The sequence below is a fragment of the Oncorhynchus clarkii genome, chromosome 20 (genome assembly GCF_045791955.1).
Source record: "Oncorhynchus clarkii lewisi isolate Uvic-CL-2024 chromosome 20, UVic_Ocla_1.0, whole genome shotgun sequence".
Classification (NCBI taxonomy): Eukaryota; Metazoa; Chordata; class Actinopteri; order Salmoniformes; family Salmonidae; genus Oncorhynchus; species Oncorhynchus clarkii.
In genome coordinates this window covers 32789424-32854429 of record NC_092166.1, presented here as the reverse complement: position 1 = coordinate 32854429, position 65006 = coordinate 32789424, and the positions used below count along the sequence as shown (strand labels likewise).

General features: G+C 43.5%; 2 protein-coding genes across 2 annotated transcripts in view; one reads left to right on the top strand and one right to left on the bottom strand.

Annotated features, from left to right (window-relative positions):
- The first annotated feature begins 5218 nt into the window (after window positions 1–5218).
- Window positions 5219–36818, top strand: LOC139376260 (apoptotic chromatin condensation inducer in the nucleus-like). The gene is made up of 17 exons (XM_071118602.1): window positions 5219–5388; window positions 6665–6730; window positions 6877–6988; window positions 7170–7231; window positions 7583–11188; window positions 14812–14961; window positions 15089–15171; window positions 30694–30751; window positions 33112–33157; window positions 33301–33443; window positions 33638–33778; window positions 34012–34198; window positions 34343–34596; window positions 34848–34955; window positions 35094–35388; window positions 35470–35570; window positions 35730–36818. Exons 1-17 carry the CDS (start codon window positions 5251–5253, stop codon window positions 36036–36038), a joined length of 5859 nt encoding a protein of 1952 aa, XP_070974703.1. The 5' UTR covers window positions 5219–5250; the 3' UTR covers window positions 36039–36818.
- A 9493-nt stretch (window positions 36819–46311) lies between these two features.
- LOC139376259 (matrix metalloproteinase-14-like) overlaps window positions 46312–65006 on the bottom strand; it is a 23384-nt gene continuing 4689 nt past the window's right edge. The window contains exons 2-10 of the mRNA XM_071118601.1: window positions 55822–55970; window positions 55516–55638; window positions 54804–55111; window positions 54228–54389; window positions 53888–54054; window positions 51793–51931; window positions 51097–51247; window positions 48212–48327; window positions 46312–48019 (exon numbers count right to left, since the gene is read on the bottom strand). Coding sequence (XP_070974702.1) covers window positions 47640–48019; window positions 48212–48327; window positions 51097–51247; window positions 51793–51931; window positions 53888–54054; window positions 54228–54389; window positions 54804–55111; window positions 55516–55638; window positions 55822–55970 — 1695 coding nt within the window. The 3' untranslated portion in view covers window positions 46312–47639. The remainder of the gene's footprint in view (window positions 48020–48211; window positions 48328–51096; window positions 51248–51792; window positions 51932–53887; window positions 54055–54227; window positions 54390–54803; window positions 55112–55515; window positions 55639–55821; window positions 55971–65006) is intronic.

The following is a 65006-nucleotide window of genomic DNA, read 5'->3' as shown; positions in this document are numbered from 1 at the left end:
AGTGTACTTTTTACAGTAAAACATTTTGCTTGACACCCAAAAGTACTAGTTACATTTTGAATGCTTACAGGACAGGAAAATGGCCTAATTCACACACTTATCAAGAGCACATCCCTGGTCATCCCTACTACCTCTGATGTGGCAGACTCACTAAACACATGAGTCGTTTGTAAATTATGTCTGAGTGTTGGAGCATGCCCCTGGCTATCTGTAAATACATTTTAAAAAATAATCAAATTATGCTTTCTGATTTGCTTTATATAAGGAATTTGAAATTATTTATACTTTACTTTTGATACTTAAGTATATTTAAAAACCAAATACTTTTAGACTTTTATTCAAGTAGTATTTTAGGGTGGTGCACAATTGGCCCGGCGCCGTCCAAGTTAGGAGAGGGTTTGGGTGGGGCAGGCCGTCAATTGTAAATAAGAATTTTTCTTAACTGACTTGCCTAGTTTAAAAAAAGAAATGGGTGACTTTCACTTTTACTTGAGTTATTTTCTATGAAGGTATCTTTACTTTTACTCAAGTATGACAATTGGGTACTTTTTCCACCACTGGCCTCGTTATTGTTTTTATTGTGTTACTATTCCCTTTTTTATTTAGCAAATATTTGTCTTACTTTTTAACTCTAGATTGTTGGAAATGGGCTCGTAAGTAAGCATTTCACTGTAAAGTCTACACCTGTTGTATCCGGCGCATATGACCAATAAAATGTGATTTGTATGTAGGCAGACAATTGTCTACTTGTATTCCAAATTTTAGCAATATCGGGTTACATGAGATTGGCCCACCCCCACCTACAGCCAGGCATTATTGTGCACTGTCTGAGTTTAGGGTGTGTGTCACAATACTTAACAATTTAACCAATTTTGCCGTAAAACATTTTTACACAACCATCCATTTCATTCATGGGACCTTAGAGATGTGGAAAAACATGGTTGTGTTATAGCCTAATAAGGAACAGGGCTGGCAAAAGGGCTCTGGCCAGGACACCCCTAGGAAAGCACCCCCAGTCGAGCAAGACGTGACCGCTAAAGATTTGTCAAAGAACAATGACAGTTGTTGTTACAACTGATGCTGCACCAAGACATTTTGCACTCTGACATGATTCAACATTTTTTCCTTTTTAGAGAGTATTAAAAACAATGTTCTCCCTCCTACAATGAGTCAGGGGTTAATAACACTGATACCTAAACCCAAAAAAGAAGTGCTGCTCATCGATAACTGGCGTCCCATTTGTCTTCTTAATAATGACTATAAGATATTAGCCTCACTACTTGCAAAAAGAATTAAAGAAGTCCTGGATGCAATCATTGATGAAACACAGTCTGGCTTCATGAGGAACAGACATATTTCTAACAATGTCAGACTAGTATTAGACGTACTTGACTACTCAGACCTAATAACTGAGGATAGCTTCATATTATTTTTAGATTTTTATAAAGCATTTGACACAGTAGAGCATCAGTTTCTCTTCCACTCCCTTGAGAGACTTGGCTTAGGGGATTTTTTCTGTAAGGCTATTAAGACACTCTATGCAAATGGTAACAGCTCTATCAAATTGAAATATGGCACCTCACCTAGATTTGAGTTAAAGAGAGGAATTAGGCAAAGTTGTCCTCTCTCCGTGCCTGTTTTTATTAATCACCCAACTTCTTGCAAATTCTTTAAATAATAGTCCTGTACAAGGTATCTCCATAGCTGGTAAAGAAATTATTATAAGCCAGCTGGCTGACGATACTACACTTTTTCTGAAAGACGCTAACCAAATTCCCATATCGATCAATGTGATACAATCCTTTTCCAAAGCGTCTGGTCTATATCTTAACATTAAGAAATGTGAACTCATGGCTGTCAAAGATTGTGTGACACCTTCATATTATGGTATTCCAGTAAAAGAAGAACTTACATATTTAGACATAACCATTACAAAGGATCAGAAGTCTAGAGGCTTACTAAATTTTAACCCTATTATTAAAAAAACCCAGAAGAAACTAAATCAATGGCTACAGAGGGACCTATCTTTAAAAGGTAGAGTCCTAATAACCAAGGCTGAAGGTACAGTGCCTTGCGAAAGTATTCGGCCCCCTTGAACTTTGCGACCTTTTGCCACATTTCAGGCTTCAAACATAAAGATATAACACTGTATTTTTTTGTGAAGAATCAACAACAAGTGGGACACAATCATGAAGTGGAACGACATTTATTGGATATTTCAAACTTTTTTAACAAATCAAAAACTGAAAAATTGGGCGTGCAAAATTATTCAGCCCCCTTAAGTTAATACTTTGTAGCGCCACCTTTTGCTGCGATTACAGCTGTAAGTCACTTGGGGTATGTCTCTATCAGTTTTGCACATCGACAGACTGAATTTTTTTCCCATTCCTCCTTGCAAAACAGCTCGAGCTCAGTGAGGTTGGATGGAGAGCATTTGTGAACAGCAGTTTTCAGTTCTTTCCACAGATTCTCGATTGGATTCAGGTCTGGACTTTGACTTGGCCATTCTAACACCTGGATATGTTTATTTTTGAACCATTCCATTGTAGATTTTGCTTTATGTTTTGGATCATTGTCTTGTTGGAAGACAAATCTCCGTCCCAGTCTCAGGTCTTTTGCAGACTCCATCAGGTTTTCCTCCAGAATGGTCCTGTATTTGGCTCCATCCATCTTCCCATCAATTTTAACCATCTTCCCTGTCCCTGCTGAAGAAAAGCAGGCCCAAACCATGATGCTGCCACCACCATGTTGACAGTGGGGATGGTGTGTTCAGCTGTGTTGCTTTTACGCCAAACATAACGTTTTGCATTGTTGCCAAAAAGTTCAATTTTGGTTTCATCTGACCAGAGCACCTTCTTCCACATGTTTGGTGTGTCTCCCAGGTGGCTTGTGGCAAACTTTAAACGACACTTTTTATGGATATCTTTAAGAAATGGCTTTCTTCTTGCCACTCTTCCATAAAGGCCAGATTTGTGCAATATACGACTGATTGTTGTCCTATGGACAGAGTCTCCCACCTCAGCTGTAGATCTCTGCAGTTCATCCAGAGTGATCATGGGCCTCTTGGCTGCATCTCTGATCAGTCTTCTCCTTGTATGAGCTGAAAGTTTAGAGGGACGGCCAGGTCTTGGTAGATTTGCAGTGGTCTGATACTCCTTCCATTTCAATATTATCGCTTGCACAGTGCTCCTTGGGATGTTTAAAGCTTGGGAAATCTTTTTGTATCCAAATCCGGCTTTAAACTTCTTCACAACAGTATCTCGGACCTGCCTGGTGTGTTCCTTGTTCTTCATGATGCTCTCTGCGCTTTTAACGGACCTCTGAGACTATCACAGTGCAGGTGCATTTATACGGAGACTTGATTAAACACAGGTGGATTGTATTCATCATCATTAGTCATTTAGGTCAACATTGGATCATTCAGAGATCCTCACTGAACTTCTGGAGAGAGTTTGCTGCACTGAAAGTAAAGGGGCTGAATAATTTTGCACGCCCAATTTTTCAGTTTTTGATTTGTTAAAAAAGTTTGAAATATCCAATAAATGTCGTTCCACTTCATGATTGTGTCCCACTTGTTGTTGATTCTTCACAAAAAAATACAGTTTTATATCTTTATGTTTGAAGCCTGAAATGTGGCAAAAGGTCGCAAAGTTCAAGGGGGCCGAATACTTTCGCAAGGCACTGTATCTCTAGACTAACATATGGTGCGCTATCTTTATATCTTGACCATAAAATAAGCAAGGAGATAGACCAGATGCTTTTCAACTTTCTTTGGAGAAACCGTACCCATTACATTAGGAAAACTGTTCTAATGAACACTTATGAGAATGGAGGACTGAATTTTCTGGATTTTACTACCTTAAATAATACTTTTAAGATCAATTGGATAAAACAATTCCTAAGAAGACCCACTTCTATCTGGAATTTTATTCCTCATCATGTCTTCTCTACTTTTGGTGGCCTTAACTTCATGTTGTTTTGCAATTATAATATTGACAAAGTTCCAGTGAAACTTTCTGCTTTTCATCGGCAGGTTTTCTTGTCATGGTCCTTAATTTATAAACACAATTTTTCTCCACACAGATATTATATATGGAATAATCGGGATATATTGTATAAAAATACCTCTCTGTTTTTAGAATATTGGTTCAGAAATAATATCCTATTGGTGAGCCAACTGGTAAATGCAGAGGGTCTTTTACTCGGTTATAAAGAATTCTTATCACTACAAGGTCCCTGTAACACCTAAAGATTTTGCAATTGTTTTAGATGCCATTCCCTCAGGTGTTGCTATGTTATTCAGGAACCTTATGTCATGCCTTATTGGAATGGATTTATTGATAATATCTGTTATAATATACTTGTTAACAAAATTAAGGAAGTTTCCTTTAAAATTATTCATAAATATTATCCTGCCAACCACTATATGAAGAAGTTTAAGGAAAACATCAACTCAAATTGCTCCTTCTGTAATGACCACCCAGAAACAGTTGTGCATCTTTTTTGGCATTGTATGCATGTAAGAAAAATGTGGCAAGACATCAGTAGGTTTATAATTGAACACATTTATGAAGATTTTACACTATTGTGGAGAGATATACTGTTTGGATTCTTTACATACAATAGAAATAAGCGGAATCATTTTTATGTAATTAATTTCATTATTCTTTTGGCCAAATTTCATATACACAAATGTAAATTTACAAACAGAAAACCACATTTTCGTACCCTACAAAAAGAAATTGAACTGTATTTTAAGACAGTTAAATGCTCTACTAACAAAAAAGCTGTTAGAATTGTAAGTATATGCATGTCCCTTAAGGTCCTTGTGTAATTGTAATGTGATATTGTACCCCCTAGCTCGATTGTTTATTGTTTGTAATCTATGTATGCTTGTGTTCCCTCATGTGCTTTATGTATTGATTTGAAATTAATAAAAAAAATTAAAAAAAATACAAAAATTACAAAATTAAAAAACATGATTCAAAAGAGATTATTTTGACACGTGAAAGAGTGCCTCCTGTTGGTACAAATAAAATTATTATCTAAGGAAATGACATTTTCCAAATAATGTTTAGGTATCTTATTAATGCAAATTCATTGTGAATAGCGTGTATGCATAACACTCCACCATCGAATGTATGAATAAAATCAAATAATATGTAATAATAAAATTCAATTTACACTTTGACTACTCAGACGTTGGTTGAAGGAAGGCGTTGCTGAAGCGAATTAGTGAGGAAAGGGAAAATGGCGGACCTCGAAGACGTTACACTGGACGGGAGGCCGCTACAATCTCTACGGGTGGCGGATTTGAAAGCTGCTTTGGAGGAGCGGGGGCTTCCTAAAAGCGGACAGAAAAATGCTCTCATTAAGAGGCTCAAAGGGGTGAGTTTTGTTAAGAATTTGAGGTCGTTTGTAACCTGCAGTCGCTAAACCTCGGTGTTGCTAGAGACTGGCCGATGCTTGCCTTGCAGGCCGGAGTGCTTGCCTAGTTTTAAAAAATAAAATAAAAATAATTACTGTGTGCTGTTTACTTTCGGATAATGTTTTGTCGTCGTTGGAAGGTTTGCTATGTTCTACCATTTGAAATGGCTTGTTTGTTGAATAAGTTGTTAACCAAAGTTTAAATGGACGTTTGTTGTTTATGCGAGACACGGCTGGTAGCTAACGTTAGCTGCTAGCTACTGGTAGTTTTGTCGTCTGCGGCTGCACGGTCCGCGCTTTGTTGGTGTGCACGAGTTGGGGGGAGGTTATACAACGTGGACGCGCCTGTAAAGTAGCTTGCTATCTACTGTACTTGAAGCTAGCAAGCTTTGGGAGGCGTAGTAAACAAAATAATGAATGAAGGAATTCATGGATTAATAAAAGTAATCTAAACGTTTTGGGGGCCCGGATCTTCGGGGAATTATTCCTTTGTATAATTAGAAGATGTAATGTTAGCAATCCAAGTGAATTGCAAGCAGCTTGAGATGCAAACAGCTAACGTTAGCTAGCAACCATTGTCGCTTTCAAGTGTAGTTTAATCAATCTAGCTAACTAGCTACCTCTCAGTTGAAAATACAATTATTTGTATTTAGTCGATATCGGACAGTATTTTTTATTTTTTTTATTTCACCTTTATTTAACCAGGTAGGCAAGTTGAGAACAAGTTCTCATTTACAATTGAGACCTGGCCAAGATAAAGCACATACAACAACACAGAGTTTTACACATGGAGTAAAACAAACATACAGTCAATAATACAGTATAAACAAGTCTATATACGATGTGAGCAAATGAGGTGAGATAAGGAAGGTAAAGGCAAAAAAAGGGCCATGGCGGCAAAGTAAATACAATATAGCAAGTAAAACACTGGAATGGTAGATTTGCAGAGGAAGAATGTGCAAAGTAGAAATTCAAATAATGGGGTGCAAAGGAGCAAAATAAATAAAATAAATACAGTAGGGAAAGAGGTAACGAGAGGTATATGCTTCTGCTACAACGAATATTTGATATTGAATTTGTTTTGTTAAAGCCCTCTTAGTGTGAATGTTTTCTAATGAGCCCATCATGTAACTAGCTTCACATGATTATCAGATGCAACATACAACAATTCATCATTTATTTTGTGAAAGTCTGTTTACTGTGTTGTGTGTGTGATCATGTATTATGTTTGTGACAGGCTCTCATGCTGGAGAACCTCCAGAGAACCTCACACCATCACATAGGACTGCAGCCAAACTCCCAGGTGAGTTACTGTATGAAGAAGTTGCATGAACCATAACAATTCAATCAGCTCCTTGTGTAGATATTTGTCAGTTTCTCTAATTACTTCTTCAATATGATGGAGATGGGCAAGGATTTTAAGTCTTATGGTCTGTCTGATTATTTCAGATTGGTGAAGAGATGAGCCAGAATAGTTTCATTAAGCAGTATCTGGCAAAACAGCAGGAGCTCTTGAGGCAGCGTCTTGAGAAAGAGGCCCGGGAAGCAGTCGAAGATGATGGTAAGTTGGCAGTTTACTTCCTCACGTTTACGTATTGGCTTGGGGTTTAAGCCTGGGTAGTTTACATGTCAGTTCTATGCCTGTACTGAGCGCGGTTCCTTTATAAATCAAATCAGGTCAGCTACTCATCTCCTGCTCAGGGTACTTTGTCTCATTACATTTCACTACTATGTTTTTCCAGATACAGACCAAGAGGACCACACACAGGGCAATAACAGCTCTGCCTGTGCTGTCCCAGACCAGGTTAGTTGCAGACTAATCGCTGTGTTCTTTCTGTTTTTAAGAATCTCCAGGGGCGTAATCATTTTCCCTTTTGCATTCCATTTTGTAACTAAAACAAGAGTGTCTAATGGGCAAATTCAGCTAGGTTCCTCCCTGTTTTCATTCTTTTTGCAAACAGAATCTGTGTAATGAATACACACCCCTGTTGTGCAACTTGCATGTTTGAGAGAAGCTTGCACGTCTGAGAATCTTTCATGATTAACACAATCTTGCATGCAGTTTAATGTATGCCTGAACAACTGCATGTATGGGAGGAACTGTGGTATAGTCCTGCAACAAACTCAATCTCATCTCCCTTTCTGTCCTCATCAGGATGACGTACCCGTGTTGGTTGACCAGCACAAGCCACTTGGCCCCTCCGAGGGAGAGGGACTAGCAGGCCCCGCAAGCGAGGGAGAGGGACACAGGGCCAAAGACGGCCATGTGTCTGGTCCACCTGCCTCTACCTCTCCTACCTCTGCCCCTACTGCCGTTGCTTCTCTGTCTGTGTGTGTAGCTGATGGTGAGCAGCGACCGGAGAGAGTCCCATCCTCTAGCCAAGTCCCAGCAGATAGCGATGATGACAGCGACGGAGGTGACGAGGATGGCGAGGATGAGGACTGGGATAGCGGTGCCAGGAGGAGGGATCTAGGAGAGCCACCAAGAGGCCAGCTAGCAAGAGAGAGGTCTGAAGGATCCCGCCAACCCCCACAGCACATCCCCCCCCTGTTGTCTCCGCAGCTTCGACAGCCTACCCCTCCCCCCTCCCCTCCCCCAGAGTTATCATTCCCACTGCCTGATACCCCTAAACAAAGCCCCCCTAGTCCAGGTGAGCTCCCGGCTAGGCAGCGTACTTCCAGTACCTCCAGCTCTGGCTCCTCTAGCAGTGGCAGTCGTAGTAGTAGTCCAGAACCACAAAGCAACGCAGAGCGCAAGCCTGGCCCACTGACCCTGCTGGCACGCAAGATGGCATCAGAAGGCGCCTTCTCTGGAGTTGGGTGGCATGGACGTGGGGAGGCAGAAAGGCAGGACAACAATGCTGCAACTGCAACAATATTTCCTGGTAGAGGTCCTCAAGAGGGCACAGTGTCTGCCATCACCCACACAGCCAATGCTGTAGCCAGTTTGCCCTTCCCCAGTCTGGTTCCAGTTACCAACCAGGGTGTCCTTGGAGGCCATCTATCCCACAGTCAAGTTCCTGTGAGTGTGCTTAGGCCCACTATAATGGATGAGAGAGATTCTGCATGGCAACAAGAAAACAAGGAAAGGGAGCTGCAGGCAGAGAGCGAAAGAGAAAAGGCCCTTGAGCAAGAGAGACTTAGATCCGTGGAGCTGGAAAGACAGAGAATATTTGAGCAACAGCGTGCCATGGAGCAAGAGAGGGAAAGAGCTTTGGAGCGAGAGAGGGAGGAGAGGGAGAAAGCCTTGGAGGTAGAAAGGAAGGAGAGGGAAAGAGCTTTAGAGCGAGAGAGGGCACAAGCTCTTGAACAAGAGCGGGAGGAAAGAGAGAAAGCTTTGGCAGAAGAGAGAGAGAAGTCTGTGGCAAGAGAGAGGGCCCTTGAGCTTGAGAAAGCTGTGGAGTTAGAAAGGCAGAGAGCCATGGAACGAGAGCAAGCTTTGCAGCAAGAGAGAGAGGAGAGGGAAAGAACTAAAGCTTTTGAGCGGGAGGAGAGGGAAAGGGCTCTTGAGCGGGAGCAAGTTCTTGAACAAGAAAGGGTGGAGATGGAGAAAGCCTTGGAGAGAGAGAGACAGGAAAGAGAGAGAGCCTTGGAGCGAGAACAATTGGAGAGGGAGAAAGCATTGGAGACGGAGCGTCTAGAGAGGGAAAAGGCTTTGGAGCAAGAGCGAGTTGAGAAGGAGAAAGCTTTGGAGCTAGTTAGGCAGAAAGCTTTGAAGCGGGAACAGGAGGAGAGGCAGAAAGCGCTGGAGCTAGAGAGGCAGGAAGCGCTGGAGCTAGAGAGGCAGGAAGCGCTGGAGCTAGAGAGGCAGAAAGCGCTGGAGCTAGAGAGGCAGGAAGCGCTTGAGCTAGAGAGGCAGGAGGCGCTTGAGCTAGAGAGGCAGGAAGCGCTGGAGCTAGAGAGGCAGGAGGCGCTGGAGCTAGAGAGGCAGGAAGCGCTGGAGCTAGAGAGGCAGAAAGCGCTGGAGCTAGAGAGGCAGAAAGCGCTGGAGCTAGAGAGGCAGAAAGCGCTGGAGCTAGAGAGGCAGAAAGCGCTGGAGCTAGAGAGGCAGAAAGCGCTGGAGCTAGAGAGGCAGAAAGCGCTGGAGCTAGAGAGGCAGAAAGCGCTGGAGCTAGAGAGGCAGAAAGCGCTGGAGCTAGAGAGGCAGAAAGCGCTGGAGCTAGAGAGGCAGAAAGCGCTGGAGCTAGAGAGGCAGAAAGCGCTGGAGCTAGAGAGGCAGAAAGCGCTGGAGCTAGAGAGGCAGAAAGCGCTGGAGCTAGAGAGGCAGAAAGCGCTGGAGCTAGAGAGGCAGAAAGCGCTGGAGCTAGAGAGGCAGAAAGCGCTGGAGCTAGAGAGGCAGAAAGCGCTGGAGCTAGAGAGGCAGAAAGCGCTGGAGCTAGAGAGGCAGAAAGCGCTGGAGCTAGAGAGGCAGACAGCGCTGGAGCTAGAGAGGCAGACAGCGCTGGAGCTAGAGAGGCAGACAGCGCTGGAGCTAGAGAGGCAGACAGCGCTGGAGCTAGAGAGGCAGACAGCGCTGGAGCTAGAGAGGCAGACAGCGCTGGAGCTAGAGAGGCAGACAGCGCTGGAGCTAGAGAGGCAGACAGCGCTGGAGCTAGAGAGGCAGACAGCGCTGGAGCTAGAGAGGCAGACAGTGCTGGTGCGGGAACAGGAGAGGCAGAAAGCTTTAGAGCGGGAACTGGAGGAGAGGGAGAAAGATAGGGAGGAGAAGGCAAGGGCTTTGCACCAAGAAAGAATTGAAAGGGAGAAAGAAAGAGCCATGGAGAGGGGAAAAGCTTTGGAACGTGAGAGAGAGGAGAAGGAGAGGGCTTTAGAACAGAAGGCCCTGCAGAGAGAAAAAGAAGAGAGGGAGAGTGTTTTGGAACAAGATAAGGAAAGGGCTATGGTGGCTGAGAGGGAGAGTCATCTTCCTCCATGGAAACGTGGTCGTGAGATTGGTCTTACCCCCCTGCCCACTCCTCCCCTCTCCCCAGGAGCAGGTAGAATGGCGGCAACAGAGGAGGGTGGGGAGCCCCACGTGCCATCCCTACCCCAAACAGCATCGAGAGACAACCAGCCAGTTGAATCTGGTACGCCCCTGTCACCAACTATAGCAACGCCTCTGTCACCCCAGTCCTCCTTCAAGAAGTTCCGTTTCTTGAGAGACCCCCCAGTTCTGTCCCCATCTTGCTCTGCATCCCTGGTCATCAAGAGGCCCCGTACATTCTCTGACAGCCCCCATACTCAGGCCTCCGCTCTCCAGTCCCCAAGAAAACCTGGGGAACAAGAGCAGGAAAGTACTCTGCAGGGGTCCAAGCTTTCTTCTGGACAGGCAGCATCACAGATGCCTGCAAGACAGGGGTTTCTTGTTTCTGGACCAACTGCAGCAGACACGACAGGGCCAGAGACCCCAGTGATTGCCACACTAGGCAAGAGTCCTGAAGAAGAAAAGGCTAAGGAGCTTGTGTCAGAGGAGCATGTCCTAGCAGATAAGGAGACAAACAAACAGGAAGTGGGAGAGATAGCCAGAGGTGCTAAACGGGTGGATGCAGGAAACGTCCCCTCGGGTCCAGCAGAATCTGTGGTACCTCCCTCACCCCCACCGGAAGAGGGCAATGTAGACCGGGGAAGGGAGAGAAGTCAAAAGAAACAAGAGAAGCAGGGAAGACGAGCTTCCTCATCTAGTGACTCCTCAGATTCTGACTCTGGGTCATCCTCCTCAAGCTCGTCTGGTTCATCTTCGTCCTCCCAGGGCAAAACTCGCACCACTCCCAGTGGTAGAAAGGTGAGTGGTCTATAGGTGTTCTTTCACTCAGTCAGTGGAATAACAATGATCAAACCCAAACAGCAAATGGGAAAGTAATGTTCATTAACCATGTAGTACTTGGATTTTCTTTTTAGGTTTCTCTTTTGGTTGTTTTTGGTTTTTATTCTGTCAGGGCCTAGGTTTGACAGGACCACCCAAGCAGTGACAATCACTGGAGATCTGAAGACGTTATTTCATTCATGTTTCAAGGGAACCTTGTCCAAATGTTCAAGAAGTTTACCAGAATGGTTTCTGATTTATGAATTACATGTTTTTCTGAAGTTGTGAAAGCTGGAGGAAAAGTGATATTTCAGTGTGAATATACAGTACCGGTCAAAAGTTTGGGCACACCTACTCAAGAGTTTTCCCTTATTTTTCCCATTTTCTTTGTTGTGAAATAATATTGAAGACATCAAAACTATGAAATAACACATATGAAATCATGTAGTAACCCCCAAAAAGTTTTGCACATTTTTTGGGGACAAATTTCCACCGGTCTAAAGTCCATTGCTTGTGTTATTTGGCCCATGTAAGTCTCTTCTTCTTATTGGTGTTCTTTAGTAGTGGTTGCTTTGCAGCAATTCGACCATGAAGGCCCAAGTCTCCTCTGAGCAGTTGATGTGTCTTTTTACTTGAAGCATTTATTTTGGCTGCAATTTCTGAGGTGCAGTTAATTGTTGATTTCTGAGGCTGTTAACTCTAATGAACTTATCCTCTGCAGCAGAGGTAACTCTGGGTCTTCCTTTCCTGTGGCGGTCCTTATGAGAGCCAGTTTCATCATAGCGCCCGATGGTTTTTGCGACTGCACTTGAAGAAACTTTCAAAGATCTTGAAATGTTCCACATTGACTGATCTTATTTAAAAACATATATATATATATTTCACCTTTATTTAACCAGGTAAGCTAGTTGAGAACAAGTTCTCATTTACAACTGCGACCTGACCAAGAATATGCATAGCAGTGTGAACAGACAGCAACATAGAGTTACACATGGAGTAAACAATAACAAGTAATGATGGACTGTTGTTTCTCTTTGCATATTTTAACTGTTCTTGCCATAATATGGACTTGGTCTTTTACCAAATAGGGTTATCTTCTGTATACCCCCCTACCTGGTCACAGCACAACTGATTGGCTCAAACACATTAAAGAAGAAAGAAATTCCACAAATTAACTTTTAACAAGGCACACCTGTTAATTGAAATGCATTCCAGGTGACTACCTCATGAAGCTGGTTGAGAGAATGCAAAGGTTGTGCAAAGCTGTCAAGGCATTTCAGTATGCAAAGACTACACTGTTTCTCTTAAGATTAGTAACACTACACAGCAAATATATTTAAGGAACAAAAACAAATGCATTTATTGGCATCAAATTAATAAAAAAATAGAAAGGTTGTAGTTATTAGGATAATATAAAGGATAGCAGGTGGCTACTTTGAAAAATCTCAAATATTTGAGTTTAACACTTTTTTTTGTTTACTACATGATGTCTTCAGTATTATTCTACAATGTAGAAAATAGTTCAAATCAAGAAAAACCCTTGAATGAGTAGGTGGGTCTAAACTTTTGACTGGTACTGTATGTTGTCATAAAGTACATGGTATAGCTTGGTATAGATTCTTCTTGCTGGAATCTCTTTAGGTCTACTTCTATATCACACAATGGTGGTGATAAAAATTACGTGATTATTAAGTCTGTTTTCATGTACTGTCATTTTTACTTAATAGCCTAGTAGACAAGCAGAGACAACTTAAGGAGACAATGATGCCAAAACACAAACTCACAATGTTTATTGTAACCATATTAGAGGTCGACCGATTTATTTTTCAACGCCGATACCGATTATTGGAGGACAAAAAAAAGCAGATACCGATTAATCGTCCGGTTTTAAAACATATTTAAAATATAAAATATAAAAAAAAATATTTGTAATAATGACAATTACAACAATACTGAATGAACACTTATTTTAACTTTAATATAATACATCAATAAAATCAATTTAGCCTCAAATAAATAATGAATCATGTTCAATTTGGTTTAAATAATGCAAAAACAAAGTGTTGGAGAAGTAAAAGTGCAATATGTAAAAAAGCTAACGTTTGAGTTCCTTGCTCAGAACATGAGAACATATGAAAGTTGGTGGTTCCTTTTAACATGAGACTTCAATATTCCAAGGTAAGAGGTTTTAGGTTGTAGTTAATATCGTATTTATAGGACTATTTCTCTCTATACCATTTGTATTTCATATACCTTTGACTAGTGGATGTTCTTATAGGCACTATAGTATTGCCAGTGTAACAGTATAGCTTCCGTCCCCCTCCTCGCCCCTACCTGGGCTCAAACCAGGAACACATCGACAACAGCCACACTCGAAGCAGCGTTATCCATCGCTCCACTCCAAGTCTCGGAGCGAGTGACGTTTGAAACGCTATTAGCGCGCACCCCGCCATTAGGCTGATAGGCTTGAAGTCATAAACAGCGCTGTGCTTGCGAAGAGCTGCTGGCAAAATGCACTAAAGTGCTGTTCGAATGAATGCTTACGAGCCTACTGCTGCCTACCATCGCTCAGTCAGACTGCTCTATCAAATCATAGACTTAATTATAACATAACACACAGAACTATGAGCCTTTGGTCATTAATATGGTCGAATCCGGAAACTATCATTTCGAAAACAAAACGTTTATTATTTCAGTGAAATACGGAACTGTTCTGTATTTTATCTAACGGGTGGCATCCCTAAGTCTAAATATTGCTGTTACATTGCACAACCTTCAATGTTATGTCATAATTACGTAAAATTCTGGCAAAAATTCTGCCCAAGCTGTTGTGTATATACCCTGACTCTGCGTGCAATGAACGCAAGAGAAGTGACACAATTTCACCTGGTTAATATTGCCTGCTAACCTGGATTTATTTTAGCTAAATATGCAGGTTTAAAAATATATACTTCTGTGTATTGATTTTAAGAAAGGCATTGGTGTTTATGGTTAGGTACAGTCGTCCAACGATTGTGCTTTTGTTCGCAAATGTGCTTTTGTTAAATTATCCCCCAGCGTTGCATCGATTTTATGCAGGACACGCTAGATAAACTCGTAATATCATCAACCATGTGTAGTTATAACTAGTGATTATGATTGTTTTTTATAAGATAAGTTTAATGCTAGCTAGCAACTTACCTTGGCTTCTACTGCATTCGCGTAACAGGCAGTCTCCTTGTGGAGTACAACGAGAGGCAGGTGGTTATAGGGTTGGACGAGTTAACTGTAAGGTTGCAAGATTGGTTCGCCGAGCTGACAAGGTGAAAATCTGTCGTTCTGCCCCTGAACAAGGCAGTTAACCCACCGTTCCTAGGCCGTCATTGAAAATAAGAATGTGTTCTTAACTGACTTGCCTAGTTAAATAAAGGTATAAAAAAAATCTGCAAAATCGGCGCTCAAATACCAATTTCTGATTGTTATGAAAACTTGAAACCGGCCCTAATTAATCGGCCATTCCGATTAATCGGTTGACCTCTAAACCATATGTTGGTTAAATAAGGGATGTATGCTTAGAACTGTGACTTGACCTGCTCAAATGTATGATATTCTCTATCCTTTAGCCTGAGAAACCTCAGACAAAAACCATATCCCAGGATAAAGAGATAGTTAGTCAACTTGAGGAGTCAAAGGAGTCCCCAAAAGCACCCCAGCGCAAAAATCGAGTACCTGGGGTGAAGGACATGACCATCGATGGAGCCAGACACGGCAAGGTCAGCTGAGATTTAAACTGTAGTCTCTTTATTCTTTACAAATCTCTACATCTCTTTATTCTTTCCCCTTGTTTTTACAAAATTGTTCTTCCCCTCTCTAACACTACCCCCCTTTGATGACCATCAGAAATCGTTTGTTGGAATACCTGCTGGACAAGACAATGAGCAGAAGGACAGCGAGGGAGAGGAGGAAATGACAGACACTACAAGGTCTGTTTACAAAATTGCTGCAAAAGACACACACATATACTGAACAAAAATATAAACGCAACAATTTCAACGATTTTACTGAGTTACAGTTCTTATAGTCAATTGAAGTAAATGTATTAGTCCCTAATCTATGGATTTCACACGACTGGGCAGAGTTGCAGCCATTGGTGAGGTGCAGCCAACCCACCCACTGGTGAGCCAGGCCCAGCCAATCAGAATGAGTTTTTCCCTACAAAAGGGCTTTATTACAGACTGAAATAATCCTCAGTTTCATCAGCTGTCCGGGTGGCTGGTATCAGACGATCCCGCAGGTGAAGAAGTCTGATGTGGAGGTCCTGGGCTGGCATGGTTACACGTGGTCTGCGGTTGTGAGGCCGGTTGGACGTACTGCCAATTTCTCTTATGGTAGAGAAGTTAACATTACATTCTCTGACAACAGCTCTGGTGGACATTCCTGCAGTCAGCATGCCAGTTGCACGCTCCCTCAAAACTTGAGACATCTGTGGCATTGTGTTGTGTGACAAAGCTACACATTTTAGTGGCCTTTTATTGTCCACAGCACCAGGTGCACCTGTGTAAGGATCATGCTGTTTAATCAGCTTCTTGATATGCTACACCTGTCAGGTGGATGGATTATCAGCATACCACCCTGAATAGCACTGCTGGCTTGCTTCTGATGCTAAGCAGGGTTGGTCCTGTTCAGTTCCTGGATGGGAGACCAGATGCTGCTGGAAGTGGTGTTGGAGGGCCAGTAGGAGGCACTCTTTCCTCTGGTCTAAAAAAAAGATATCCCAATGTCCCAGGGCAGTGATTGGGGACACTGCCCTGTGTAGGGTGCTGTCTTTCAGATGGGACGTTAAACGAGTGTCCTGACTCTCTGAGGTCACTAAAGATCCCATCGCACTTATCGTAAGAGTAGGGGTGTTAACCCCGGTGTCCTGGCTAAATAGCCAATCTGGCCCTCAAACCATCATGGTCACCTAATAATCCCCAGTTTACAATTGGCTCATTAATCCCCCTCCTCTCCCCTGTAACTATTCCCCAGGTCGTTGCTGCAAATGAGAACGTGTTCTCAGTCAACTTACCTGGTAAAATAACGGATAAAAAAAAATAGAAATCTTGGCAAAGGATAAATGCTCACTAACAGGGAGGTTAACAAATGTGTGTACAACATTTTAGAGATAACATTTTGTTTTTGGAAAATGTCTGGGAACTTTTATTTCAGCTCATGAAACATGGGACTAACACTTTCCATGTTGCATTTATATGTTTATATGTACAGTGGGGCAAAAAAGTATTTAGTCAGCCACCAATTGTGCAATTTCTCCCACTTAAAAAGATGAGGCCTGTAATTTTCATCATAGGTACACTTCAACTATGACAGACAAAATCAGAATTTGTTTTCCAGAAAATCACATTGTGGGATGTTTAATGAATTTATTTGCAAATTATGGTGGAAAATAAGTATTTGGTCACCTACAAACAAGCAAGATTTCTGGCTCTCACAGACCTGTAACTTCTTCTTTAAGAGGCTCCTCTGTCCTCCACTCGTTACCTGTATTAATGGCACCTGTTTGAACTTGTTATCAGTATAAAAGACACCTGTCCATAACCGCAAACAGTCACACTCCAAACTCCACTATGGCCAAGACCAAAGAGCTGTCAAAGGACACCAGAAACAAAATTGTAGACCTGCACCAGGCTGGGAAGACTGAATCTGCAATAGGTAAGCAGCTTGGTTTGAAGAAATCAACTTGGGAGCAATTATTAGGAAATGGAAGACATACAAGACCACTGATAATCTCCCTCGATCTGGGGCTCCACGCAAGATCTCACCCCGTGGGGTCAAAAATGATCACAAGAACGGTGAGAAAAAATCCCAGAACCACACGGGGGGACCTAGTGAATGACCTGCAGAGAGCTGGGACCAAAGTAGCAAAGCCTACCATCAGTAACACACTACGCCACCAGGGACTCAAATCCTGCAGTGCCAGACGTGTCCCCCTGCTTAAGCCAGTACGGGGCCAGGCCCGTCTGAAGTTTGCTAGAGAGCATTTGCATGATCCAGAGGAAGATTGGGAGAATGTCAAATGGTCAGATGAAACCAAAATATAACTTTTTGGTAAAAACTCAACTCGTCGTGTTTGGAGGACAAAGAATGCTGAGTTGCATCCAAAGAACACCATACCTACTGTGAAGCATGGGGGTGGAAACATCATGCTTTGGGGCTGTTTTTCTGCAAAGGGACCAGGACGACTGATCCGTGTAAAGGAAAGAATGAATGGGGCCATGTATCGTGAGATTTTGAGTGAAAACCTCCTTCCATCAGCAAGGGCATTGAAGATGAAACGTGGCTGGGTCTTTCAGCATGACAATGATCCCAAACACACCGCCCGGGCAACGAAGGAGTGGCTTCGTAAGAAGCATTTCAGGTCCTGGAGTGGCCTAGCCAGTCTCCAGATCTCAACCCCATAGAAAATCTTTGGAGGGAGTTGAAAGTCTGTGTTGCCCAGCAACAACCCCAAAACATCACTGCTCTAGAGGAGATCTGCATGGAGGAATGGGCCAAAATACCAGCAACAGTGTGTGAAAACCTTGTGAAAACATTTGACCTCTGCCAACAAAGGGTATATAACAAAGTATTTGTTATTGACCAAATACTTATTTTCCACCATAATTTGCAAATAAATTCATAAAAAATCCTACAATGTGATTTTCTGGACTTTTTTTTCCTCATTTTGTCTGTCATAGTTGAAGTGTACCCATGATGAAAATTACAGGCCTCTCATCTGTTTAAGTGGGAGAACTTGCACAATTGGTGGCTGACTAAATACTTTTTTGCCCCACTGGATATAAACATTCATAAAAATCCAAATACCTTCACAGATCTTCATTGTAAAGGGTTTAAACGCTTTCCCATGCTTGTTCAATGATCCATAAACAATTAATGAACATGCACCTGTGGAACGGTCGTTAAGACACTAACGGCTTACAGACGGTAGGCAATTAAGGTCACAGTTATGAAAACTTAGGACACTAAAGAGGCTTTTCTATTGACTCTGAAATACACCAAAAGAAAGATGCCCAGGGTCCCTGCTCATCTGCGTGAACGTGCCTTAGGCATGCTGCAAGGAGGCATGAGGACTGCAGATGTGGCCAGGGCAATAAATTGCAATGTCTGTACTGTGAGACGCCAAAAACAGCGCTATGGGAGACAGGACGGACAGCTGATAGCTCTCGCAGTGGCAGACCACGTGTAACAACACCTGCACAGGATCGGTACAGTCGAACATCACACCTGCTGGACAGGTACAGGATGGCAACAACAACTGCACCAGGAACGCACAGTCTTTCCATCAGTGCTCAGACTGTCTGCAATAGGCTGAGAGAGGCTGGACTGAGGGCTTGTAGGCCTGTTGTAAGGCAGGTCCTCACCAGACATCCCCGGCAACAATGTCGCCAATGGACACAAACCCACCGTCGCTGGACCAGACAGGACTGGCAAAAAGTGATCTTCACTGACGAGTCGTAGTTGTCTCACCTGGGCTGATGGTCGGAGTTGCATTTATCGTCGAAGGAATGAGCATTACACCGAGGCCTGGATCGATTTGGAGGTGGAGGGTCCGTCATGGTCTGGGGTGGTGTGTCACAGCATCATCGGACTGAGCTTGTTGTCATTGCAGGCAATCTCAACGCTGTGCATTACAGGGAAGACATCCTCCTCCCTCATGTGGTACCCTTCTTCCAGGCTCATCCTGACATGACCCTCCAGCATGACAATGCCACCACGCACAAAACGAGAAGTATGGCTGATTTCCTGCAAGACAGGCATGTATGTCAGTGTTCTGCCATGACCGGCGAAGAGCCTGGATCTCGATCCCTTTGACCACGTCTGGGACCTGTTGGACCGGAGGGCTAGGGTCACCCCCCCCCGCCAGAAATGTCTGGGAATTTGCAGGTGCCTTGGTGGAGGAGTGCGGTAACATCTCACAGCAAGAACTGGCAAAGTTCTCAAGTATGAGGAGATGCACTGCAGTACTTAGTATCTGGTGTGGCCACCAGCTGTATTGACTGTTACTTTTGATTTAGATTATTCCATTTGTTAGTCACATGTCTGTGGAACGTGTCCAGTTTATGTCTGTTGTTGAATCTTATGTTCATACAAATATTTACACATGTTAAGTTTGCTGAAAATCAACTCAGTTGACAGTGAGAGGACAGTTATTTTTTTGTTGAGTTTATATTATATACACACACAGTACCTTCGGACAATATTCAGACAGACTTTTTTTCACATTTTGTTATGATACAGCCTTATTCTAACATTTGATTAAATTGGGGGGGTTTCTCCGCTTGCCAATCTACACCCACTACCCCATAATGACAAAGCAAAAAGGTTTTCACTTTTGCTAACCTCACATTTACATAAGTATTCAGACCCTTAAACAAATTATTGAGTAAAGTACTTTTGGCAGTGATTATATCCTTGTCTTCTTGGGTATGACGCTACAAGCTTGGTACACCTGTATTTGGGGAGTTTTTCCCATTCTTCTCTGCAGATCCTCTCAAGCTCTGACAGGTTGGATGGGGAGTGTTGCTGCACAGCTATTTATAGGTCTCTCCAGAGATGTTCAAGTCTGGGCTCTGGCTGGGCCACTCAAGGACAATCACAGGGATGCAAACTAGTCACCTTTCTGCCAAATTCTGTGTTTTGAATCCAAAATAGGTCGCCTACGTGATTCGTGTAAATCTGATGAAGGAAGTTTGGGGGGAGGCTTTGGATCACTGCTGACTGTAAGCGAACGAGTGATGCGCGTTTATCCAAGGCTCAGCCAATCATTCACATAACAACAGAAGGCAGCATGCAACTGAAGAGACAGCCAATTTGCTAGTTGCAGCATCAGCACGCACTCTGGAAAGACAGAGGAGAGTGGAAAGGCAGTTTGCCAGTTATGGCAGCGTGTCCCCTGAACGATAACAAAGAGGTAGGTGAGAAGCCTTACCACCGAGACGGGGGTGATATGGTGATGAAGCGTACTTCATGAGCTGTAACCGAAAAACAACTGGCATTTGGAAAGCTTGACGTGAGGGAGAAAGTGTGGTGGAACAAGTATTGTTGGCATTGTTAAGTATCTTGCTAGCTGGATTGAGTTCTCCGTTAGCTAGCCAGAGAAATGTTGAGGAACATTAGCCAACTTAACTGATAAAATTATTGAATTTATGGTGTGAAAATGAGCTGGCAAATAAAGTCAGACCGCTAACATTACAATATCAAATGAGCTAACGTCAGTAACCTAACCAATTCGCTATAGTATTAACTGCTATACGACTCCATGCCGTTCCTCAAGTTATGACCCTGGCAAATGTTATTAGAAGACCCTTTTGCAATTATGTTAGCACAGCTGAAAACTGTTGTTCTGATTTAAAGAAGCAATTAAAATGGCCTTTAGACTAGTTGAGTATCAGCATTTGTGGGTTCGATTACAGGCTCAAAATGTCCAGAAACTATGACTTTCTTCTGAAACTCGTCAGTCTATTCTTATGTAAGTCGGAATACCAACTTCTGAGAAGTGCGTAGGAAATGTTTAATTTCCTAAATCGGAATTGGGCCCTTCTAGTATATTATAGTGGTGCATGGGTCAGCTGTTTGTTCACCCGCCCGCAGTTGCTAGTAATAAATCCGCAACCACATGATTATTTGTGATAAAGAGAAATTCTGAGGCCTGCACCCAACCTTAACACAGAAAATGCGCTGTACGCTACAGTCAGAGACAGCGTATACATTTATTTTTTTACACGGGGTGCAGGATTTGTTTTGCCTGATTTGAGATGTTTCTGGTAGAGGTGCTAACTCAGCATTACCATTCTCTCAAGATGCTGTTCCCGATTTAAAAAAAGAATTGCCTACATTTGGTGTATTATTTTACTGAAAGAAAAGTGTAATTCTGCATAAGTTTTTAAAACATTTTTTTTTTTAACCTTTATTTAACTAGGCAAGTTAAGAACAGTTAAGAAGTTAAGAACAAATTCTTATTTTCAATGATGGCCTAGGAACAGTGGGTTAACTGCCTGTTCAGGGGCAGAACGACAGTACCTCAGCTCGGGGATTTGACTGCGGGTTATGAGTCAACCTGCACATCACTAGTGTATTAAAATAGTAAAAAGTTTGGAATTTGGTCCCATATTCCTTGGATTCAATGACTACCGTAATTTCCGGACTATAAGCCGCTACTTTATTCCCACGCTTTGAACCTCGCGGTTTATACAATGACGCGGCTAATTTATGGATTTTTCCCGCTTTCACAAGATTCATGCCGCCAAAAAACTGAGCACCGTCACATAATGTGACGTAAATCGAGCGCGCTCAAACTTCCCATCATTCTGATTACGGTAGTAATTTTGTCACCCTCATCATGGCAAAGACACGGAGAAATGCATATGATGCAGCTTTCAAGTTGAAGGCGATCGATCTGGCTGTTGGAAAAGGAAATAGAGCTTCTGCAAGGGAGCTTGGCCTTAATGAGTCGATGATAAGACGTTGGAAAGCAGTGTGAGGAACTGACTCAGTGCAAAAAGACAACAAAAGCTTTCAGAGGGAAGAAAAGCAGATGGCCCAAAATATTTGCAGCCACTCGACATCAGTGTAAATCGTGCATTTAAGGTGGCGCTCCGTGTTCAGTGGGGGGCTTGGATGACAAGTGGGGAGAAATCCTTCACTAAAACGGGCCGCATGCGAAGAGCAACTTATGGTCAAGACTGCCAGTGGGTCCTGACAGCGTGGAGCATTGTCAAAAAATCCACTATCATTGACGGGTTTCGAAAGGCTGGACTGCTGCGTGTTGAAGGGGCAGCATGAGCTCAGCGGGGTATTTGCCTCCGGATAAAAGTGACGAGAGCGACAATGAAAACGATCCAACATCGGATGAAGCAATTCTGAGGCTATTCAACTCCGACACCGAAGGAGATGACTTAAGTGGTTTCAGTGCACAGGAGGAGGAAGATGGTGACCAATGACTTTCTTGGTAGGCCACTGTTTAATTTTTGTTACAAGCCGTGTTTCGTTTAAAGGCTGTGTAAAGTTCATTTGTTTCAATGTACCGGTAGGCACCTGCGGCTTATAGACATGTGCAGCTTATTTATGTACAAAATACATATTTCTTTAATAATTCAGTGGGTGCGGTTTATATTCAGGTGCGCTTAATAGTCCAGCAATTACGGTAGGTCAAGTTTGTTTTGATTGTGTTTCAGATTATATTGTTCCCAATAGGAACTGAATAGTGAGTGATGTATTGTCATTTTAGTCACTTTTATTGTACGTAACAATATAACATGTTTCTGAATAATTCTGTATTTAACGTGTATGCCACCATGATTATAGATAATCATGAATGAATCGTGAATAATGATGAGTAGGAAGGTGTACAGAGGCACAAATTATAACCCCCCAAAATGCTATACTCCCCTGTTATTGGTAATGATGAGAGATTATCATGTTTTGTTGTAGTCTGTAACCTTCCCAATCATCATCATTCATTGGTTTTCTTAATCATGGAATTATCAGGATGAATTTAGAAGTATTCAGAAACGTCTCATCTACTCAAATCATTCACCATTCAGTTCCTATTGGAAACACATAACCAAAACAAACTGCAAATGCATCCAATGAGTTTGTGGTGTCACAAGCTTGAGGTAGTCATTGTGTGCTAGGAATATGGAACCAAATACCATATCTTTGACTATTTTAATACACTATAAATTAATTTCTTAATATTTCTTCAATTGGGGGGACTATATATTTTTTTTGCAGTTAAACGGATGTAGGAAAAAATCCTAAAATAAAAGTTGACATTCTGTACTGTCGCCTCATGTAAAACATTTGATCTCAAATCCAAAATGCTGGAGTATGGAGCCAAATTATTATTTTACTGTCCAAATTCATGTGGAGGGGAGTGCATTTGTGAATCCCAAACCAGCCCCTAGCCCCTACCAACTCGCTCAGAGGCCCTCAGTTGTCACATGTTGCTGATGAAACTGAGGGTGACTTTAAGAGTGGCAAGGGGATCAAATAACCACATCAACTTCGGGACACACTTGAATGATGTAAATCATGTTACACATAATAAAACACATCATAATAAAACGAGCACGAAATTCAATTGAGAATTTCCCCTTTCATTTTACAAGGTAGAAACGTCAGTAACACTTAAACATTTAATTTGGGAGTTATTTCATGTTACATGTGTCAAGCATTGAAATCAGAAACATACAAATACAGGTGGCTAATTAAGCACGCCTCCATTCTTTTCGGTGACATTGCGCAAACTCAAAAATTAGGCTGTGCGTTATGCAAGGGTTTGAAATTGTGACCACTTGCATTTGCGACCCTTTGACCTGACAGTGTGACACCTATTTTTAATTAGTCGCTATGGTGCCAGTGGAAAAATGTAGCTGGTCACGTTCGTTTTGGTTAACAATTGGCTTTTTTACGATTTATTCAAACAATGGGTATGCAAACCAAGTATTCAAAAAGTTTGTTTCGAAGTCATGGTTTAATCTTTGTAATTCAGTAATCATGGACTGTTTGAATTAGCATTTCTAAAGGATTTTCCAAAAAACCTTCCCAATTAAATGTTGACTGCAAAGTAGGCCAACCTGGCAGAATGATATCATACTGATTTGTATCAATTGCGGGGCGTTTGTTTTGCGAACTCTGCTATCACATGTAGCCTACATTGTACAGTACAAAAACACTGCTAGCCAATCACAACGCTGTTAGCCAACACACTTGCTAGGCGCAATTGAATTATAGGGCAACTACACCCTCCAATAATTTTGGGGGATTGTTCCCAGACGTCCAAAGTAGTCTCCTGGTATGGTTTCAGCATTGTTGTGGACTTAGAATATTTTAATATTTGTAGATTTTCTATAAAAATCGGGGACAGGGAAAAACGAAACCAAGAAAACAGTATTTATTAAAATATAAAACTATGTATAGCCTTACAACTGTAGATTGACTGTTCAGATGTGCCAACAATAACACCCTTTTGAGAATCAACGCAACGTTAAACATTTTAATAGTTTTATTGTTGCTTAAGACGCAAATGATAAAACGGCAAGAAAATAACAATAAACCTTTAAACCATGCACTGGGTTGTCCTCAAGAATGCCAGGTTAATACTATTCCTGTCAGGCGTTTCATGCGACTGCCTGGAAGCCAATTTGCCTGGAAGCCTCATCCAGAGGAGATGAGGGTCCTTTTTTTCCCCTGTGTCTCATTTTTCATTCAATTCAATATGGCTGTGCTGCGTGTATGTTTTGGTTGTAACTGATAACAATGCACTGCTTTGGCCAGCAGCAGAATGTATCGCAAAACTTGTATCATTTAATCTCACCGAGATATTTGTCTACCGGGTTCGGTAAAAATGCTGTCCGAGGAGATTAAAAGCCGGTGAGCGTGAGGTAGGAAGAGAAAAGACTGGTCGTCGTGGCGCTGGGATTTTTTACATCAACAGACCGTTTGCGGTGTTGCATTGTAGCGACGTTTCACGTCCATGTCTTTTTTAACACGCATTGCAATTTTGTAGCGATAAATGTTGCGCTCTTACATTTTAACGACGCAGCAGAGTTGTCCGTGTGAAGTATTGATGTGTGTATAATGTGGACGGGGAGGGGTATGGGGGGCATTCGGTCACCGCTCTCATTGTTCTGTGCCGCTCCTTGACAGAATGAATCAACCAAGTGAAAGGGGATTGCACTTGAGTAGTATATTCCCGAAATGCCCTGCTTTTCTTTTCCATTCATACAACAAAAAAGTGACCGCAGAATCTGCATGAATTGTAAATAGATAATGCACGAATGGCAATCACAAGCATACAGGTGTTGACTATTTTGAAAGCCTACCTCATTTCATATCAAATTCATTTTTTTAACATGATAATAATCATGATTACATTCTAATAGAATACGTTTTGGGATTTGATTTAGCACAAAACATAGGTCTATTTTATCTTTGAGTTTTGTTGTCATGGAAATTAATGCTCAAAAAGCAAATGTGCAAATAAGAGATTCGTGCCTTACTTTGTCATGTATAAATTGCTGCTAATGTTGCACCTCTCTTCTCTGCTACACCAATCTGTATGGATCACCCTGTTAGGCATGCCCTTATGTATGAGCAGGACACTATCATATTGCTTGTATATCCTATTCCCATAGGGCCTGATTCAGACTTAGGAAATCTGTTCCTTTTTTACATGTTTTAATAAATGCCCACACCTTTAGAAATCCACTTTTTCGAGCTGCAAGACAATGGCCTGAGCTTACCCATGATGTTGCACAAAGGTTTTAAGTCAATAAATAATAGTTTTAGTCAAAGTATATTTGGGCTTGAAGTGACACCCAAACTGTCTACTTTGTGTGAATGTGGTGTCTTTTCCTATGATATGACATGAAAAAATGTCAGCCTACATTTAGTTTCAGAGCTGGTTTTATTTTAATGTTACCACCCACCAGCATGGCATTCTTTAGCAGAAACCGTTGCAAATGTATTTTTGTGACTGCGATGAGCCAAACAGCCTTGTATCCACTTGGCTGCCTGAGCCATGGAGCAAATTAAGTGTTACACCAATCAAAGCAGTGGAGCTTTAGCGGTCAAAACCATTCATTCATCTTGGGATGCCGGGGAGAGCATTTTTTTCTTACGCAATTATAATATTTATAAAATGGTCAGATATACACTACATGGCTAAATGTATGTGGACACCCCATCAAATTAGTAGATTTGGTTATTTCAGCCACACACGTTGCTGATAGGTGTATAAGATTGAGCATGCAGCCATGCAATCTCCATAGACAAACATTGGCTATAGAATGGCCCATACTGAAGAACTCAGTGACTGAATATTTTTCCAAGGGCACTATATAGGGGATGTTGTTCCCACTGTGACTATTAAAACCTACCCAAAACAAAAACCGTGGATAGATGGTAGCATTCGCACAAAACGGAAAGCACGAACCACCGCATTTAACCACAGCAAAGAGACTGGGAATATGGTTGAATACAAACAGTGCATTTATGCCCTCCGTAAGTGAATCAAACAGGCAAAACGTCACTACAGAGACAAAGTTGAGTTGCAATTCAACGGCTTAGACACGAGACTTGTGTGGCACGGACTTCAGACAATCACAAATTACAAAGCATAACCAGCTACGTCGCTGATGTTTTGCTCCCAGACAAGCTTAACACCTTCACCCGCTTTAAGGATAACACAGTGCCACTGTTGTGGGCAGCTCCCGGGGACTGTGGGCTGTCGTTCTCCTTGGCTGACGTGAGTAAGACATTTAAGCAAGATGACCCTCGCAAGGCTTCCGGCCCAGACGGCCTCCCTAGCCGCTTCCTCAGAGTATGCGCAGACCACTGGGCTGGAGTGTTTACGGACCTATTCAATCTCTCCCTATCCCAGCCTGCTGTCCCCACTTACTTCAAGATGTCCACCATTGTTCCTGTACCCAAGAAAGCAAAGGTAACCGAACTAAATGACTTGCTCCGTAGCACTCTTCTGTCATCATGAAGTACTTTGAGAGGCTAATTTAAGGATCATGTCACCTCCAACTTACCTAACACCCTAGACCCACTTAAATTTGCATATAGATCCACAGACGATGCAATCACACTGCACACTGCCCTATCCCATCTGGATGAGGAATGCCTGTGGAAGAATGCTGTTCATTGCCAATAGCTCAGCCTTCAACACCATCGTACCCTCCAAGCTCATCCAAAAGCTTGGGGCCCTGGGTCTTAACCCTCTGCTGCTGGATCCAGGACCTCCTGATGGGCTGCTGATCCTCGACACACACACCTCCAACTCAATCATGACGTTTGCAGACGACATAATAGTAAGCCTGATTACCAACAATGACGAGACAGCCTACAGGGAGGAGGAGGTGAGGGCCCTGGCGGAGTGGTGCCAAGAAAATAAACTCTTCCTCGACGTCAACAAAATGAAGGAGATGATTGTGGACGTCAGGAGACGGCTAAGGGAGCACGTCCACATCGATGGGGCGCAGTGGAGAACGTGAAAAGCTTCAAGTTCCTTGGCGTACACAACACTGACAATCTGAAATTGTCCACCCACACAGACAGTGTGGTGAGGAGGCTGAAGAAATTCAGCTTGGCCCATAAGACCCTCACAAACCTTTGCAGATGCACCATTGAGAGCATCCTGTCGGACTGTATTACAGCCTGCAACTGCACCGCCCGCAACCGCAGGGCTCCCCAGAGGGTGGTGAGGTCTGCCCAACGCATTACCGGGTACACACTGCTTGCCCTCCAGGACACTTACAACACCCGATGTCACAGGAAGACCCAAAAGATCATCAAGTACATCAACCACCCGTGCCATGGCCTGTTCACTTGGCTACCATTCAGAAGGCGAGGTCAGTACAGGTGCATCAATGCTGGGACCGAGAAACTGAAAAACAGCTTCTTTCTCAAGGCCATCAGACTGTTAAATAGCCATCACTAGCCAGCCTCCACCCAGTACCCTGCCCTGAATGTAGTCACTATCACTAGCTGGCTACCACCCGGCGCCCCTGCGACTTAGAGGCTGCTGCCCTATGTACATAGACATGGAATCACTGGTCACTTTATTCATGTTTTCATTCTGTTTTACTCATTTCATGTATATGCTGTGTTCTAGTCAATGCCATCATATTCAACTATTGCTGTGTATACAGTAGCAGTCTTCAAAAGAGTTTTCTTTTCTACATTGTAGAATAATAGTGAAGACATCAAACCTGAAAAATAACATGTATATGGAATCATCAAAAAAGTGTTAGGCAAAGTATATTTGAGATTCTTCAATGTAGCCACCATTTGCCTCGACAGCTTTGCACACTTGGCATTCTCAACCAGCTTCATGAGTAATGCTTTTCCAACAGTCTTGAAGGAGTTCCCACACATGCTGAGCACTTGTTGGCTGCTTTTCCTTCACTCTGCAGTCCAACTCATCCCAAACCATCTCAATTGGGTTGAGGTCGTGTGATTGTGGAGGCCAGGTCATCTGATGCAGCACTCCATCACTCTTCTTCATGGTCAAATAGCCCTTACATAGCCTGGAGGTGTGTTGGGTCATTGTCCTGTTGAAACACAAATTATAGTCCCACTAAGTACAAACCAGATGGGATGGCGTATCGCTGCAAAATGCTGTGGTAGCCATGCTGGTTAAATGTGCCTTGAATTCTAAATAAATCACTGACAGTGTCACCAGCAAAGCACCAACACACCACCACCTCCATGCTTCATGGTGGGAACCACACATGTGGAGATCATCCATTCACCTACTCTGCTTCTCACAAAGGCACAGCGGTTGGAACCAAAAATCTCAAATTTGGACCAAAGTACAGATTTTCACCAGTCTGATGTCCATTGCTCATATTTCTTGGCCCAAGCAAGTCTCTTCTTCTTATTGGTGTCCTTTAGTAGGGGTTTCTTTGCAGCAATTTGACCACGAAGGCCTGATTCACAGTCTCCTCTGTATAGTTGTTGAGATGTCTTGCTTGAACTCTGAAGCATTTGTTTGGGCTGCAATCTGAGGTGCTGTTAACTCTAATGATCTTATCCTCTGCAGCAGAGGTAACTCTGGGTCTTCCTTTCCTGTGGTGGGCCTCATGAGAGCTAGTTTCATCATAGCGCTTGATGGTTTTTGCGACTGCACTTTAAGAAACTTTGAAAGTTCCTAATTTCCCGTATTGACTGACCTACATGTCTCAATGTAATGATGGACTGTCGTTTCTCTTTGCTTAATTGAGCTGTTCTTGCCATAACATGGACTTGGTCTTTTACCAAATAGGGCTATCTCCTGTATACCACCCCTACCTTGTGACAACACAACTGATTCGCTCGAAAGCATTAACTTCTCTAGGGTAGGGGCCAGCATTTGGAATTTTGAATGAAAAGCGTGCCCAAATTAAACTGCCTTCTACTCAGGCCCAGAAGATAGGATATGCATATAATTGGTAGATTTGGATAGAAAACACTCAAGTTTCCAAAACTGTTAAAATAGTGTATGTGAGTATAACAGAACTGATTTGGCAAGCGAAAACCTGAGAGAAATCCATTCAGGAAACAGGATTTTTTTTGTGTAGTTTTCTATTCAATGTCATTAGAGTATCCATTGACTTAGGACTCAAATTGCAGTTCCTATGCCTTCCACTAGCTGTCAACAGTCTTTAGAAATTGTTTCAGGCTTGTATTCTGAAAAATGAGGGAGTAAGAGCAGTCTGAATGAGTATTGATTATATTGACAACGTTATAGTCCGGTTGAAATATTATTGATTATTTAGGCTAAAAACAAGCTGAGGTTTGATTATGAACATCGTTTGATATGTTTCTACAAACTTTACGGATACTATTTGGATTTTTTGTCTGCCTGTGACTGCATTTGAGCCTGTGGATTACTGAAGAAAACGTGCAAACAAAACAGAGGTTTTTGGATATAAAGAGACTTTATCGAACAAAAGGAACATTTATTGAATAAATTAATGTCTTCTGAGTGCAACCATATGAAAATCATCAAAGGTAAGTGATTAATTGTATCTTTATTTCTGACTTGTGTAACTCTTCTACTTGGCTAGTTACTGTTTGTAATGATTTGTCTGCTGGGCTATGTTCTCAAATAATTGTAAGATATGCTTTCGCCGTAAAGCATTTTTGAAATCTGACACCGTGGTTGGATTCACAGGAAATTAATCTTTAAACCTATGTAAAATAGTTGTATCTTTTCTGAATTATTTTAATGAGTATTTCTGTATTTGAATTTGGAGCTCTGCAATCTCACTGGATGTTGCCAGGTGGGACGCTAGTGTCTCACATACCCTAGAGAGGTTAAGAAGGAAAGAAATTCCACAAATGAAATTTTAACAAGGCACACCTGTTAATTGAAATGCATTCCAGGTGACTATCATGACGCTGGTTGAGAGAATGTCAAGAGTGTGCAAAGCTGTCAAGTCAAAGGGTGGCTGTTTGAAGAATCTCAAATATAAAATATATGATGATTTTGGTTACTACATGATTCTGTATGCGATATTTCATAGTATTGATGTCTTCACTATTATTCTATAATGTAGAAAATAGTACAAATAAAGAAACCCTTGAATGAGTAGGTGTGACCAAACTTTTGACTGGTACTGTAAGTCGAGGTCAGGATACTGCTTATCTGTAGACACCTCCATTTCTTTGATCTCCACCCCAAACTTGTATCTTGTTGGTACCGGCTTTTCCTCACGCTTAAGTTCAAGGTCAACATGCTAGAGAGAAGTGCATAAACGGGGAATAAAGTTAAATTTACGGCCTCGTGTAACTCGAGTCTGAAATCCCTCCATGTTGCATATTTTTGGACCCCATTGTTCTGAAAACCTTTTTGCAACTAACCAGAACCACACTTTACCCCCTCTTTATCCTCCTGTCTCTTCATCCTTCTATCTCTCCATCACTCCTCTTCTTCATTTCTTTCATTCTCTCTATAGGGAGGTGAAGGAGGCTGCCATGGCTGAGCCTGAGCGGGCTCCTGAGAGCAGTGAGGAGGTAAGGCCACGGAGGAACACTGGGACATCCTAACTGTACCATGGCTCTCTAAAGAGGGGTGTGCTCCGGGCTTGGACTGTCACTGGCCAACCTGTGAGGCGACCTCCCTCCAGTTGTCAGCCATCAAACCTAAACACTTTAGTTAGGAATTAGAAATGGGGTGTTTTTGGTCCTAGTTTTTAGGTTGTGATATTGGGCACATCCGTGCTCCATCTTCTCCCGTTAATGATGTCTCTCGTTTCAATTTTGCTTTATACCCCATATCATTGTAGACAATGAAGTGCTTTTAGGTCCTGAAAATGCTTACTGATAAGAAATAAGAAGCACATTTCAAACATTTCTAAATGAAAAGTAACAATCTGTTATTTGTAATATTTACTTACTGGTTTGGTTAACCTGACCCTTTTTTAAGAGGTTTGATGAGCTAGTAAAAAACTAAACCATTTTAGCTGTGTTTTTGACCCTTTGCTGATGCTGTCTCAGACAGAAGCAGCAGGGGAGATGCTTACTGTGGCTGATGTTTAAAACCCCATTGATTGCTTTGTTATAAAGGTGCTCATGCCTCTTCCATTGCCCCTAATGGTACCTGCATACTACTTCTGCCACTACTACTGCTGCACCTGTTCCAATGTCCCCAAGAGCCCTGGGTATCCCACACATAGGCCCCTGATTCTGCACTGCAGTGGGACAACTGTGGCAACAAAGGCCATGTTGCCACGGAGATGGCACTTGATTGGACTAATGGGCTGAGGGTTTAGGATGACTGATCTCGTCTCTAACACCAGCGACTGGCTCATACACCACCTGTATGGCCACATACAACCTCACTTCACAACGGGTCTGAGGGGAGGTGAGGTCGACACTCAGTAAGACTGTTTCAAATCCTTCGATGACATGCCTGTGGATGGCTTCCAACGGGGTTGCTGCAGTACATTTTTCTTCTCACCACCTACAGATGAATGTGCTGCTCAATGGACTTGCGTGGACTGTTTTAACTGGTCAATTCTTTTTTCTGGACTAAACGGTTTCTCTGAGAAAGGACATTTTGGGTGTTCTCCACCTATTCAGAATGAGATCCAAATGAACCTGATGAGTCGTGAGGACAGCTTGGGTCTTCTCTTCGTGGCTGTTTTTCAAAGTCATGATCTCGGACATTTTGATACCTTTCTCAATGGTCTTCAGCATTTCTTTGGACTCACTACCAAACATCTGATTGTTGGCTGGAAAAGGTATTTGCCAATTGGGTCCCTTTTTTTCTGCTACTACCTAGCACCCAACAGACTGTCTGCTGAACTATGCCCCTGCTAGTTTTTGGAGTTACTCTTGTTCAACATTGACTATCCCATCTCCATTAAACCTCAGCCAGGCAGTATCCCAACAGAAAAGCATGACAAAGATCTGAAAGACTGATGCTTAAGCGCTAAGGACTTGACCCCAATACGTTTCCAAAAGCCACTCAAGTCCCACCCCCACTGATCTACAGAGCCCATCCTGCCAACCAGCTGTCAGATTTCCACCCAAACTTCACAACCACCTTTGATTGGACCCTTGTTGCCTAGATACAGTACATGCAGTCGAGATTGGGCCATATCCAACCCAGTAAGGATCAGGTGTCAGTGGTACCAGGGAATAAGTAGTACTTTTCTCAATGTTATTTTCTACAAAGAAATACACAATATTTAGAAAATGTATAGTTTCAGTCGACTCCCTCCTTTTAGCCTAAAATGGGGGAATTGACTCTGACATAGATGTCAAATGATTTAGTTTACATATTTATGGCTACTGATGTTTTTGAATGAATATTGTTGTAAACCACCCAATATTATAGTCTTGCTTTATGGCCCAGTAATCCTGGCAGCCACGTAGTTGTTATAAAAGGGAAATAAAATGTGAGCTATTTAATTCTAAGGAATTTAAACTGCAGTATTGTCATCGGGCTACTATCTGTCCTTCTGTATGTGTGATAGAGACTGTGGCTCCATCCCTGAACATCTTTCTACACCAAACATAAACTGACATTTGGGCCCCAGTCATTAATATTACTGCATATCTTAAAGCCATGCACACTGTTTTGAGACCAAGCAAAGATGTTACCCGCTGTCTGCTCACTGCAGTGTGCTATTGAGAGCCATATATTGAGATTCAATATTACTGGTGCTATTCATTGTTTGACTAATATGTTGGGATGGAAAGTGACCTAGACTGGAGTAGCAGTCTCTCTCATCTAGTTTTTCTTCCCTTGTTCACCCACACTTTCTCTCTTATCCTGTCTTCCCTCTAATCTGTTTATGCACCTCTCCATCTCTGCCTCTCACCTTTCCCCTGTACTTCTGGGTGTGTTTTATTTATTTTTGTTTCAGAGTCTGACGCCAAAGGCATTCACAGCCCGTAGGATCTCCCTGAGCAGTGAGTATACTTTGTTTTCTTCGGCTCAGTAGGTAGACGTCGTTTTTAGTTGAGTTGGCCTGTGCGTGTGGGTGAGAGACAATTATAGATGAGGTGCTTATGTTCGCGTTTGGCCAGTTGTGCAATCATCCTTTGTCTTCCAGGCAGCAAGGCCTCTCCAGGTGTCGTCAGTGCAGAGGGCGAGGCAGAGTCTGGGGCCGGCCCCGGGAGGAAGAGGAGGTGGGGTTCCAGCACTGCGGTCACAGCCAAGAAACCATCCATCAGCATCACCACAGACTCTCTGAAGGTACAGTATCATCGTCACTACACTGCAAAATATACTGTTGTACATATTACAAACCATCTATCCAAACACAGCATGACAATGAATTCTATCCAAACACAGCATGATAATGAATACTAACCTAACTTTTTACTATCTGTTGAGTCTTGAAGCTTCTCTCCTTCTCCCATCTGTAATATATTGATTGCGCTGCCCAGTCTCTGATCCCAGACATCAGGCTGAGTCCAGGACAGGAGGCGGTGGTGGATCTGCACCCAGAGGAAGCTCACCTCTCTGGGGGAGAGGAGGACAGGGAGCAGGGCGAGCAAGACTTCAAGATCAGACGCACGGTCACACAGGTCAGGGTTCTACTTCGCCTGTTTTGTGGACTGTACATTTATCTTGATTCAAGAAGTAATAATGTATTACTGGAAATTGGTTTTGCGGCAGTCATTTATAAAGGTGCGTTAAAGTAAGATTTACTATAACGGCTAACACTCGTAATTGACCCAAACGTATTACATTGTGAATGTCTTAAAACATCTGTGTGCCGCCTCCTCTACCCCACCCACTTCCAATGTACTGTATCTAGGTGGTCCTGTCCGAGACCCAGGAGAATGGACCGAAGGAGTCCAAGAGGAGTGAGAACATGGAGGACAGAGAGGATGGAGTGGAGGTTAAAAGCGACAGAGAGGAGAAGATGGACGACTCATTCCAGAGAGACTCCATGGAGACACAATCCCCCTCTCCCCCCATCCATGACATGGAGATGAGCACAGGTGATAGATGGATCCAAATTTAAAGATCAACTTAATTATCTTGTGAGATTTCTCAAAACCTCTGATAACCCTGGGCTAGATTCTAGCCTTTTGATATGTTGTGAGTTATCAGGTTGATGCATCTCTCTGGTCTCATCTGTTCAGTGACCCCAAGTGACACCCTGATCCGTCGCTCCATCAGCCAGCAGAAGTCTGGCGTGTCCATCACCATAGACGACCCTGTCCGCACGGCCAAGCAGCCCTCTCCTCCACGAGGCAAAGTGTCCAACATCGTCCACCTGTCCAACCTGGTTCGGCCGTTCACACTGGGTCAGCTGAAGGAGCTGCTCAGCAGGACTGGCACCGTGCTGGAGGACGGCTTCTGGATCGACAAGATCAAATCTCACTGCTACGTCACCGTACGTCTCTGTCTGCTGGCCGTTGTCCTGAATACAGATCTGCGTCTCAACTGACATCCTATTCCCCGTATAGTGCACTACTTTTAACCAGCCATAGGAGGCTCTGGTCAAAGCTGGTGCACTTGACTGTAGGGTGTCATTTTAGATGCAGCTCAGAACTCCTCCTACAGTTTCCTATTTTCTGTGTCTTATCTAAGGCAAGCCTCAATGTTCCTAATGGATGTCCGTTCTTGCTCTCCCTCTTCTTTCAGTACTCCAGTGCAGAGGAGGCAGTGGCCACTCGTGCAGCACTACATGGGGTGAAATGGCCTCAGAGCAACCCCAAGTTCCTCTGTGTGGACTTCAGTCAGCAAGAGGAGGTGAGACTAACTTGTCCCTTGTAGTTCCGCCCTATGTGATGATGCATATCATTCCCCAGTTCTCTAATATTTGAGTGCTTATGATGTTCCTTATGGTAACCTTCCCCCTCGTGTGTGTGTGTGTGTGTGTGTTTGTAGCTTGACTTCCACAGAGGCTTGCTACCCCCTGGGGGGGCTGGAGAGGAGGAGCGGGGGGCTTCATCGGTGCCTGGCCGAGGTCGGGGGGCGGCCCTGCCCCCTCTCCTGCCCGAGCGTGACCAGTGGGCAGAGCGAGAGCGTGAGATGGAGCGCAGGGAGAGGACCCGGGCGGAGAGGGAGTGGGACAGGGACAAGGTCCGGGACTTTGGTCCCGGAAAACCTGGAGAGGATGCGGGCCCCAGACGATCGCGCTCCAGAGAGAGGAAGCGCAAGGAGAGGAAGACGGACAAGAAAGGTGAAGGGTGGTGATGGTGCTTTAGAGCTGTGCCCTGTCGGGTCAACTGTACGTTTACACTTTTTTGTGTTGTGTCTCCAGAGAAAGCTGCAGAGGAAGCCCCTGCCAAACTGCTGGATGACCTGTTCAATAAAACCAAAGCAGCCCCTTGTATATACTGGCTCCCCCTCACAGAAGAGCAGGTCAGATATATATACACAAAACTCAACTATCTGAACAAGATTTCTTATTGGTGATATGGGGTCCACATATCCTTCCTTACGTTTTGTTGAAAGTGTTGATTTTAAATGGTTCACAATCCACTCTTAACATCCTCCCTTGTTCTGTCTCTTTGTGGCCAGTTTACACAGAGGGAAGTAGCTCGACAAGAGAGGAGGAAGGAGCGGGAGAAGAGGAGGAAGGAGCAGCAAGAGGAGGAGGAGAAGAAAAGGGAGGAAGAGCGCAAAGAAAGGATAAAAGCATCTGGCGAAAGAGGCGAGGGGGACAGGGACAGAGAGCGAGACAGGGAAAGGGGCAAAGACAGGGACCGAGACAGAGAGGGTGACAAACACAGAGAAAGCAGCCACCGCAGACCAGGGGGCAACAGTGCAGGGGTGGGCAGACGCTCTCGCAGCCGCAGTGATCCTCCACCTCGTGACAGACGACGCTAGAGGGAATTGGTGTGGCTGAAACTGTCTTAAAATAACCCCCCATTCCCCATCACTACATGTACTTTGTTAGAACTAAGACCCTACAGAGGACCAACACACACACACTGACACACATACATATATATATATATATATATATATATACACACACACATGCGCACACACACACACACTGGGACCATGGTTTGAGCAGTGTTTCCCCCAGACTGCAGTCTGTCTTGCTTCAGTCTGAAAGTTTAGATTTTATATGTGTTAATTTTGCCTAAGTATATTCTTATTAGTTTTTTAAATATTCTTGGCAGATTGGCAACCAACTCTTTTCCCCCCCGTGCATATCTGAAGAGTAAGTGCTCTATGTAGAGTTCTATGCATACACACACAGCGGTTTTTCTCCTTCCCCTGGGTTGTGTATTCCACAACTGGTTTCTGTGGGGTGCTTTGTCATGGCTGCGTGCTGTCCCAGTCAGTCTGCCGTCCTCCACCTTGATTCCTGTGGAGGACTGACGGTGTTGCGCAAAGTTCTCTTTGTTTAGTTTGAAAGATGAGAGACTATATTCTCTGCAAGAGATTAGATTCTTCTATACGCTTCTTTCTGTCCATCCTTTGCCCCCCCCCCCCCCCCCCCCGGTCAACGCAGGCTGGAAAAGGGGTGCGTATTAATACACACAAGCGGTTTAATATTGTTTTTAATCATTATTAAAGAATACTTTATTGTTTTTTGGTTTACCCCTGTAAGTGGTGAATGTACAAATAAATAAAAAATAAGTTTGAAAAACCTTTTGCACTTGTTTTCTGCAAGAGTACTTATATCAGTATAACTTTCTTTTAGGTTATCATTGTAAAATGGAATCCTTTTTTTTGTTGCTGTTACAACCATTACATGTTCCAAGTAACATAGTCATTATTACTATGCAGCAGAAAGAAAATATTCAGTAATATTGGAGATCCACAAGGTGTCACTGATGCACAATAGGGCTTTATCATTTTACAAATTGAATCAAATTGGTCACATGGTTAGCAGATGTTAATGCGAGTGTAGCGAAATGCTTGTGCTTCTAGTTCCAACAGTGCAGTTGGAAGTCGGAAGTTTACATACACTTAGGTTGGAGTCATAAAAACTTGTTTTTCAACCGCTCCACAAATTTCTTGTTAACAAACTAGTTTGACAAGTCGGTTAGGACATCTACTTGGTGCATGACACAAGTAATTTTTCCAACAATTGTTAACAGACAAATTATTTCATTTATAATATACTATCACAATTCCAATGGGTCAGAAGTTCACATACACTAAGTTGACTGTGCCTTTAAATAGCTGGGAAAATCTAAAGAAATCAGCCAAGACCTGCATAAGTTTGGTTCATCCTTGGGAGCAATTTCCAAACACCTGAAGGTACCACGTTCATCTGTACAAACAATAGTACGCAAGTTTAAACACCATGGGACCACACAGCTGTCATACTGCTCAGGAAGGAGATGCGTTCTGTCTCCTAGACTTCGGTGCGAAAAGTGCAAATCAATCCCAGAACAACAGCAAAGGAACTTGAGAAGATGCTGGAGGAAATAGGTACAAAAGTATCTATATCCACAGTAAAACGAGTCCTATTTCGACAACCTGAAAGGCTGCTCAGCAAGGAAGAAGCCACTGCTCCAAAACCACCATAAAAAAGCCAGACTACGGTTTGGAACTGCACATGGGGACAAAGATCGTACTCTTTGGAGAAATGTCCTCTGGTCTGATGATACAAAAATAGAACTGTTTGGCCATAATGACCATCTTTATGTTTGGAGGAAAAAGGGGGAAGCTTGCAAGCCAGAGAACACCATCCCAACCGTGAAGCACGGGGATGGCAGCATCATGGTGTGGGGGTGCTTTGCTGCAGGAGGGACTGATGCACTTCACAAAATAGATGGCATCATGAGAAAGGAAAATTATGTGGATATATTGAAGCAACATCTCAAGACATCAGTCAGGAAGTTAAAGCTTGGTGGCAAATGGGTCTTCCAAATGGACAATGACCCCAAACATACTTCCAAAGTTGTGGCGAAATGGCTTAAGGAAAACAAAGTTGAGGTATTGGAGTGACCTTCACAAAGCCCTGACCTCAATTCCATAGAAAATTTGTGGGAAGAACTGAGGTCTACAAACCTGACTCAGTTACACCAGCTCTTGTCAGGAGGAATGGGTCAAAATTCACCCAACTTATTGTGGAAGGCTACCCGAAACGTTTGACCCAAGTTAAGCAATTTAAAGGCTATGCTACCAAATATTAATTGAGTATGTAAATTTCTGACCCACTGGGAATGTGATGAAAGAAATACAAGCTGAACTAAATAATTCTCTCTACTATTATTCTGACATTTCACATTCATAAAATAAAGTGGGGATCCTAACTGACCTAAGACGGAACTTTTACTAGGATTAAATGTTAGGAATTGTGAAAAACTGAGTTTAAATGTATTTGGTTAAGGTGTACAGTCATGGCAAAAAGTTTTGAGAATGACACATATTCATTTCCACAAAGTTTGCTGCTTCAGTGTCTTTAGATATTTTTGTCAGATGTTACTATGTAATTATTAAGTATAATTACAAGCATTTCATAAGTGTCAAAGGCTTTTATTGACAATTACATGAAGTTGATGCAAAGAGTCAATATTTGCAGTGTTGACCCTTCTTTTTCAAGACCTCTGCAATCTGCCCTAGCATGCTGTCAATTAACTTCTGGGCCACATCCTGACTGATGGCAGCCCATTCTTGCATAATCAATGCTTGCAGTTTGTCAGAATTTGTGGGGTTTTGTTTTTCTACCCGTTTCTTGAGGATTGACCACAAGTTCTCAATGGGATTACGGTCTGGGGAGTTTCCTGGCCATGGACCCAAAATATTGATGTTTCTTCCTTATGGCAAGGTGCTCCATCATGCTGGAAAAGGCATTGTTCATCACCAAACTGTTCCTGGTTGGTTGGGAGAAGTTGCTCTCGAAGGATGTGTTGGTACCATTCTTTATTCATGGCTGTGTTCTTAGGCAAAATTGTGAGTGAGCCCACTCCCTTGGCTGAGAAGCAACCCCACACATGAATGGTCTCAGGATGCTTTACTGTTGGCATGACACAGGACTGATGGTAGTGCTCACCTTGTCTTCTCCGGACAAGCTTTTTTCCGGATGCCCAAAACAATCGGAAAGGGGATTGGTCAGAGAAAATGACTTTACCCCAGTCCTCAGCAATCCAAATCCTGTACCTTTTGCAGAATATCAGTCTGTCCCTGATGTTTTCCTGGAGAGAAGTGGCTTCTTTGCTGCCCTTCTTGACACCAGGCCATTCTCCAAAAGTTTTCGCCCCACTGTGCGTGCAGATGCACTCACACCTGCCTGCTGCCATTCCTGAGCAAGCTCTGTACTGGTGGTGCCCCGATCCCGCAGCTGAATCAACTTTAGGAGACGGTCCTGGCGCTTTCTGGACTTTTTTGGGTGCCCTGAAGCATTCTTCACAACAATTGAACCGCTCTCCTTGAAGTTCTTGATGATCTGATAATGGTTGATTTAGGTGCAATCTTACTGGCAGCAATATCCATGCCTGTGAAGCCCTTTTTGTGCAAAGCAATGATGACGGCACATGCTTCCTTGCAGGTAACCATGGTTGACAGAGGAAGAACAATGATTCCAAGCACCACCCTCCTTTTGAAGCTTCCAGTCTGTTATTCAAACACAATCAGCATGACAGAGTGATCTCCAGCCTTGTCCTCATCAACACTCACACCTGTGTTAACGAGATAATCACTCACATGATGTCCACTGGTCCTTTTGTGGCAGGGCTGAAATGCAGTGGAAATGTTTTGGGGGGATTCAGTTCATTTGCTTGGCAAAGAGGGACTTTGCAATGAATTGCAATTCATCTGATCACTCTTCATAACATTCTGGAGTATGTGCAAATTTCCATCATACAAACTGAGGCAGCAGACTTTGTAAAAATGTATATTTGTGTTTTTCTCAAAACTTTTGGCTAAGACTGTATGTAAACTCCCAACTTCAACTGTATCTTACAAGTAATCTAACAATTCCCCAACAACGACCTTATTGTGTATAAGATAGTTGTTGGGGAATTGTTAGATTACTTGTAAAGGGATGGAATAAGAATATGTACATGTAAATAAATGGATGAGCGATGGCCGAGCGGCATAGACAAGATGCAATAGATGTATAAAATACATTATATACATATGAGATGAGTAATGTAAGATATGTTAACATTATTAAAGTGACTAGTGATCCATTTTTTAAAGAAGCCAGTGATTTCAAGTCTGTATGTAGGCAGCAGCCTCTCTGTTAGTGATGGCTGTTTAACAGTCTGATGACCTTGAGATAGAAGCTGTTTTTCAGTCTCTCGGTCCCAACTTTGATGCACCTGTACTGACCTCGACTTCTGGATGATAGTGGGGTGAACAGGCAGTGGCTCAGGTGGTTGTTGTCCTTGATGATCTTTTTGGCCTTCCTGTGACATCGGGTGCTGTAGGTGTCCTGGAGGGCATGTAGTCTGGGCAGTGTGATGGCGATCGCATCGTCTGTGGACCTGTTGGGGCGGTATGCAAACTGAAGTAGGCCTAGGGTGGCAAGTAAGGTGGAGGTGATTTGTTCCTTGACTATTCTCTCAAATCACTTAATGACAGAAGGGAGTGCTACGGCCGTTAGTCATTTAGTTCAGTTATCTTTGCCTTCTTTGGTACAAGAACAATGGTGGCCATCTTGAAGCATGTGGGGACAGCAGACTGGGATTGGGAGCGATTGAATAGGTTTGTATAGGGCACTGGAGTGAAGTAGATGAAGATAGGCTGATGAAGGTGAGTAATGAATAGGGAATAGTAATGGAAAGGTTTTCTGGCGTAAATGTGACTTTTATGTTATTACTGAATGCAAAAAGCTCTAGATGAGAAATGTCATTGTGAGTCAATTGAGAGGCTGCTATGGAAACGTATGTCAATCTCTCCCTCAGTGAATGTTTAAAAAAAATAACCTCTTACTCACACCCAATTCTCTCTTATCTCCCTCTCTCTATCCCACCCTTCCTCTTTTTCTTTAGTGCATAGTGAAGTGCCAATCCTTGGGCCTTCTTTCAGGCCTTGACGTTCTTCCTACTGAGCTCAGCAGAGCTCCTCTATAATTACAGCTCTCTGGTCGCTGAGCGGAAAATTTTTGTGCCCTGATGCAACTCTGTGCCGGGCGGCACAGTGAACTGGGCCGACCCTCCTGTCTCCGGCACCCCGGCCTAGCCGGCACACTCTATGGAGAAACCCACTTTAGGAATTAGAGAATTGTGTATGACACATCTTTAAAATGAGTATTTAACTGAAGGAACAGTGTTTACCTCGATTAACAACCCTGCCTTGTGTTTGTTTATGTGTGAAGACTGAAGGGTTTTTGTAATTACCAATATTAGCAGATGAGTGTATTTGGAAGTAGCAGTAGACAAAGAGTTGACATTGTGTGTGTCTGTGTAATGCATTGTGGGTGTTGACAATTTGTAGTTGTTTTGACTAGAATGAATACAGATTTTGTACGATTTGACTTCGTAATAGGTTAGGAGAATTAACATAGCCGGTTAGGATAATTAGGTTAAGGTTAGCTAAAATGCAAAATAAAAATAAATGTATGACTTTAATTTGACAAAAGCTGTATCCCTTCTATCCATGACATGTGCCTGGAGGCTGTTGTATGAGACAGTACTTACAGTGAGCCCGGGAGAGTTTGGCAAAGTAAACCTCTTTGTGGAGAGAGGGAGTGAAGAGGACAAGGAAATAGTTCCGCTGGCCAAGTAGGCTAAGTGCTACAGGATAGAGCGCCGGCCGGCCTCGAGGACGAAATGGATACTTGGCTATTTTCGCCCTGTGGGTTGCCAGTAGGCTGACTCGGTTTAGTTCCCTGAGCACAGCAACTTTCTGGTGTGGGAAGAAGGAGCTCAAATGCATGGCTCTCTGGTTGTAGCTAGGTCTAGCAGAACCTCTGCCCACCTCTGTCTGGGGTATACTCCGGTTAGTACAGGCTCCTCCAGTCCTCTCTAGAGACTGAGCTGAGCCAGGTCAGTCCATGCTGATGACTGGGCAGTAAAAACACAGTTTAGGCCCTGTAAGCAGCCTACCCGGCTCAATGAAACCACATGGCCCTTTGTGTTCAGACCAGCTCTCACAGGAACATAAAACTGACAGGAGCCCCTGGCTCCTCTGATGTGGCTGCTCAGAACTTTCTCTCAACCGCTCTCTTTCGCTTTCTTCGTGTCCTTTTACTGACGAAATTGACCTGCCGGACAATACAGAGATAAGGAGCAGACAACTTGAAAGACAGTGATATCTGGGTAATCGGTTGTCTTTGCCATATACACACAAGAGATCTAATGCACAAAAACTGCATTTTCACTGTGTGTATGCACTCACTGTATACCTATTACCCTCTCTACCTCCTGTTCTTTGTCTCTCCCCCACAACTTAGTGATGAGAACCAGATGTAGGCCATTGCATTAAAGTGGAGGTGGAGGAGACAGAATAACTGACTGAGCACAAGGTTGTAAGGCAGTTTATTAACTAACGGAGAGCGAGAGAGAGAGGTGGAAGGGTGGTAGAAACAGCATGAGGGGAAAAGGGGTCTCTCTGCCCTCTCATATGGTCTAGACTAACATTGTGTGTATATTTAGCTGCCAGGTTCAAAGTGCCAGTCGTCCAGACCAGGCCCAGATTGAAGCAGGGGGGTTTCCTAACGGATGTGACTTGGTCAGAACGAAGGTGGCTGGGGTTTGGGGGAGGTGGGAAGGAGAGAGAGTCTGATTCAGCAGCTCCTGATGGGAAGTCTCTTCCTGCTCAGTTTGGGGGGAAAAGCACGATGAGGTTTATAAGAGTAGAACCTGTAGAATAACCTGTATTATTTTCACACGATACTTTTGGCTATAAAAGAGCTCAACACACACTAGTCAAAGTGCAGACAGACTTACATAGCATAGCACATTAATGCAGCAGTTTCGCCCATACCACGATAGCTGTGTGCGGATTCAGCACTGGTGGGAGAGAGACATACTGCACCACAGAGGAAAACAGAGAATATTAGAAATAAAACAGTTGGGAAGGAGATGTGAAGATCTTGAGTTGGAGGGGAAACAAGGAAGATTAGCACATTGCAAGAACGCGCACACACACACACACACATAAAATGTAGACCTCTTAGCGAGCGAAAGAGTACATTTTTTTCCAGTTATCTTTCCAGTGAAACTAATAGAATACTTAATAGAAGACTTGCAAGGGAAATGAAGCGAGACAAAATGAGTGAATATTATAGACATCTCATCTGTCTTTCCCCTCCTCTTTCCACCCTTTTTCTTTTCCATTGAGTCCAGCTACACACCACCAAACAACACTGTATGCGCACAGAGAAAGTACCATACAAACAAGTGTAGGTGTCTCTGTTTCTGTGTGTGCAAGCGTATTTGTGTCAGTGTGTCTGTGTGTGTGTGTGTGTGTGTGTGTGTGTGAATGAATTTGTGTGGTGTTGGAGTGTAGATAAAGTTTTTTTTGGTGTATCAGAGCTTGTGCAGGATGTGACTTGGCTATTTGAAATTGAAGCCATATGTAGCCTATATACTTACTCACTACCAAGGGATTTTACCCTGTGTAAGTACTGGAATACATTGAATAAGTCAAATAGTTGGGGGTACTGGAGGAGAGGTTTGGGATACACTGTACAAGTACACTGCACCTACCAAGCAAAAAGGCAGTAACTGCTCATTTGGTCAAAAATGAGTTCGTCATTTTTGCAACATTAAATACATTCTTATTCATCTGGACAAGTATCCTGCCCCTGTTGTATTGTGTTTTGAAGACAATGGGGGGTCATGTTAGCAGTAACTGCATTAAGTTACTGTGATACCAAGGTAAATAAAAACATTTTTTTTCTCAGTTCCACGCTATGAGCAGTTACTGCCTTTTTGCTTTGGTAGGGCAGTACATTCAATTCTATTAGTTATATCTCAGGACAGTTTACAGTAATGCAGGGGTACTCGAGTACTATTTGAGAAGGTTTGGTCACACACATATCCTAGGTGGCAAAGGTCAGAATGGACATTGTCATTTATTAGCGTAGTAACAAAGCCCCACATCACAACCCAAACTGCCCACTGGGCACACACTGGTTGAATCAATTCAATTACATTGAACCAACGTGGAATAGACGTTGAATTGACATCTGTGCCCAGTGGGTGTTCAAACTGTTCACACCCCCGTTGGTTGGCGGAGAGACAATGTTGCAGTTTTAAAGCTAATCTCCTGCAATTCTACACATTTTGCCATGTCTACGTGCGTTCATATCGTACCATGGATCGAAGCCAGACTGACGGTCCATATTGACACGGGTTTGGATCCGGACCACGGTCCACCTGTAGAGTATTGCTGCGGGTAATGGGTTCATGAGGGCCTTGAGTTTTCCTGACCAATTGGCTTGACCAAAACAACTTCAGTTCCTAGCTATAGTCTACAACTTGAGCCTGAGTTTTTCCTGGTCAAGTCTTGTGGTCAGCAAAAAAACTCTGTGTCCTATTCATGTTTAGTCCGGCCAGACTGTGATGTCACACTGTGAGCAGACAGAGTGTGACTTCCTCATCATCCAAGGTCCATTAATTAGCAGGTCAGTTGCACGGCAACTAAAAACAGCCACAGGAAGTCTCTCCTGGAGAGATCGAAGGACTGGGAAAATAGAGAGGAAGCAAAATAAAGGGACTGCAAGAAATGTAGGCTCCATTAGAGGAGGAAGAGCATGTTTTCATCTGTTTAGGTGAAGAGAGAGATGAGAGATGGATGATGAACGAGGGGCTGGGAGAGGAGGGTGGCATTGAGCGAAGTGGTCTTTGCGAAGACTTGTGAATAAAGTGAGTCGTTTAGCAGAAAGGAAAGAAACTGTCTCCAGTTACACAGAGAAAGAGAGAGAGAGAGAGAGGAAGAGGAAGAAGAGAGAGAGAGAGAGAGGGAGTTGTGGGGAGGAATATGCTGAGGTTGTTTTTCATTCTGCAGAATTAGCTGGGAGAAGAGAATGTGCACGCATACACACACAAACACACGTGCACAAATGCCTGCACACACATGTCTGACAAGTTAACAAGGCATGAAGGACAAAACACATACTGTGTTTTAAGTGTTTTATATCCTCCATGTCTTGCTAACTTGTCAGACGTGTGTGTGTGTGTGTGTGTGTGTGTGTGTGTGTGTGTGTGTGTGTGTGTGTGTGTGTGTGTTTGTGTGTGTATGTGCACATTCTCTTCTCTCAGCTAATTCTGCAGTTAGTATAGCAAGACACAGGCATAAACTGAACACACACAATGGAAATACCCCCTCCAATCCCCCATCCTGTTGTCCTGCTGAGTGTCTGGCAGTTCAGATGCAGTCGGAATTCCAGATGTCGTAACTTAACCCTCCCTCCCCCCTCCCAACCGGAGTGAGCCTCGTGACTCTCTCCCCAGTCCAAACTCAACTCCACAACATACTGTAGCAGATGGAAAGGCTGGTCAGCCTAAATCGTTTTAACACAATAGGAAAATACAGTACATCATCAATGTAATTGCGCCATTCTTTAATCATAAGAATATCTTATGTTAACTAGTCATCTCCTCTGTCTTTCTGCCCTCTCCCATGCACCTCAGCTGTTTGTCAAAGGCCCATTAGCTGACAGGAAACGCCTTAGCCTGTTGATTTGAACCTGCTTCATTGGCTCATATAACACACATATAGCGCACGCACGCACGCACGCACGCACGCACGCACGCACGCACACACACACACACACACACACACACACACACACACACACACACACACACACACACACACACACACACAATAGCCAACATGTTTTTCTGCTGTGAATGCCAAAGGGTTTACACAATCCTCTTCATTCCTGGTTTCACTTAATCCTTGGACACAGCCTTTATTTTCCAACCCAGTTTCAGGCCTGCCAGTTTCCAAGCACCAATGGAGCTTTTGGGGAGCAAGAACCCTGGAGGTAAAGGAAGAGTGAGTATGGGACCAGTTGCGGTCTGATAATAAGGTGGATAAGGAAGTGCTATGTGGACAGTTTGTTAAGAGGTAATTGGTGAATGCAATACCAAGGTGATATTGAGCTTCAGTTAGGATTTTACTTGCTTTTGTTTTTACAATGTCGTTTGTTAATGTGCCTATGAGTGTGAGTGTGTGCGTGCACGTGACTGACCACTTAGCTCTGAAAACCCAAATAAATAACAGATATAGCTCGAACTTTTCAAAACATTTTATTTGAAAGAAAAGTGTAAAAGTGAAAAAGACAGGCACAATCTCATTCAAATAGTTCCGATAGTTATCATTATTATCATAAAAATTAATAGAATTATTATTGTTTTTACTACTAGTAAACCCTCTCATCCCTGAAAAATTTAAAAAAACAGCACCATGAATTGAGAACTGTAAACAAGTGCATTGACAAAAAGGAGTCATTTCCATATCTTCAATTTATTGCATTGAGACGGAAAAACAATCAAGTTTCAAAAATAATATCCCCATCCCATTCACTTTCCCCCAAAATGAATATAAAATTAAGGCCACTTTCAAAATGTAGTTCCCTGTCCAGCAGGACATTTAATGACAATGTACACAAACACATTCTATACATGGAGAACAACAATAACAATAGTAATAGACATAATAATAATGACAACATCCTGGATAATAATAATCATAATAATAATAATCATTAAAACACTGCATGACATAAAGGAATATTAATGACACAGACAAATTGCTCAGCTTTCAAATTAGTGTTATATATGCTTCAAAGGGACACTGTAGGTGTATAATTTGGCATTTTTTTATGTTCAATACTGGCTCTCTGAAATATATGATATTTCATATATATATATGAGATATGAAATTATGGTAAGGATGGACTGGGGGCGCGCATTGACTGCAGCACTTTTTGTGTTTCATTGAGTGTTTAGTGAATAGACTTATCTGATATATACCCCCTCTCTTTAGACAGTTCATAGTTCATGTGATAGAACTGAGATATAGGAGACAACGCTTAATGGGTCAAAGGCTTTGACAGAATCTAGCGTCATGTACTATCATGGAGCAGAACATCCACATGACATGAAATGATGCTGATTGCATTCTTTAACACAGTCGACACTAAAATGGGCAGATTTAATTATGTTCAAAGCTGAAATTCGCAAGGACACAAACACTGACAACACCCACAAAAAAAAAGGACATTTAAAAAGGCTAAACAAACAGCGAAGAGCTGGAGTCAACAACCACAGAAAGAACGAGAGAGAAAGGAGGGAAGAGAAGAGGGGACAGAAATGGCAGAAAAGAGTGGGAGTGGAAGAGAAAAAGGAATCTCCTCCATGTTTAAGTTGGTAGTGGTAGGAATATTTTAGCTATAGCTAACAAGTATATCTTGGCTCTGGCTAACCCTCATTCAAGGTCCACAGACTTCTCTTTTTATCTCCACTATTATTACTCTCTATTTGCTCTCTTCTCTCCCCTACAGCCCCTCTCAACTCATCAACCTCCTCTCTCTCCTCCCTTTCTCTCCTCTCCTCCCCTCTACACCTTGTCCAGTAGGGAGCGTTGGCAGTACAGGAGACGGCGTGGGGTGCCATACCTGCGGAAGAACAGCAGTGCCCCCAGAGTGAGGATCACACACACCAACAGCATGAGGGGAACCACCACTGCCGCCGCACCCGCCCCTCCGCCAGATCCTCCTTCCTCCTCCACCTCGATGATGATTACTTCTGTCTCATCTCTATCCTCCTCTCTGTCTTCCCGGTCATGTCCTCCACCCCCCCTTCCTCCGTCGGTTTTGGGGTCCTCCTCTGGACAACCCATCCAGTCTTTAAGAGCAGACTTGGGGAATCCAGGCTCAACACGAAGCTTCTGGTTGTTGAACTTCCAATACTTATTGGCTTTGTAGAAGTAGGTGTGTCCTGAGAGCCAAAAACAGTAGGGAGATAAAGATGTAAAATAAGAAATACAAAGTTGGGATAACTTTATCCATTGAGAAAACACACACACACAAAAAAAACATTTGTTTTCTTTAGATTAGGACATAAAAAAAGACTCACGCTGCACGCTTGCATGCACCCATGCACAGACACAAAAACACACGGGACGGTTACCTTGGTCTCTGCTCATGAAGCCAGCTTTAATATTGTCTGGGACGCCCTGCCACACATTGATTGGTTTGGGGTATTCAGGGTCCACAGAGCGTGAGTCCTCATTGTAACGATAGTACCTAACATGGGGAGAGACAGACATGTTTCAGTTTAACATGAGTGCATCTGCATATCTCCAAACCTCTGGTCTGTGCTGACACACACCTACAGGTCTATTGTTCATCCAAAGATGTGGCTGCTCAGCTGGTGTGGTCTGAGTTATGAGATGTAAGCTTGGTGGGCCAGTGAAAGACAAAGCCTCCCGGAGACAGAATTATGTTCTGGTTCTTTTTAGCGAAGCCTCTTAATGAACTAAGTTCAGCAGGATAACCAATGTGCAATGAATAGTATAATTGTAGCATTTCTGTGATTCTCATCGCTGGTTTTGACATCTTTAACTCAAATGTCAGCGACCTCTTACGAGCAAAAGTGGCAGTACTTATTTGGGGAATTAGCAAGCATCTTTTGGCCGAATAGCAATTCATGACAGAGAAATACGATGTCCCCTTTCAGTCAGTCAACTTCAGTACAACCTACTATGGGGAGTCGCATGCTCGCGACTTCGATTGAAGGATCCACAATCACACCCGACAATGAAATCCATGCCTCGCTGGAAGCCCCGCCTTGGTCAGGTGATAAGCGTGAGGCTTGGATTCATTCCCCCAATTATTTCGCTCTTCCCCTCAGTGTGGACAGGAGCAATTCACGCAACTAAAACAAACAATAGGAAAATGAGACTATCTGACATTGCACCAACTAAACTGTCCCATAGCGGTAGAGCGTGCTCACCCCGCGGACGTTGGGTGGAGAAGTTCATACTTGTTCTCACAAGTTTCCTAATCAAAAACAAATAGTTCTTCTTCAATTTGCTATCGCAATGAGTGAGATGGAGAAGGAAGCCACCGAGACGACGATGGCTAAGCCGGGTTCGGGGTTGAGATCATGCCCCCCCAGGCATACGGTTATAGTATTTCGCTAAAAGATACTAGGATTACCGATGGCGACTTTCCTTTCTCAAATGCTGGTACCTCGGCTGGGACCAAGGTGCAGGAAGTCGAGAGAGACTTGGGGCTGTGGTCAGAACAGGTGGAACTAGCATCCCACAGGGAGATAGTGTCATGGCTGCTTACATATGTGGCCCATGTTCAGATGACGACTTGGTGTCTCTGGACGGCTCCAGGGATTCCGCGGGTAACAAAGAGAACTTAGTTCTGGGACAGCCAACTCCTCACGCTACGGGAGTAGCGGTGGTATCCAGCGCATCGTTCATAGAACTGTGCCGCAGGGCGCCTATACGTTTGGAGGTGAAGTGGGCGTGTTCACCCCCGCAGCAGAAGTCATGAAGGTTCGGTGGGAAGCACCACCTACCCCTTTTTCTGGATTTCATCGAAGAATTGACAACAACCTAGTCCAACCCGCATTCAGCTAAGCTGATGCTGCATGGGTGTGCCCCCTTCATGGATCGGGAAGGGCTGGAGGGGACAGGGCTGGTGCACACGCCTCAGGTGGATGGCAAGCTAGCTGGCTAACCTATCCCCATTGACTAACTAGGGTGTGGCTAATGAAAATCCTACGCTCTAAGCACTGTAGCTTTTCGGATGCTCAGCTGGAGAAGGTGTATAGGACAGAGGGGGTGGCTGCCCGTTCACTGTTGTCTATTACTATGCTGCAGGTCTACCAGGCCGAGATGCTGGAGGAGGCGAGGCATGGCTTTGGCCCCAGGTGAGCCCCACGCAGAGCTCCTGGATGATATCCGTGTTACGGTCTACTTCATTCTGCATGTGTCCCGGAGCACAGTTCTAGCGCCCGGGAAGAGAATGGGAGCTACTGTGGAGGCACAGTGTCATCTTTGGCTGACGTTCTCGCAGGTGCCGGAGAGGGACAGACAGATGTACCTCAATGAACTGATTTCTCCTACAGGGTTGTTCGGTTCGGCCCTAGAGGATATGCAGGCCCGGTTCGAGGCCAAAAAGAAGCAGGAAGAGGCGTTGCACGTTTTTCTCCCTTGGAGGTTAATTCGGGATGCCGGAGGGGGAGCCTTCCGGAAGGCTGGCAGGCGGAGCTCCTTCAGCTAAGCAGGCTGTGCCGGGGGCCGAGACCAGCAACAGGTCAGACCGTTCTGGTTCCCAGGCACAATGCCAGTCTGCCTGACACAAGCGTCACCCCACTTCCAGAGGCGAGGTAAGAGATGGTTCTGCTGGAAGGTGACAGCCCCCATGCACCTAGCTTGGGGATGGCACGAGATCGTCCTCACTTACCAGCCTCCCCAAAAACCTGTGGTCACAACAGTACCACTAAGTGGCACTGCAAATTTGGGTACATCACGGATGGACGAACCCTCGAACCCAGAGTGGACCGGGCTTCAGGCAAATGTTTGCACCTAAACACATTTTTTCAACCCCATTGTTTTTGGGTATTCCACATGTGAGTTCAATAAAACAGGTCGCTCCACATTCAGACACAAGGTTGTCAAGAGTGGTGGAGATAGAAAAATATATATATTTCTCCAAGTCCATGAGGCCTCAGATGATGCTTTATGGGAGACTCGCTGCCTCCTCTGACTAATGGCGCTCATGCGCAGTGTCGCCCTGGGTAATGCGAACAATGATGTTGGGGTACAGGCTATAACTCATTCTACATGATTGTAGATTCTTCAACCAAATTTGCAAGAGTGCGACTACCCATAGTATGTTATATCTCGTTTCCCTCCTTCAGGGAACAATAGTTAATGTCATAATGTTACGTTTTCAACATTCTTTGGTTTAGTGTTTTTACATTTCCACTCCACTCAGTCATGTCATGTTGATGTATTCAAACACACAGAGACATTCAGATGTAAAGAGACTTACTTGTTTCCCCTGAAGAAGTATGTCTTGCCGGTGGGGGTGTAGAAGAGGGCGGCATCTATTTTGTCTTTGGGTAGACCACTGCCCATCTCCTTTAGAGACTTGGGATAACCATCCTCCAGAATAGATTCCTTGAAAACCCAGTGCCTGTCTCCTACACAGAGAGAGATAGAATCTGAATGAGTGGCTTTCCTCAGTAAGAATTACAATGTCTTCTATATGTCTATATATCTTCTTCATGGATACTCTTACTGACAGATGTGGCTGCTTCACGTGATGTATTGTTGTCTCTACCTTCTTGCCTTTGTCTGTGCCCAAAAATGTTTGTACCATGCTTTGTGCTTCTACCATGCTGTGCTGCTGCCATGTTGTGCTGCTACCGTGCTCTTGTCATGTAGTGTTGCTATCATGCTGTGTTGATATGTGTCGCTGCCATGGTATTTTGATGCCTTTAGGTCTCTCTTTATGTAGTGTTGTGGTGTCTCTCCTCTCATGATGTGGGTTTTGTACAATATATATAGATGTTTTAAATCCCAGCCCCCGTCCCCGCAGGAGGCCTTTTGCCTTTTGGTAGGCTGTCATTGTAAATAAGAATTTGTTCTTAACTGACATGCCTAGTTAAATAAATGTTCAAATAAAGGTCTATAGAATAGTATTATGCAGGGGTGGTAATAGAGTAAAGAGTAAGGACAGATTTACCCTTGAAAAATACAAAGTTCCCATCATCCCTTTCATAAGCAGCATTGATGTTTGATGGCAGGCCTCTCCAGAAATGGCCTATTGGCATTGGGTATCCGTCCAGAACTGCGTTGTTACGGACTCTCCAGAACCACTTATCCTAGAGGAGAGAGAGACATGGATAATACCTGTACAAACTAAATATATATATATATATATATATATATATATATATATATATATATATATATATACAGTACCAGTCAAAAGTTTGGAAAGGGTTTTTCTTCATTTGTACTATTTTCTACATTGTAGAATAATAGTGAGACATCAAAACTATGAAATAACACATATGGAATAATGTAGTAACCAAAAAAATGTTAAACAAATCAAAATATATTTTATATTCTTCAAAGATAACACCATTTGCCTTGATGACAGCTTTGCACACTCTTGGCATTCTCTCAACTAGCTTAAACTGGAATGCTTTTCCAACAGTCTTGAAGGAGTTCCCACATATGCTGAGCACTTGTTGACTGCTTTTCTTTCACTCTGGGTTCCCACGCACCCCAAACCATCTCAATTGGGTTGAGGTCGGGTGATTGTGGAGGCCAGGTCATCTGATGCAGCACTCCATCTCTCTCCTTCTTGGTCAAATAGCCCTTACACAGCCTGGATGTGTGTTGGGTCATTGACCTGTCGAAAAACAAATGATAGTCCCACTAAACGCGAACTAGATGGGATGGCGTATCGCTGCAGAATGCTGTGGTAGCCATGCTGGTTAAGTGTGCCTTGAATTCTAAATAAATCACAGACAGAGTCATCAGCAAAGCACCATTACACCTCCTCCTCCATGTTTAATGGTGGGAACCACACATGCAAAGATCAACCGTTCACCTACTCTGCATCTCACAAAGATACAGTGGTTGGAACCAAAAATCTCAAATTTGAACTCTTCAGACCAAAGGAAAGATTTCCACTGGTCTGATGTCCATTGCTCGTGTTTCTTGGCCCAAGCAAGTCTCGTCTTCTTATTGGTGTCCTTTAGTAGTGGTTTCTTTGCAGCAATTCGACCATGAAGGCCTGATTCATGCAGTCCCTTCTGAACAGTTGATGTTGAGATGTGTCTATTACTTGAACTCTGTGAAGCATTTATTTGGGCTACAATTTCTGGCTGGTAACTCTAATGAACTTATCCCCTGCGGCAGAGGTAACTCTGGGTCTTAATTTCTTGTGGCGGTCCTCATGAGAGCCAGTTTCATCATAGCTCTTAATGGTTTTTGCGACTGCACTTGAAGAAACTTTGAAAGTTCTTGAAATGTTCTGCATTGACTGACCTTCATGTCTTAAAGTAATGATGGACTGTCGTTTCTCTTTGCTTATTTGAGCTGTTCTTGTCATAATATGGACTTGGTCTTTTAACAAATTGGACTATCTTCTGTATACCACCCCTACCTTGTCACAACACAACTGATTGGGTCAAACGCATTCAGAAGGAAAGAAATTCCACAAATTACATTTTAACAAGTCACATCAGTTAATTGAAATGCATTCCAGGTGACTACCTCATGACGCTGGTTGAGAGAATGTCAAGAGTGTGCAAAGCTACCAAGGCAAAGGGTGGCTATTTGAAGAATCTCAAATATAAAATATATGAAGATTTGTTAAACACTTTTTTGGTTACTACATGATGTTATTTCATAGTTTTGATGTCTTCACTATTATTATACAATGTATAAAATATAAAAAATCAAGAAAAACCCTGGAATGAGTAGGTGTGTCCAAACTTTTGACTGGTACTGTATATTTAGGCAATAAGGCCAGAGGGGGTGTGGTATATGAACAATATACCACAGCTAAGGGTTGCCTGGACACAGCCCTTAGCCATGGTATATTGGCCATGTACCATAAACCTCCGAGGTGCCTTATTGTAATTATAAACTGCTTACCAACGTAATTAGAACAGTAAAAATAAATGTTTTGTCATACCCGTGGTATACAGTCTGATATACCCCGGCTGTCAGCCAATCATCATTCAGGGCTCGAACCACCCAGTTTATAAATATACATACAACGACAAAGCTCATTTCAGCTATACATATCTGTAATGAAGTACCTTGAAGACAAATATTTCTCCTCGGAGGATGGCGATGGTGTCAAAGTGTCCCTCACAGATGTCAGGGCCAAAGCGAGGGTTGTATGGGGTGTGAGTGGGTTTGGGTGGGTGGTGAGGGGAGCGTGGGGTAGGTGGGGGAGGGCGGGGGCCACCACCTGATCTACCCCCTGCACGGTAGAGGGAGAGAGTAATACATGTAATCCTCTACTACTATCAATACCTAGGCCCTTCATTTTTTTTCGTGATCTGACTCAAATGAACTTTGCGCCCTAGTTATAGCCTAGATACAGTATAACAACCAACAGTAATTATAATGAATTTTCTCTTAGCCTGTGCTCACCATAGATTTGCTGTATTCCCCTGAGGTCATCTTCAGGCAGCTGGAAGTTCTCTGTCTCCATCCACTGGTAGAATGGAGCCATGATGGCAGAGGGGTCGTTGGAGTGCTCCAGACCCAGGGCATGACCCAACTCATGTACCGACACCAGAAACACGTCATTACCTAAGACCAACAGAACTATGTCATCACCATCACATTAAATTGTCCCATTAAATTCAAGCTTGTTATAACAATGGTATGTGTGCGTGTATAGCAAAAGTACTATTCAAATTGAACTGGCTGGGAACTTCTAAAGCATTGACAAGATATCCCTGTGGTAAATAGCAGGCCTCTATCTCACCATCAAAACCAAAAGAAGAAAAAACTGTATATTATGCATTTTCCCCACACAAACACGCCCTGGGGATAAGTTCAAAACACACACGTCGGGGCCTGCTGATGATGTGTTTTTGTGGCCTGCCGCTCACAACCGCCCAGGGAGCATGGCAACTCCCAACAGATTGAATCTGACATCCCGCCAGTGAATTTCCCATCAAAACATTCCTCTCCCTCTTCCAAACACTCGAGGTCACTCACCTGACAGATCACTGTTGCCGACCGTCCAAGGCTCTGCAGAGTCAAAGTGTGTGTCTCCCCCTATGCCGTTACCGGGGAAGTAGGCATGTGCCAAGAAACCCCCCTCGCCGTCAAAGGGACTGGAGTCGCCATGGAAACCCTCACCGAAGAAGAGCATGATGTCAGCAAAGTCCTCCACCTTGTCCCGTATGTGACTGTAGGGGATCTCCCGGAAGCGTAGAGGGGTCACACTCTCCCACACCTTGAAGGCTTTCCTGATAGCGTCATGGGTCTCATACTCCCCCACCTTAGGGGTGTAGTTCTGTATACTAAGAGGGAGAGAGGGAGCCCCGTTAGAGAGAGAAGAGCACAGTTTGTGACAGAAAAATATAGAAATGAAGTGAGTAAAGAGAAGAGACGGGGAAAACAGTGATTCATTTTACCACATAATAAATCACTGGGAAATTTCAGAAAATCTGGCTAAGATTAGTATGACTTTACATGACTTCACCATATGCGTTGTGGCTCTTCTTTTCATTGTTACCCTACAGTTGGACGGATAACTGACCAGAAGGTGAGATCAGTTGGACGGATAACTGACCAGAAGGTGAGATCAGTTGGACGGATAACTTACCAGAAGGTGAGATCAGTTGGACGGATAACTGACCAGAAGGTGAGATCAGTTGGAGGGATAACTTACCAGAAGGTGAGATCAGTTGGAGGGATAACTTACCAGAAGGTGAGATCAGTCTTATCCCATTTCAGGCCCTGGATAGCGTAGCGCTTCTTTCTCAGGTTACTCTTCAGCTCAGTCCCGAACTTGTCTGGAACTCCACAGCGTGGCCGCTTCATTGCCCTGGCAAACACAAGTCAGGGACTAGTCACACAAACCGGCATTTGTTTACAATAACCCTGAATCAGTGATTTCACACAAGTAAGGCCATTTGTTTTTAACGGCCAAGTTATAAGCTCCTGGTCCTACAAACAGGATAGTATGGTCCTGAACTTGCAACAGTTGTTTAGCGTGAGAGGCACTCACTCTACAGTTTTGGGGTCAATGGAGCCAGTGATGGTCAGGCCGTAGAACCTCTGCATGGCTGCGATGGCCGTGGTGATGGAGTGAGGGGAACGGGCAGCGTGTGTCCGCAGGTCACCTGGGGGCAGGTAGCCATACTGCTGCAGCCACACCTAAAACATGGAACAGGAAGAGGCTGTAATGTTAAAACGTCCTGAATGGTTGAAGAATGAATACACCACAGATAAGTCAGAAATAATGTATCCAGGGCCTCCCAGGTGGCGCACTGGTTAAGGGAGCTGTACCGAGGACTCTGCTGTACACAGCGCCAGCTGTGCCATCAGAGCCCTCGGGTTCGCGCCCAGGCTCTGTCGTAACCGGCCGCGACAGGGAGGTCCGTGGGGCGACGCACAATTGGCCTAGCGTCGTCCGGGTTAGGGAGGGCTTGGTCGGTAGGGATGTCCTTGTCTCATCGCGCACCAGCGACTCCTGTGGCGGGCCGGGCGCAGTGTGCGCTAACCAAGGTTGCCAGGTGCACAGTGTTTCCTCCGACACATTGGTGCGGCTGGCTTCCGGGTTGGATGCGCACTGTGTTAAGAAGCAGTGCGGCTGGTTGGGTTGTGTATCGTAGGACGCATGACTTTCAACCTTCGTCTCTCCCGAGCCCGTACGGGAGTTGTAGCGATGAGACAAGATAGTATGCGCACTGCGCATACTACAACAATTGGATACCATGAAATTGGGGAGAAAAAGGGGTATAAATTCAAAAGAAAAAAAGAAGAAAAACAAATAAATACTGTATCCGGGCCTCCCGGGTGGCGCAGTGGTTAAGGGCGCTGTACTGCAGCGCCAGCTGTGCCACCAGAGACCCTGGGTTCGCGCCCAGGCTCTGCTGTAACCGGCCGCGACCGGGAGGTCCGTGGGGCGACGCACAATTGGCACCCCCACAACATGATACTGCCACCCCCGTGCTTCACGGTTGGGATGGTGTTCTTCAGCTTGTCAGCTTCCCCCTTTTTCCTCCAAACATAAAGATGGCCAAACAGTTCTATTTTTGTTTCATCAGACCAGAGGACATTTCTCCAAAAAGTACAATCTTTGTCCACATGTGCAGTTGCAAACCATAGTCTGGCTTTTTTCTGGCGGTTTTGGAGCAGTGGCTTCTTCCTTGCTGAGCAGCCTTTCAGGTTATGCCGATATAGGACTCGTTTTACTGTGGATATAGATACTTTTGAACCTGTTTCCTCCAGCATCTTCACAAGGTCTTTTGCTGTTGTTCTGGAATTGATTTGCACTTCTCGCACCAAAGTACGTTCATCTCTAGGAGACAGAACACGTCTCCTTCCTGAGCGATATGATGGCTGCGTGGTCCCACGGTGTTTATTCTTGCGTATTATTGTTTGTACAGATGAACGTGGTACCTTCAGGCATTTGGAAATTGCTCCCAAGGTTGAACCAGACTTGTGTAGGTCTACCATTTTTGTTCTGAGTACTTGGCTGATTTCCTTTGATTTTCCCATAATGTCAAGCAAAGAGGCACTGAGTTTGAAGTTAGGCCTTGAAATACATCCACAGGTACACCTCCAATAGACTCCAATGTCAGTCCTTGACAATCTTTTTGGCCTTCCTGTGACATCGGGTGGTGTAGGTGTCCTGGAGGGCAGGTAGTTTGCCCCCGGTGATGCGTTGTGCAGACCTCACTACCCTCTGGAGAGCCTTACGGTTGTGGGCGGATCAAGCGGTGATACAGCCCGACAGGATGCTCCCGATTGTGCATCTGTAAAAGTTTGTGAGTGTTTTTGGTGACAAGCCAAATTTCTTCAGCCTCCTGAGGTTGAAGCGCTGCTGCACCTTCTTCACCACGCTGTCTGTGTGGGTGGACCATTTCAGTTTGTCCGTGATGTGTACGCCGAGGAACTTCAAACTTTCCACCTTCTCCACTACTGTCCCGTCGATGTGGATAGGGAGGTGCTCCCTCTGCTGTTTACCGAAGTCCACGATCATCTCCTTTGTTTTGTTGTGTCATGCACAAAGTAGATGTCCTAACCGACTTGCCAAAACTTCAGTTTGTTAACAAGAAATTTGTGGAGTGGTTGTTAAACAAGTTTTAATGACTCCAACCTAAGTGTATGTAAACTTCCGACTTCAACTGAATCTTCCAATTTATGTTTTCATATGTTTTGGCTTGCGTGAGAAGCACAAGGTCCACAGACAGGCGATGGCCATTCCAATGAGTAACTATAAAAGTATTCAAACATAAACAGTACTCTTCAGTGGCTGTGTCCAGATGGATGAAACCAAGGCCAATTTGACTGAAGCTGACACACTGAAACCAAACCAGGACAAAATGGCACCATACAAAGACAGCTCAGATTTCACTCAAGCCCTTGTAGGGAAAAGCCCAAATCTTGGTAGACAAAACTTGTGACAGTGAAACTAAAAACATTCTGTAGGTAAAATTTGAACCTGCATCACTATAGATCTAGACTGGCCTCTTTTTTCCAGGCTTCTCTTTGTGAAGTGTCTGGGGCTACACTAGAGAAGGGGTCGGATGATTACAGTATATATTTGACCTTGCATTTCCCTGGAAGCTCATCAAACTCTGGTGCCTCCCTCTCTTTATCTGTGGCAGATCCAGTGGCTGGGTTCCAAACCTCTCTCATACATTTTCAGCTCTGCCCTTTCTACCCCCCCCCCCCCCAAAAAAAAAACAGGAGTTGGAAATAAGGTAGGTAAACCTGAGACCCACCTATCTGATATTCTCTACTGAACACACCCTGACTTGAACCTTGTCAATAAGCTAGGAAGAAGTGAGCACACACCCAGGAAGTGTTTTTCACAACTTTAAAATATGGATTGTTTGGCTGCATGTTTGACCTGCAACTATTCAGCTCTTTTGTTGCCTTAACAGTGTCAGTGTATTGTGAAACAGCACAGTCAGTCAGTTATTTTACTGAGAACTTCTCTGGGATCCCATACAAACCAAAGTCAAAACCCCTCCCCCCATTCCCGTCTCTCTGTCGTCTTCTCTCCACACTCCTCCTCCCACTCTTTTATCTTACGGAAAACCCAGAGGCCTGAGGGTAAATAATTGTGAACAACCACACCCAGTGCACAGTCAGTACATCGTTAGTGTACAGTTACTGCCTGGTAAGTTATTGTACATGTTCCAGGAACATAATGAATATATGAACAAAAAACAACACTTTTAATTAACTCGTAATTATGTCATTTCAGCATTTTCTTTGTATCAAAATGTACTCCAGTTATATGTCAGCAGTTTCATTATACTGTGTGTGTGGGTGGGGGAAACTCAGTGTATTGTGTGAGTTTTGTAAATGACAGTGACAGTTTTGTAAATCCGTATGAAGGAGTGAGGGGGAGAGAGGTCGATGAGCATCATGAAAGAAAGGGCCGTGGCGAAGTGTGTAATTAATGGGTTGTGATGGTTTAAATATAATGGAGGTGGGAGGACATGTCTGGAGGAAGAGTTTGTTTCAGGACAACTTTCAATTCTATGCATGGTATAAGGCCACAGCAGCTCTTTCTCAGGCCACTATACCTTTTGTTCGTCTTTCATCTGGGTCTTCCATAGTGTATGTCGTTAGACTGCATTTAAAATGGATGTACGTGCAAAAGAGCCATTCAGTAACACTGAACACTTCTTTCAACCATAAGCCTAGTGAGTCCCACTCCTCCCATATATGGTCCCATTGGTGGGTCCATAAAAAAAAAACATCTTTCAAGTGTTTTTCACTACTTCTGACTGTAGCAGTTTTGATCACCGAAGCCTAAAGAGTGGGCAGTTATAGTGGTCCCTTTATTTACTTTAGTTGAGTGAGTCAGACCTAGTATGTAGACTTTTACACAAACAAAGTAACAAACTAATAGGCCTACACATTTTAGAGGTAAGGATGTTCCCTGGCCTTAAAAATGAGAGTTCGAAGGATGTGTGTGCGTGCATGTGCGTGCACTCGCGCCCCTGCATAGAAATAGAGAAAGATGACTGAATTACATTTCAAAGGAGAAGAAAAAACTAAGTCAGTTGCTCCGTTTGCTCTGTGCCAATGGAAATAAAACTCTGGTCGACAGTGAAGGCGCTTTACAGGAAATATGTCTCAGTGTTCCAGATTACTGATCAATTTAGTGTGCTCCAGATTACTGATAAATTTAGTGTGCCCCAGATTACTGATCAATTTAGTGTGCTCCAGATTACTGGTCAATTTAGTGTGCTCCAGATTACTGATCAATTTAGTGTGCTCCAGATTACTGATCAATTTAGTGTGCTCCAGATTACTGATCAATTTAGTGTGCCCCAGATTACTGATCAATTTAGTGTGCCCCAACACACAAACGTAACAGCTGATCATGAGAAAGAAGGCTCATAGCGCATAGCTAAATACACAATATACAATGATCTGGCCCATACAAGACACTTGGTTTAGGAGTGACTGAACACACTATTACAAATCAGAACACACACACACACACACACACACACACACACACACACACACATCATCATCAGAGTCATTAATCATAAATGTGTGTGTCTGGGTGGTGTTGCAACATTATGTGGATGTTATTGATAAGCTTCCCTGACCTCTGACTATTCTCTACCTAAGTGTGTATGGAATTGCCATTGGCTGTCTAAGCAAGCAGTCCTCTAGCCAGCCAACGTCAACAAGATTGAGCAACAGATGAAGTCAAATCTGAAAAACATCCCAATGACGCCAAAGTCCTTTCAGCATTAGCCAATCTGTTTGCATCTCTGTACTTCGTCAAAACAGAGAATGCTCTGCTCAAAAGCAAAAACAAGAAAATGGAGGAGATGGTCAAAGTTTAATCTCCTTCATTATCGTATCATTATCAACAATTGGGTCCAGAGGTTTTTTTAATGAATAGATGACCTATCAAAGGTTATAACTAAGATCCTGAGTATTTCCTGTTCAGGTCATATGGTCAGGAAACTTTCCTGGTCCCTGGGATGTAGGCTGGTGGCCATGTTTGTACCCAGCAGTCCTGCTTGCGGAAGTGTACTATGCATTTGTGACCTATGATTAACATCCTGTCCCACTGGGTATAGCCTAATTGCACCATTCATAAACCTAAACTGTTGTGTTCCCAAATTGCATTATCACAATTACTTATTTTCTCTTCCTTCTTGTGGGTATGACCTCCTTCCCTCTAATTATCTCTCTCCTTCCTGTTGCCTTCCGTCATTTCCCACTCATTCACATTTCCATCAGACTGGTTCCCTCTTTATACTGGCTGACCCTCCGCCTTCCTCCACCTTCCTGTGTCATTCGCTTTGTGTATTGTCAGGCTGTAGGCGTATTGCCACAGTGAGACCAATACAAGGTGTTGTCAAGCAAAGAGGAAATCCTCTGCCCACTTTCTCGCTTTCCCTGAGGCCACAAAATATGACCTACCTACCTTCCATGCTCTGTCTGGCACTATGGTCTTTTACCAGCTAATTGGCTATTACACAGACCTGCAGATCTGGATTTACTGTTATTTTAGGGTATTATCTCTCTCTCTCAATACTAGTGAGCGTACTGGTGCAAAGATTATGGCCAAACGTCACTCAAATTACCAGTAGTATTATATTTGGTTTGTTGGTGAGTTACCCCAAATGTAGAACAGAAACAGTGAAAAGCTGTCAATTGGAACAGCGTTGTTAGACTATAGCGTTCCAAAAGTCTGATGGCACTGGCGCCCAAATAACATATGGCCTATATCCGTGGACATCTTAGGTCATACCGGTAGGCTATAAACCAGACTAGCTCAATTGCCAATTTTTCAGCCTCTGTGTATCACAGAAACACTTTAAATTAATAACACACACATGTTTATAATAAAGTCGCTATGGGTGAAATTTATAAAAAAAATATCTGTCCAAACATACAAAAACGTCTATTTTGAAACATACATTTTGACTATAAATGTGTGGCCAGCTCTAGGATGAGTCTTGGTGGTTCCAAACTTCTTCCATTTAAGAATGATGGAGACCACTGTGTTCTTGAGGACCTTCAATGCTGCAGAAATGTTTTGGTACCCGTCATCACATCTGTGCCTCGACACAATCCGGTCTCGGAGCTCTACGGATAATTCCTTCAACCTCATGGCTTGGTTTTGGCTCTGACATGCACTGTCAACTGTGGGACCGTATATAGACAGGTGTGTACCTTTCCAAATCATGTCCAATCATTTGAATTTACCACAGGTGGACTCCAATCAAGTTGTAGAAACATCTCAAAGATGATCAATGGAAACAGGATGCACCTGAGCTCAATTTCGAGTTTCATGGCAAAGAGTCTGAATACTTAGGTAAATAAGTTATTTCTGGGGTTTTTAAATATAAAATATATTTTAAAAAAAACAGTTTTTTATTTTGTTATTATGGGGATTGTGTGTAGATTGATGAGGATTTTTATTTTATTGAATAAATTTTAGAATAAGGGTGTAACGTAACAAAATGTGGAAAGGGGAAGGGGTCTGAATACTTTCCGAACGCACTGTAGGCAGTCAACGTTCAAATTCATCCCAAAGGTGTTCAATGGCAATCTCAACAAACAATTTCTGTATGGACCTCACTTTTTGCACGGGGGAATTGTCATACTGAAAAAGGAAAACCGTTGCCACAAAGTTGTCATACTGAAAACTTCCCCAAACTGTTGCCACAAAGTTGGAAGCACAGAATCATCTAGAATGCTGTAGCGGTAAGATTTCCCTTCACTGGAAATAAGGGACTTAGCCCTGTTGGAATCGGCTAATAGCCCGAACCTTGAAAAACAGCCCCAGACCAATATTCCTCATCCACCAAACTTTACAGTTGGCACTATGCATTCGGGCAGGTAGTGTTTTCCTGGCATCCACCAAACCCATATTAATCCGTTGTACTGCCAGATGGTGAAGTGTGATTCATCACTCCTGAGAACCCGTTTCCACGGCTCCAGAGTCAAATGGCAGTGAGCTTTACACCACTCCAGCTGACGCTTGGCATTGTGCATGGTGATTTCATGAAGCTCCCGACGAACAGTTCTTGTGCTGACATTGATTCCAGAAGCAGTCCCGTTCTGTGAGCTTGTGTGGCCTACCACTTCGCGGCTGAGACGTTGTTGCTTCTAGACTTTTCCACTTCACATTAAGAGCACTTGCAGTTGACCGGGGCAGCTCTAGCAGGCCAGAAATTTTAAGAACTGACTTGTTGGAAAGGTGGCATCCTATGGCGGTGCCACATTGAAAGTCACTGAGCTCTTCAGTAAGGCCATTCAGTTTTGTGACAAAGTAGGTGTGGTATACAGATGATAGCACTATTTAGTAAAATACCAAGTCCATATTATGGCAAGAACAACTCAAATAAGCAAAGAGAAACGACAGTCCATCGTTACTTTAAGACATGAAGGTCAGTCAATGCAGAACATTTCAAGAACTTTCAAAGTATCTTCAAGTGCAGTCGCAAAAATCATCAAGTGCTGTGATGAAACTGGCTCTTATGAGGACCGCCAAAGGAAAGGAAGACCCAGAGTTACCTCTGCTGCAGAGGATAAGTTCATTAGTTACCAGCCTCAGAAATTGCAGCCCAAATAAATGCTTCACAAAGTTCAAGGAACAGACACATCTCAACATTAATTGTTCAGAGGAGACTGTGTGAATCAGGCCTTCATTGTCGAATTGCTGCAAAGAAACCACTACTAAAAGACACCAATAAGAAGAAGAGACATGCTTGGGCCAAGAAATATGAGCAATGGACATTAGACCAGTGGAAATCTGTCCTTTGGTCTGAAGAGTCCAAATTTTAGATTTTTGGTTCCAACCATGCTTCATGTGAGACGCAGAGTAGGTGAACAGATGATCTCTGCATGTGTGGTTCCCACCATGAAGCATGGAGGAGGAGGTGTGATAGTGTGGGGGTGCTTTGCTGGCGACACTGTCTGTGATTTATTTAGAATTCAAGGCACACTTAACCAGCATGGCTACCACAGCATTCTGCAGCGACACGCCATCCCATCTGGTATGTGCTTAGTGGGACTATCATTTGTTTTTCAACAGGACAATGACCCACATCACACCGCCAGGCTTTGTAAGGGCTATTTGATCAAGAAGGAGAGTGATGGAGTGCTGCATCAGATGACATGGCATCCACAATCACCCGATCTCAAACCAATTAAGATGGTTTGGGATGAGTTGGACCGCAGAGTGAAGGAAAATCAGCCAACATGTGGTCAGCATATGTGGGAACTCCTTCAAGACGGTTGGAAAAGCATTCATCATGAAGCTGGTTGAGAGAATGCCAAGAGTGTGCAAAGATGTCATCAAAGCAAATGGTGGCCACTTTGAAGAGCCTAAAATTACTACTACATGATTCCATGTGTTATTTCATAGTTTTGATGTCTTCGCTATTATTCTACAATGTAGAAAATAGTAAAAATTATGACAAATCCTTAAATGAGTAGGTGTGTCCAAACTTTTGACTGGTACTGTATAGTGTATGTGCTTATTTTGCGGAATGTAAACCATTTGACTGTTACAAAAATAAGTGTTAATGGACGACAGACTGTCTCTTTGCAATCATTAACAATTTGGCACTTTAAAGCTTTGCACTTTTAAGGTTAACAGTAGGGCCTATTGCTTTATATCAGGTAAGAGCATCACAATGCATAGTTTCAGAGGATATTGCCCCTCTAACTATTCAAAAATTGATTGCTGTGTTCAAATGGGCAGCAGGTAGCTTATCGAGCGTTGTGCTAGTAATCTGAAAGGTTGCAAGTTCAATTCCAGGAGGTGAAAAATATGTCGATATGCCCTTGAGCAGGGCACATAACCCCAATCGCTCCAGGGTAGCCGTTAACTCTGATGAATCTGGCAATAAGCCAACAATCCCTGTTATTTCTCTTCGAAGTGACCTCCCAAGAGTTGTGTAAGGCGCCTTGCACGCTCAGGTCCCATGCCAGCATGAGCAACAGCAGTCGGGTATTCCCTCTATCCGGAGTGCCATTCCTCGACCATGACACCCGCAAAGTAAAGAAAGGCCCGGTTTAAAAATATATATAATTGTTTAAAGAGCCATTTTCATTGATGAAAGCTGCGCATTCTTTACTTGCTTCTAAAGTAAAAAACGGATTTATCTGTCTAAATGGCAACTTGTTGACTGACATGATTGTTACGTGGAGTGGAACAGGGAAACCCAAAAGCAGACTCAGACA

Excerpts from the sequence above, each read along its gene's own strand:
- LOC139376260 (XM_071118602.1), top strand. The coding sequence starts at position 5,251 with ATGGCGGACCTCGAAGACGTTACACTGGACGGGAGGCCGCTACAATCT. Across the intron at positions 5,389-6,664 it reads TCATTAAGAGGCTCAAAGGG|GCTCTCATGCTGGAGAACCT; the intron begins GTGAGTTTTGTT and ends TGTTTGTGACAG. Across the intron at positions 34,956-35,093 it reads ACTTCAGTCAGCAAGAGGAG|CTTGACTTCCACAGAGGCTT; the intron begins GTGAGACTAACT and ends GTGTGTTTGTAG.